Source organism: Salvelinus namaycush, chromosome 19 (assembly GCF_016432855.1).
Source record: "Salvelinus namaycush isolate Seneca chromosome 19, SaNama_1.0, whole genome shotgun sequence".
NCBI lineage: Eukaryota > Metazoa > Chordata > Actinopteri > Salmoniformes > Salmonidae > Salvelinus > Salvelinus namaycush.
Window position 1 is genome coordinate 5,876,184 of NC_052325.1, and position 72,089 is coordinate 5,948,272.

The window sequence follows — 72,089 nt, forward strand, 5'->3', positions numbered from 1 at the left end:
AGAAGAAAGAAGAAGGCTTTGGAATGTGTTTGATGGAGGAGAGGAGAGCAATGTGTTGATACAGGGGAGACAGATGGACATCTGGGTATTAGATGAACGTTGAGGTCAGGAGGTGAGGACAGATTCTCTTAAGAGAGTAATACATGTTTGGAATCCTGTTACCCTCTTTATTAGCTTCCTGTAGAGCCATAACATGTAAGGATTGGAGAGAAAGGGGAGTGTCTTAAGTAGGATGCATATAAACTGTTAAGTCTGAAATCTTTTGCTGTCTGTTTTCAGCTTTATAGAACCTTTGGGAAGAATAAACTTGATTAAAAGTTCTCTAGTGTCCGTGGGTTATTTACTCTGAAAAATAAGAGCCCAACACTCTGAAAGAGCTTGGTCAACCGTGTGTCACGGTAGTCCTCCTCCTCTTCATCCGAAGAGGAGGAGTAGTGATCGAACCAAGGCGCAGCGTAGTGAAATGACATGATTTATTGAACACGACGGAAAAACAAACTAAACTTGCATAAACAAACAAAACAAATAAACGATGCAGACAGACCTGAACGACGAACTTACATATAACGTGAAGAACGCAATGAACAGGAACAGACTACATAAAACGAACAAACTGCAAACAGTCCCGTATGGTGCAAACATATACACAGACACAGGAGACAACCACCCACAACGAACACTGTGAAACAACCTACCTAAATATGACTCTCAATTAGAGGAACGCCAAACACCTGCCTCTAATTGAGAGCCATACCAGGCAACCCTTAAACCAACATAGAAACAGACAACATAGAATGCCCACCCAAACTCACGTCCTGACCAACTAACACATACAACAAACTAACAGAAATAGGTCAGGAACGTGACATAACCCCCCCCTTAAGGTGAGAACTCCGGGCGCACCAGCACAAAGTCTAGGGGAGGGTCTGGGTGGGCATCTGACCACGGTGGTGGCTCAGGCTCCGGACGCTGTCCCCACACCACCATAGTCACTCCCCGCTTCTGTATCCCCCTCCCAATGACCACCCTCCAACTAAACCCACCTAAATGAAGGGGCAGCACCGGGATAAGGGCCAGCACCGGGATAAGGGGCGGCAGCTCCGGGCTGAGGGACTCTGGCAGGTCCTGGCTGAGGGACTCTGGCAGGTCCTGGCTGAGGGACTCTGGCAGGTCCTGGCTGGCGGAAGGCTCTGGCTGATCCGGTCTGGCGGAAGGCTCTGGCTGATCCGGTCTGGCGGAAGGCTCTGGCTGATCCGGTCTGGCGGAAGGCTCTGGCTGATCCGGTCTGGCGGAAGGCTCTGGCTGATCCGGTCTGGCGGAAGGCTCTGGCTGATCCGGTCTGGCGGAAGGCTCTGGCTGATCCGGTCTGGCGGAAGGCTCTGGCTGATCCGGTCTGGCGGAAGGCTCTGGCTGATCCGGTCTGGCGGAAGGCTCTGGCTGATCCTGTCTGGCGGACGGCTCTAGCGGCTCCTGTCTGGCGGACGGCTCTAGCGGCTCCTGTCTGGCGGACGGCTCTAGCGGCTCATGGCAGACGGGCGGCTTTGCAGGCTCATGGCAGACGGGCGGCTTTGCAGGCTCATGGCAGACGGGCGGCTTTGCAGGCTCATGGCAGACGGGCAGTTCAGGCGCCGCTGGGCAGACGGGCAGTTCAGGCGCCGCTGGGCAGACGGGCAGCTCAGGCGCCGCTGGGCAGACGGGCAGTTCAGGCGCCGCTGGGCAGACGGGCAGTTCAGGCGCCGCTGGGCAGACGGGCAGTTCAGGCGCCGCTGGGCAGACGGGCACACCTGTAGGGAGGAGACGGAGAGACAGCCTGGTGCGTGGGGCTGCCACAGGACCCACCAGGCTGGAGAGACCTACAGGAGGCTTGATGTTACGAGGCACCTGAAGGACCGGGCTGTGGGGGAGTACTGGAGCTCTGGTGCGCAGCCTTGGCACCACTCCCCCAGGCTGGAATACTACACCAGCCCGTACCCTCCAGAGTGCAGGCACAGGTTGAACCGGGCTGTGGATGAGCACTGGAGATCTAGTGCCTACTACGCGCACTTCTCTCTTAGGCTCCACTACCACATTTGCCCGGTACGAGCGGAGCGTAGGCATAGGACGCACTGCACCCTCCCAGCGCTCCGGAGACACAGCACGCAGAGCCGGCGCAGGATACCCTGGACCGAAACTGCGTACCGGAGACCAGACGCGCTGAGCAGGCACAATACGCCCCGGCTGGATGCCCACACTCACATGACACTTTCGGGGGGCTGCTCTATAGCGCACCGGGCTATGGGCACGCACTGGCGACACCGTGCGCTTAACCGCATAACACGGTGCCTGACCAGTGACGCGTTGCTTATAATAAGCACGAGGAGTGCGCTCAGGTCTGCTACCTGGCTTAGCCACACTCCTCTCTAGCCCCCCCCCCAAAAATTTCTGGGGTTGCCTCTCATACCTGTCCCGCTGCCGTGCTGCCTCCTCATATCGCCGCCGCTCAGCTTTCGCTTCCTCCAGCTCAGCTTTGGGACGGCGATACTCCCCAGCCTGTGCCCAGGGTCCTTCTCCGTTCAAGATCTCCTCCCATGTCCATGAATCCTGGGATCTCTGCGGTTGCTGTCGCTGCCCTTTTCCCCGCTGCTTGGTTCTGGTAATTTGGTGGGTGGTTCTGTCACGGTAGTCCTCCTCTTCGGATGAAGAGGAGGAGGAGTAGTGATCGAACCAAGGCGCAGCGTAGTGAAATGACATGATTTATTGAACACGACGGAAAAACAAACTAAACTTGCATAAACAAACAAAACAAATAAACGATGCAGACAGACCTGAACGACGAACTTACATATAACGTGAAGAACGCAATGAACAGGAACAGACTACATAAAACGAACAAACCGCAAACAGTCCCGTATGGTGAAAACATATACACAGACACAGGAGACAACCACCCACAACGAACACTGTGAAACAACCTACCTAAATATGACTCTCAATTAGAGGAACGCCAAACACCTGCCTCTAATTGAGAGCCATACCAGGCAACCCTTAAACCAACATAGAAACAGACAACATAGAATGCCCACCCAAACTCACGTCCTGACCAACTAACACATACAACAAACTAACAGAAATAGGTCAGGAACGTGACACCGTGGGAGAAATAGCATACCCAACAGTGTCATCAGCATACAAGTACAGGTACATTGTTTATCAGATAAACCAATATTGTTCATGTAAATAGTGAAAATAACTGGACCAAGAATCGATCCTTGTGGGTCACCCAGAAAACCTGATTGAACAGCATCAGTAAATACACATTGCGTTCTGTCCGTTAAATCATTTTCAAACCAGCTACAAAGCCTCTGAATGAGTAACAAGTGATCCACAGTGTCAAAAGCCTTAGACACGTCAATGAAAAGGGCTGCACAGTGTTTCTTCTTATCAATACAAGTAATAACATCATTTCAAACCAGAGAGCAGCAGAGATGGTGCTATGACCTGGTCAGCATCCTATGTTGACGTGTAAAAAAACATCTTAACAAAATAACATACTTTAGAAACAAAATGAATGTAATTAATACAATTCAATTCTAAAGAATAGAATCAAGACTTACATTGTTATATTATATTACACAGCCTTATATCATAATGTAGCCTTTTAATAGATGAATATAGAGAGAAACCATGCCAATCTATAGGCCCTGCCTACACCACTGTTAAATTATACAGTGCTCAAAAAAATAAAGGGAACACTAAAATAACACATCCTAGATCTGAATGAATGAACTATTCTTATTAAATACTTTTTTCTTTACATAGTTGAATGTGCTGACAACAAAATCACACAAAAATTATCAATGGAAATCAAATTTATCAACCCATGGAGGTCTGGATTTGGAGTCACACTCAAAATTAAAGTGGAAAACCACACGACAGGCTGATCTAACTTTGATGTAATGTCCTTAAAACAAGTCAAAATAAGGCTCAGTAGTGTGTGTGGCCTCCACGTGCCTGTATGACCTCCCTACAACGCCTGGGCATGCTCCTGATGAGGTGGCGGATGGTCTCCTGAGGGATCTCCTCCCAGACCTGGACTAAAGCATCCGCCAACTCCTGGACAGTCTGTGGTGCAACGTGGCGTTGGTGGATGGAGCGAGACATGATGTCCCAGATGTGCTCAATTGGATTCAGGTCTGGGGAACGGGCGGGCCAGTCCATAGCATCATAGCCTTCCTCTTGCAGGAACTGCTGACACACTCCAGCCACATGAGGTCTAGCATTGTCTTGCATTAGGAGGAACCCAGGGCCAACCGCACCAGCATATGGTCTCACAAGGGGTCTGAGGATCTCATCTCGGTACCTAATGGCAGTCAGGCTACCTCTGGCGAGCCCATGGAGGGCTGTGCGGCCCCCCAAAGAAATGCCACCCCGCACCATGACTGACCCACCGCCAAACCGGTCATGCTGGAGGATGTTGCAGGCAGCAGAACGTTCTCCACGGCGTCTCCAGACTGTCACGTCTGTCACATGTGCTCAGTGTGAACCTGCTTTCATCTGTGAAGAGCACAGGGCGCCAGTGGCGACTTTGCCAATCTTGGTGTTCTCTGGCAAATGCCAAACGTCCTGCACGGTGTTGGGCTGTAAGCACAACCCCCACCTGTGGACGTCGGGCCCTCATACCACCCTCATGGAGTCTGTTTCTGACCGTTTGAGCAGACACATGCACATTTGTGGCCTGCTGGAGGTCATTTTGCAGGGCTCTGGCAGTGCTCCTCCTGATCCTTCTTGCACAAAGGCGGAGGTAGCGGTCCTGCTGCTGGGTTGTTGCCCTCCTACGGCCTCCTACGCGTCTCCTGATGTACTGGCCTGTCTCCTGGTAGCGCCTCCATGCTCTGGACACTACGCTGACAGACACAGCAAACCTTCTTGCCACAGCTCGCATTGATGTGCCATCCTGGATGAGCTACACTACCTGAGCCACTTGTGTGGGTTGTAGACTCCGTCTCATGCTACCACTAGAGTGAAAGCACCGCCAGCATTCAAAAGTGACCAAAACATCAGCCAGGAAGCATAGGAACTGAGAAGTGGTCTGTGGTCACCACCTGCAGAACCACTCCTTTATTGGGGGTGTCTTGCTAATTGCTTATAATTTCCACCTTTTGTCTATTCCATTTGCACAACAGCATGTGAAATTTATTGTCAATCAGTGTTGCTTCCTAAGTGGACAGTTTGATTTCACAGAAGTGTGATTGACTTGGAGTTACATTGCGATGTTTAAGTGTTCCCTTTATTGTTTTGAGCAGTGTATGACACAGCCTTTTAAGACACAGCATAATAACCAAATATAACCTATTAATAGCTGAATATAGCATTTAAAAACAATACCATGTCACGCCAGTTGAAATTATGTTGGGGACAGTAGATTTTTGGCCAACAGGCCTGGTCGGGCCAGTGAGAAAAACAGTTTACGTTGGACCCTGTCAATGCCTACAAATAGGACACAGAGTTTTACCTGACCAGGACATGAGATCAGGAAAAACTCCAGGCCACAGAAAATACATTTTTCTCACACCACTTTTGAAACTGTGGTGGCTTCTCTGGGAAGGAGGTTTGTCAAGCGTAGTCTATCGGAGGCCAGCACTCATGCAGGATTTGATTCTGGGTTCAAGACTTTTTCAACATTACCTAGAGGCCATGTCATCTCACCAGCGTGCAAGGTTACTTTCAGTGTACAAGGTTACTTTCATACTTTCATTGTGTGACACATTTGTATGCGAGACAGCATAGCTTAAGTAGAACATTTGGAGCAAGAAGTCAGAAGAGTAAATTTACTTCAGAGTTAGTTTATTATTGCGTCCATCAATCCATTATAGTGCCTAGAAAATCCAGACACACATTTTTTTAAGGTAAACGTTATTGCAATGTGCATTGTCACATTCACATACAGCACATCCAAATTGATGTCACATTCATCCTTGCACAACAGAACGGAGGCACCTAACCCTAGTTTCTCAAGTAAAAACTAAACAAAGATTCCATCAAATCATCTGACAGACAAAAAATACTATCAAAAATGATCTCTGAATAGGTTTAAACAATTTACTGTACAACAAAATAATAACAATACTGATCATGTCTTCCCAGAGGAATGAGAATATTCGGATTCAAATTGTTTTAAGAAAATGTATAGTGCCTTCAGAAAGTAATCAGACCCCTTGACTTTTTCCACATTTTGTTACAGCCTTATTCTAAAATGTATAAAATATATAAAAAATCCTCCTGCAAAGTAGGAAATCAGTCAATTGAAATAAATTCATTAGGCCCTAATCTATGGATTTCACATGAATGGGAGTATCGATATGCATCTGTTGATGGTCACAGATCAGAAAACCAGTCAGTATCTGGTTTGACCATAATTTGCCTCATGCAGCGTGACACATCTTGTTCCCATAGAGTTGATCAGGGTGTTGATTGTGGACTGTGTAATGTTGTCCCTCTCCTCTTCAATTGCTGTGTGAAGTTGATGGATATATGGGGGAAATGGGACACGCTGTCGTACATGTCGATCCAGAGCATCCCAAACATGCTCAATGGGTGACATGTCTGGTGAGTATGCAGGCCATGGAGGAACTGGGACATTTTCAGCTTCCAGGAACTGTCTACAGATCCTTGCGACATTGGGGCCCGTGCATTATCATGCTGAAACATGAAGTGATGGCGGTGGATGAATGTCAAGACAATGGGCCTCAGGATCTCATCACGTTATATCTGTGCATTCAAATTGCCATCAATAAAATGCAACTGTGTTTGTTGTCTGTAGCTTATTCCTGCCAATTCCATAACCCACCACCACCATTGGTCACTCTGTTCACAACATTGACATCAGCACACTGCTCATCCACACAACGCCATACACGTGCTCTGCGGCTGTGTGGCCGGTTGGACGTACTGCCAAATTCTCTAAAACAATGTTGGAGGCGGCTTATGGAGAGAAAATAACCTTACATTCTCTGGCAACAGCTCTGGTGGACATTCCTGCAGTCAGCATGCCAATTGCACGCTCCCTCAAAACTTCATACATCTGTTGCATTGTGTTGTGTGACAAAACTGCACATTTTAGAGAGGCCTTTTATTGTCCCCAGCACAAGGTGCACCTGTGTAATGACCATGCTGTTTAATCTGCTTCTTGATATGCCACACCTGTCAGGTCGATGGATTATCTTGGCAAAGGAGAAAGGCTCACAAACAGGGATGTAGACTAATTAGTGCTCAAAATTTGGGAGAAATACGCTTTTTGTGCGTCTGGAACATTTCTGGGATCTTTTATTTCAGTTCATGAAACATGGGACCAACACTTTACATGTTGTGTTTATATTTTTGTTCAGTGTAGTTTCCTGTATCACTCTATATTCTGTCTTTCCTTTATATTGATCCCCTTTCATCATAATCCCTCACAAATCATTACCATTATTAGAATTGTACATTACTTCCCTTTAAAAACAGCAGAGCATGGTACCTATACCATCCACTCAGACACAAATCAATAATCCTAAAGTGCTGTAAGGACTTCCGATGCTTTTCATAGATTTTCCTTGAAAACCTACTCTCTTTTGACGAACATATCAAGACTGTTTCAAGGACATCTTTTTTCCATCTACGTAACATTGCAAAAATCAGAAAATTTCTGGCCAAGAATTATGCAGAAAAATGTATCCATGCTTGTGTTACTTCCAGGTTAGACTACTGCAATGCTCTACTTTCCGGCTACCCGGATAAAGCACTAAATAAACTTCAGTTAGTGCTAAACACGGCAGCTAGAATCCTGACTAGAACCAACAAATTTGATCATATTACTCCAGTGCTAGCCTCCCTACACTGGCTTCCTGTTAAGGCAAGGGCTGATTTCAAGGTTTTACTGCTAAACTACAAAGCATTACATGGGCTTGCTCCTACCTATCTTTCCGATTTGGTCCTGCCGTACATACCTACACGTACGCTACGGTCCCAAGACGCAGGCCACCTAATTGTCCCTAGAATTTCTAAGCAAACAGCTGGAGGCAGGGCTTTCTCCTATAGAGCTCCATTTTTATGAAATGGTCTGCCTACCCATGTGAGAGACGCAGACTCGGTCTCAACCTTTAATTCTTTACTGATGACTCATCTCTTCAGTGGGTCATATGATTGAGTGTAGTCTGGCCCAGGAGTGTGAAGGTGAACGGAAAGGCTCTGGAGCAACGAACCGCCCTTGCTGTCTCTGCCTGGCCGGTTCCCCTCTCTCCACTGGGATTCTCTGCCTCTAACCCTATTACAGGGGCTGAGTCATTGGCTTACTCGTGCTCTTTCATGCCATCCCTGGGAGGGGTGCGTCACTTGAGTGGGTTGAGTCACTGACGTGATCTTCCTGTCTGGGTTGGCGCCCCCCTTTGGGTTGTGCCGTGGCAGAGATCTTTGTGGGCTATATTCGGCCTTGTCTCAGGATGGTAAGTTGGTGGTTGAAGGTATCCCTCTAGTGGTGTGGGGGCTGTGCTTTGGCAAAGTTGGATGGGGCCACAGTGCCTCCTGACCCCTCCTGTCTCAGCCTCCAGTATTTATGCTGCAGTAGCTTATGTGTCGAGGGGCTAGGGTCAGTCTGTTATATCTGGAGTACTTCTCATGTCTTATCCGGTGTCCTGTGTGAATTTAAGTATGCTCTCTCTAATTCTCTCTTTCTTTCTTTCTTTCTCTCTCTCGGAGGACCTGAGCCCTAGGACCATGCCTCAGGACTACCTTGCATGATGACTCCTTGCTGTCCCCAGTCCACCTGCTCCAGTTTCAACTGTTCTGCCTGCGGCTATGGAACCCTGACCTTGTCACCGGACTGCTACCTATCCCAGACCTGCTGTTTTCAACTCTCTAGAGACAGCAGGAGCGGTAGAGCTACTCTTAATGAACGGCTATGAAAATCCAACTGACATTTAGTCCTGAGGTGCTGACTTGCTGCACCCTCGACAACTACTGTGATTATTATTATTTTACCATGCTGGTAATTTATGAACATTTGAACATCTTGGCCATGTTCTGTTATAATCTCCACCCGGCACAGCCAGAAGAGGACTGGCCACTCCTCATAGCCTGGTTCCTCTCTAGGTTTCTTTCTAGGTTTTGGCCTTTCTAGGGAGTTTTTCCTAGCCACCGTGCTTCTACACCTGCATTGCTTGCTGTTTGGGGTTTTAGGCTGGGTTTCTGTACAGCACTTTGAGATATCAGCTGATGTAAGAAGGGCTATATAAATACATTTGATTTGATTTGAATGCTTCCAACAGTAGTGTCAAGATGGCTGGATGTCCTTTGGGTGGATGACCATTCTTGACACACACAGGAAACTGATGTGTGTGAAAAACACAGCAGTGTTGCAGTTCTTGAAACACTTAAACCGGTGCGCCTAGCATCTACTACCATACCCCGTTCAAATGCCTTTCACCATCTGCATGGCAAACATACACATACATAATCCATCTCAATTATCTCAAGACTTAAAATTCCTTCTTTAACAATTTAAATTATTTTAACAAGGATTTAACAAGTGACATTTTTTCACGTTGTTTGTAACTTATTCTTTTTACATAATGTTACTGCTACCGTCTCTTATGACCGAAAAAATACGTCTGGACATCAGAACAGCGATTACCTCGAACTGGAAGGAATAATTTTCCTTTAACGAGTCCGACGGGAAGGACATACTGCTTTCCCGGGAACCATAAATCCCTGTTATTTTCTTGACGAAAAGACAGAGAAAAAGGGGTCGGAGGTCAGGCTGCCTTCTGAGAATTCGTACGTGAGCAAGGAAACTCCCACTGCTATCTGTTCTATTGGCCAAAGTGCAATCATTGGAAAATAAAATTGATGACCTACGATCAAGATTATCCTACCAAAGGGACATAAAAAATGTTAATATCTTATGTTTCACAGAGGCGTGGCTGAACGACGACACGAATAATATAGAGCTGGCGGGATTTTCCATGCACCGGCAGAACTGAGAAGCTACGTCTGGTAAGACGAGGGGTGGGGTGTGCGTCTATTTGTCAATAACAGCTGGTGCGCGATTTCTAATATTAAAGAAATCTCAAGGTATTGCTCACCTGAGGTAGAGTACCTTATGATAAGCTGTAGACCACACTATCTACTAATTGAGTTCTCATCTATATTATTCGTAGCCATCTATTTACAACCACAGACCGATGCTGGCACTAAGACCGCACTCAACCAACTCTATAAGGCCATAAGCAAACAATAAAATGGTCATCCAGAAGCGGTGCTTCTAGTGGCTGGGGACTTTAATGCAGGCAACCTTAAATACGTTTTACCTCATTTCTATCAGCATGTCACGTGCAATCAGAGGGGGAAAAACTCTAGACCACCTTTACTCCACACCCAGAGAGGCACACAAAGTCCTCCCTCGCCCTCCATTTGGCAAATCTGACATAATTCTATCCTCCCGATTCCTGCTTGCATCAAAAACTAAAGCAGGAAGTACCAGTGACTCGCTCAATATGTACGTTTTCAGATGACGCTTCAGGACTGTTTTGCCAGCACTGACTGGAATATGTTTCAGGATTCATTCAATGGCATTGAGGAGTACACCACCTCAGTCATCGGCTTCATCAATATGTGCTTTGACGACATTGTCCCCACAGTGACCATATGTACATATCCCAACCAGAAGCCATGGAATACAGACAACATCCGCATCGCACTAAAGGCTAGAGCTGCCGCTTTCAAGGAGAGGGACACTAATCCTGACGCTTATAAGAAATCTCGCTATGCCCTCAGATGAACCATCAAACAAAGCAAAGCGCCAGGATTAAGATTGAATCCTACTAATCCTACTCTGACGCTCGTCAGATGTGGCAGGGCTTGAAAACTATTACGGACTACAAAGGGAAACCCTACTCTTTCAAAATGCAGATGTTGATTTAGTTATGGATCCATAACGAATTACTATGGGAATAAATATCACTGGTTTACAGAAATATTGTAACAAAGTTGTCTCATGACGGGAAACAATTTAGAATCCTCCAATCCTCTTATGCTGTAGCCTACTCCCGACAGTTACGTTGTACAGCGCCATATTTTCCCTTCCATCCTAACGGAAACCCAGAGGGTTTCGTTTTTCGTTTTTCTCGGAATAGAAACACCATAATACGAATCAAATTAATTAATACACATTTCTTAAAATCAATCCCATATACTAGTTATTACAAAAAAGGTTTTAAATTCTCTGTTAATGCCAATATGGAAGACTATCAAATGCTTCTCAAAGATTCCCTCTGGTAGTCAAACTAACACTAACTTGCATTAACAGAAAAAATGGCTGACAATTAAGTAACGTGCCACAGAAGGCTGCTGCACCCCGCAAGGTGTGCTGCAGTATGATGCAACTTTTAAAGGAGCAACTACTGTATCTATATAGGGCAACAGCCTCTGAGGTGCAGGGTTGAGGAACCGGGTGGTAGCCGGATAGTGATGGCTATTTAACAGTCTTATGGCCTGAGATAGAAGCTGTTTTTCAGTGTCTCGGTCGCAGCTTTGATGCACCTGTACTGAACTTGCCTTCTGGATGATAGCGGGGTGAACAGGCAGTGGCTCTTGTGGTTGATGTCCTTGATGATCTTTTTGGCCTTCCTATGACATTGGGTGCTGTAGGTGTCCTGGAGGGCAGGCAGTGTGCTCCCGGTCGGTGATGCATTGGGCAGACCGCACCACCCTCTGGAGAGCCCTGTGTGTGCGGGCGGTGCAGTTGTAGTACAAGGCGGTGATACAGCTGGTACAATGGATGGATTCCCCATTGTGCCTCTTTAAAAACAACGACGGAGACATGTTATTTTTCTCATAAAGCAGTCCTGAGCGCGTGGCCAAAACAGTCGTCCTTTAAATATTAGAATATCGTGGCAATGCTGGGTTGGAATAAAATATACATTAATATAGTCTCTTGGCACAAGAAAGAGAGTGTTATGGTTTATTTGTGGCATTTAATAAGTAATACTCAAATATGTAATATTATTTAATTAATTAATGAGGATTAACTCGTATCAACCATTCACGAAAGCATTTGGGGATTGGCTTGTAGGCTATTAGGTGTGAGTAAAATCAGGTCCTAAAATGTAGGCTTAAACACTAATGCCAGATAGATAAAAATAATGAAAGAGAAAACCGATATAAATTATACAAAAAATATGATTTGTTTATGGATTATTTAATGGATTATTTTCTCTTTATTCAAACCAGACCGCCAACCGTCCGTCCTGCAGCCGGACAATATTAAATGAACTTTTGCGCCCCGTGGATATAACCGCAGGTGGTCCATTTCCCATACTGTCGATCTATACTCTAGTACCTTAGGACCATTACAACAAGGAAGTAAGGTTGCTGAGGGTGTTGCAGTACCCCCTGAAAAATCAGAATAAAAAATATATATTCATAAATAAGTCGTATATTTGTGGAAAAAAACTATTTTTTCCTCTGAAAAATAGTGCACTGTGCCTTTGCTGGCTTTGTATTAGTGGACCGATACAGCAGTCTGTAGCACGGGCAAAAAATGTTGTCTACATCCCCCTTCCACGAAACACTATCACCACAAAATTCCTCCCATGAACATAAAGCACTTAGAATCTGGATTAGTTTCCCACAGCAGTTCCTGTATTGATGGGTTCTTGTAGTACTTAGGTAATGAAAGAGTTCATCAGACAGGAGGCTACTTTCACTTTCAGTGTCTGCAGCCTTTAAATAGCCTGCTACTTACTGCTTTTGCCATCAGTGCAGAGGATCCTTGACTCTCAGCGAAACTATGAGTATAGGTGAGTAACAAGCCTGACTTTAACCTGACTTCTGATTTCCAAAACCATAGGTATTCATGGGAAAATGTTTTTTATTCAAACTCTTCAAACTCCACAGACGTTCCTTCATGATCAATATCTTTCCGAGTTGTTCTATATCAGCTGCATGCCCCACCCTGAGTTAGCTGGATAATTGTTTTCATGTCTTATTATCACTCTGGCAATAACAAACCTGTGTCAAATTATCTACGAACTATGATCTTCAGTCTGGACCTTGATAGTTTGGACCAGGCATGTTAGTGCTGGATTACAATACAAGCCTGTAGAACCAGTCACTACTGGACTGGAGCAGGAGATCCCTTCATTAGAATTGTGTCTTAAGATGCTGTCTAATTATTTACTATTTATTATTGTTACCGATCATTATTGGAAGTAAAATGGTTTAGGATGACAAAATGTGTTGTATTTGTCTTTTGACATGACAAAGAATAGCATCATAGAGGTTAAATAAATATTAATGATGTTGAACTTGTATCAACCATTTACTTTGAAGCGATCTTGTGAAACTACTTGACCATGGACTCCCCAATGTGCCTCGTTAAAAACGCTGACGGAGAGCTTTGCGTAGAACCAGAGGCCATCGACTACCTAATGGGACTGAAACAGAAAGTCGTAGTTGTGGCGGTGGTCGGGCTGTATCGCACCGGCAAGTCCTACCTCATGAACAAGCTAGCTCAGAAGAGAAGTGGTGAGAGACAAATATATATATTTTTACAAACAGGTTTGGACATCATCTGTGCCTCAGTCTTTTTTGGTAACACTGTACATTAAGTTTCCCCTACTACTCTGTAGCTACACAGTAATAACTGTAGAAACATAGTAGGACAGGGATTCTTGAAACTCGTACAATATTTGTATGGCAGAAGAAAAAAATATATAGTAAACATAAAAAAGAAAGGATTTTGTTGCAATATTTGTTCTTAAAAAATGGATCTTGATATTGATATATATTCTTTTTTTTACTTTATTAATTTCCATGCACAAAATGACAATGTCATGGGGAAAGGATCACAATTTCAAACTCTCCCAAAAAGTTGTTGAAAAAATGTAAAAAATGAATATTACCTGAAAAAGTATCTTATGTGGTTCCTTACAATAGCCCTCTGTGACGTCAAGGAATATTTCTCGCAAAAATGTGATTCCTTAAAAATGTGTGCAGAATTTTGGTCAACTCAGATTTTTCTAAAAATCCTAAATGAATCAGGAATGAGCAGGGTCAGCTTTACCATAAGGACCCCTTCTTCATGACCTCATTACATGTTGTGAAACAAGACCGCTCACGGTCTGGAAAGTTCTCTTCTTTTGATAGATTTCAACAAAAGTATTGTTAACATATTAATAAACCTATTGAAAATAACCAGTAGTTAATGACAGAGTATGCCTTGTTACAATTGTTGCTACCAGGTCCGAGCCTAGGACCGGCAAAAGTGACGTGGGCTAATTCAGTGAATGACGTACGTTAACAAGAGGGAAACTGATGATGCACTGACACATTTTGAAGTGTATTCTACTTTTCTGACTCTCAATAGTAAGTTGAGACCCCGACTGAGCTACAAAAATATATATACAGTATATATATATACAGTATATATACAGTGAGCAAACAACGTATTGGTACAGTGACACATGTTTTGTTGTTTTGGCTCAGTACTCCAGCACTTTGGATTTTAAATTATACAATGAATATGAGGTTACACTGCAGACTGTCAACTTTAATTTGAGGGTATTTTCATCCATACCGGGGGAACCGTTTAGAAATTACAGCACATTTTGGACAAAGTCCCCCCATTTTAAGTGACCAACATTTTTGTAGTCAAAGGTTTAGTATTTGGTCCCATATTCCTAGCACACAGTGATTACATCAAGCTTGTGACTACAAACTTGTTGGATCCATTTGCTGTTTGTTTTGGTTGTGTTTCAGATTATTTTGTCCCCAACGGAAATTAATGGTCAATAATGCATTTTGTCATTTTGGACTCACTTTTATTGAAAATAAGAAAATAATATGTTTCTAAACACGTCTACATTAATGTGGATGCTACCATGATTACAGATAGTCCTGAATGAATCGTGAATAATGATGAATGAGAAAGTTACAGACGCACAAAAATCCTAACCCCCTAAAGATGCTAACCTCCACTGTTATTGTAATGGTGAGAGGTTAGCATGTCTTGGAGGTAAGATAGGAAATGCTAACCTCCACTGTTATTGTAATGGTGAGAGGTTTGCATGTCTTGGAGGTAAGATAGGAAATGCTAACCTCCACTGTTATTGTAATGGTGAGAGGTTAGCATGTCTTGGAGGTAAGATAGGAAATGCTAACCTCCACTGTTATTGTAATGGTGAGAGGTTAGCATGTCTTGGAGGTATGATATGAAATGCTGACCTCCCCTGTTATTGTAATGGTGAGAGGTTTGCATGTCTTGGAGGTATGATATGAAATGCTAACCTCCCCTGTTATTGTAATGGTGAGAGGTTAGCATGTCTTGGAGGTATGACATGAAATGCTAACCTTCCCTGTTATTGTAATGGTGAGAGGCTAGCATGTCTTGGAGGTATGAACTTCCTCACTCATCACTTTTCAAGATTCATTCAGGACTATGCATAATCATGGTAGCATCCACATTAATATAGAATGGATTAGAAACACATTCTATTCTTATTTACAACAAAAGTAACTCAAAAATGACACAATACATTATTTACCATTAATTTCTAAGTGAATTTGTCCCAGTATTTTTGGTTCCCTAAAATTGTGGAGAAAATGTACAAAAGGTGCTGTAATTTCTAAACGGTTCACCTAATATGGAGGAAAATACGCTTAAATTAAAGCTGAGTGTCACCCGCCACCCTCCCCACGCTATACTGTGGTCCAGCACTGGTAGGAGCTCGTAGCTAGCTTGCGCTGGTCTGCACTAACTCTGTTCTAGGGCGTAGCTAGCTAGTTCTGGTCAACACTAGTTCTGGTCTGCACTAAATAACTCTGGTCCAGGGCGTAACTAGTAGCTAGCTGGCGCTGGTCCACACTAGTTATGGTCCGCACTAACTAACTCTGGTCCAGGGCGTAGCTAGTAGCTAGCTAGTTCTGGTCCGTACTAACTCGGGTCCGCACTAACTAACTCTGGTCCACGGCGTAGCTAGTAGTTAGCTAGTTCTGGCATGAACTAGTTCTCATCCGTACTAACTAACTCTGGTCTAAGGCGTAGCTAGTAGCTAGCTAGTTCTGGTCTGCACTAGCTCTGGTCCAGCTCTGTTACAGTGTAACAGTGTTACCAGTCTGGTTAATATTTATGCTGTAAATGTCCTCAATAATCTCTGTTCATTTAGGTTTTGCCCTTGGAGCCACCATCCAGTCTAAGACTAAGGGCATCTGGATGTGGTGTGTCCCTCATCCTGAAAAAAAAGACCACACCCTGGTGCTTCTGGATACAGAGGGACTGGGGGATGTGGAGAAGGTGGGAGGTCAAAGTTCAATCTCTTTACAATCCACATTAAAGATTCATATTCCTCTTAGATTACGAACCAAGCACAGTGAACACATACTGTATCTGCACACTCATCATTTAAATGAGATGATTACTTAGTCAGAGATCCAATACATGTTGTGATACTTGTTTCAGGGGGATTCTAAGAATGATGCCTGGATCTTCTCCCTGGCCATTCTGTTAAGCAGTACTCTGGTCTACAACAGTCAAGGGACCATCAACAATGATGCTGTGGAGAAGCTTCAGTATCCTTTTGGGTTCAAATGTTTCTCCATTCTGTTGCAGCTTGTGGACATAATCTGTTGTGGTATTTGATATGATAGTTTGCTTGTTTGTTAGGCTTTTGACAGTAATCTCAGCCATATTAGTGGTATCCTAGCTAATTGTGATGGACATTTTCATACATTTTTACGTATTTTTTTAACATTATTAAACTGTAAGCTGGACCTAATCATTGATATGGTAGAGAATTGAAATGGAATAATGCTCCACCTAAATATGTTCCAATTAATTAAATATACAATATGCATGTTGCATCAGTGCTACGTAGTAACTTTGTTTCTCTGGAAACTGTGAAGGGCTTGAGAAATCACAGAATGCTGATTCCCGGGATTGACTCTTAGCTTTTGTGAACTTTAAGAGATGGTGTTGTTTGTTTGTTTTTCACTTCCCTGAAATTCAAGCCCCTGTACACAAACTGTGCATGACAGACATGAGCTTTGGGAACTCTTGTATCAATCCTCAACCGGTCCTACAGATATGTGAACGAGCTGACAGAGATGATCAAGGTGAAGTCTTCCACTGACAATGAGGAGGAAGGAGAGGGCACCCAGTTTAAGCAGTTCTTTCCTAATTTTGTGTGGACCGTCAGAGATTTCACTCTACAGCTCAAGATCGACGGCAGAGAAATCACTCCAGACCAGTATCTGGAGAATTCCCTGCAACACAAGAAAGGTGATATTGATTAATATAAACCAGGTAGTTTGAGACCTAGATGCTGATTGGTTCAAACAGCATTCCAGCTGTGTGTATATCAGACAATATACCACGGTATGATGCAAAGCGTAGCGTTATGACTATAACTACTGTTCCCTGAAGGAGTACAACATACTATGGGGAGTCGCACTCTCGTGACTTCGGTTGAAGGATCTACAATCATGCCTGACAAGGCCAATGAAATCCGTTCCTTGCTGTAAGCACCTCCTCACACAGGTGATAAGCGTGAGGCTCTGATTAATTCCTGCAAATATTATTATTATTATTTTTATTTTATTTGAACCAATCCACCAAATATCTTTGTTGTTTTTTTACAGCTTTTCTGCTACATATACATTTTTACATAATGTTATAGGGGCGGTAGGTAGCCTAGTGGTTACAGCATTGGGCCAGTAACCAAAAGGTCGCTGGATGGAATCACTGAGCTGACAAGGTAAAAATCTGTTGTTCTGCCCCTGAACAAGGCAGTTAACCCAGTGTTCCCCGGTAGGCCGCCATTGTAAATAAGAATTTGTTCTTAACTGACTTGCCTAGTTGGAAAAATGAAACATGACCTTTTAGTAAGTCAACTTCGGTACGACATAATCACGCCCAAGCTGACCCCAAGGGATACTAAATGAAACGGCCCATGGCAGACCACCCAGACCTGACCCCGCCATATCCTACAGTCTGGGTGTTGTGCAAACTGCACGCTGCCTAGTGACTTCAAACTGTCCCAGCTGTAAGCAGTGTGTGGTGATGCTACAGCCCTTATATCTCCGTTAGTCAACCCTTTAATCAATGTCCAAGACGCTGCCAGACCCCTGGGGGGGTGGGTGAGTACACCACTAGGTAAGTCTTTCTCCTTGCTGCTATATGCCAAGGAGATAGCCAACACAATCCAGTGGGAGAGGCGCTGCTTGGAGAACATCCTGCCACAACATGGATTAGCAAAACAGACTAAAAGTTGGTCTCATCACCGGATATCCCAGGTCCATTCAATGGACGTGCTTAAATCTCACACTGGACACAGGGCATCTAACAGCCCTTAACCAACAATGATCTTCTTTGGGACTGGGGGGCAGTATTGAGCAGCTTGGATGAATAAGGTGCCCAGAGTAAACTGCCTTCTACTCAGGCCCAGTTCCTAATATATGCATGTTATTAGTAGATTTGGATAGAAAACACTCTGACGTTTCTAAAACTGTTTGAATGATGCCTGCGAGTATAACAGAACTCATATGGCAGGCAAAAACCTGAGAAAGAATCTGAGGAAATCTGAGATTTGTAGTTTTTCAACTCATTGCCTTTTGAATACACTATGGGGTCATGTTGCACTTCCTACGGCTTCCACTAGATGTCAACAGTCTTTAGAACCTTGTTTGAGGCTTCTACTGTGAGTGGGGGCAAATGAGAGGGGATTGAGTCAGAGGTCTGGCAGAGTGCCATGAGCTGACCACGCACGTTCACGTGACAGTTAGCTTGAGTTCCATTGCAATTCTACAGACAAAGGAATTCTCCGGTTGGAACATTATTGAAGATTTATGATAAAAACATCCTAAAGATTGATTCTATACTTCGTTTGACATGTTTCTACGAACTGTAATATAACTTTTCGTCTGAACTTTCGCATGGACTTGCCTGTGCGTTGTGAGTTTGGATTGTTTACTAAACGCGCAAACAAAAAGGAGGTATTTGGACATAAATTATGGACTTTATCGAACAAATCAAACATTTATTGTGGAACTGGGATTCCTGGGAGTGGATTCTGATGAAGATCATCAAAGGTAAGTGAATATTTATAATGCTATTTCTGACTTCTGTTGACTGCACAACATGGCTGATATGTGTTTGGCTGTTTTGTTGTCTGAGCGCTGTACTCAGATTATTGCATGGTGTGCTTTTTCGGTAAAGCTTTTTTGAAATCTGACAGCGGTTGCATTAACCTTTTATGGCTGCAGTCCCGTTAACGGGATCGATATGACAACAGCCAGTCGAAGTGCATGTGTCTTATATCATTTTAAAGGTAATCTTGTTGTTAATCCCACCAAAGTGTCCGATTTCAAATAGGCTTTTCAGCGAAAGCACTACAAACGATTATGTTAGGTCACCACAAAACCACAATAACCACAGCCATTTTTTTCAGCGAAAGATAGCTTTCACAAAAACCAGAAATAGAGATAAAATTAATCACTAACCTTTGATTATTTTAATCAAATGACACTCATAGGACTTCATGTTACACAATACGTTCATGTTTTGTTTGATTAAGTTCATATTTATATCAAAAAATCTGAGTTTACATTGACGCGTTAGATTCACTAAATGCAAAAACATCAAGTGACTTTGCATAGCCACATCGTTTCAACAGAAATACTCATCATAAATATAGATGATAATACAAGTTATACACATGGAATTATAGATATACCTCTCCTTAATGCAACCGCTGTGTCAGATTTAAAAAAAACTTTACGGAAAAATAAACCATGCAATAATCTGAGACGGAGCTCAGATGAATAGCCAAATTAGCCGCCATGTTGGACTCAACAGAAACCAGAAAATACATGATAAATGTTTCCTTACCTTTGATGAATTCATCAGAATGCAGTCCTAGGAATCCCAGGTCCACAATAAATGCTTGATTTGTTCGTTAATGTCCGTTATTTATGTCAAATTAGCTACTTTCGAATTGTTTACCCTAACCAAAGTCTCAAAGTGCGACCACTATAACGTGACGAAATGTCCAAACGTTCCGTTACAGTCAGTAGAAACATGTCAAACGATGTACTGAATCAATCTTTAGAATGTTGTTAACATACATTTTGAATAACGTTCCAACCGGAGAATTACATCGACTTCAATTGAGAGATGGAACGGAGCTGCCTCTTACGTGAACGCGCGTGTTGAATGCATGGTCACCTCATGGCAGTGATTACTAATTTCTGTCTCCTTCGACCCCCCTTCACATTAGAGTCATCAGACTTAGTTCTATTGACCGTTGACATCTAGTGGAAGCCGTAGGAAGTGAAAACCCATCCATATCTCTATGTATTTTCAATGACAGCTTGGTTGAAAATATGGCACCCCCAGAAAAAATCCAAACAGGAAGTGGAACTTCTCAGGTGTTTGCCTGCCATATGAGTTCTGTTAATCTCACAGACATAATTCAAACAGTTTTAGAAACTTTAGAGTGTGTTCTATCCACTACGAATAATAATATGCATATATTAGTAACTGGGACTGAGGAGCAGGCCGTTTACTCTGGGCACCTTTCATCCACGCTACTCAATACTTGCTCTGCAGCCATAAGAAGTTAACCTCTACGGACCACCCATCCCGGATCCGGGTTAATTGTCATCAGAAACGCTGACTAGCATAGCCTAGCCTAGCGCCACAGGTATATAATATAATATAATATCATGAAATCACAAGTCCAATACAGCAAATAAAAGATAAACATCTTGTGAATCCAGCCTACATGTCCGATTTTTTTAAATGTTTTACAGCAAAAACACAACATATATTTATGTTAGCTCACCACCATATCCCAAAAAACACAGCCATTTTTTTCACAGCAAAGATAGCTTTCACAAAACCCACAAATAGAGATAAAATGTATCACTAACCTTTGAACAACTTCATCAGATAAAAGTCTTATGACATCATGTTATACAATACATTTATGTTTTGTTCGAAAATTTGCATATTTATAGCCACAAATCGTGGTTTTACATTGGCGCCATGTTCAGAAATGGCTCCAAAATATCCAGAAATATTAGAGAGCCACGTCATCTAACAGAAAAACTCATCATAAACTTTGATGAAAAGTACATGTCGTACATATAATTAAAGATACACTGGTTCTTAATGCAATCGCTGTGTTAGATTTAAAAAAATAACTTTAGTAAAAAGCACAGCATGCAATAATCTGAGACAGAGCTCAGCCATTCTCCGCCATGTTGGAGTCAACAGAGTCAACAGAAATACGAAATAACATCATAAATATTCCCTTACCTTTGATGAACTTTCATCAGAATGCAGTGCCAGGAATCCTAGTTCCACAATAAACCGTTGTTTTGTTTTATAATGTCCATTACTTCTGTCGAGTTAGCAACTTTGGCTAGCATGTGTAGCTCACGTGTCCAAAGAACTTTGGACACTAATGAACGAAAACTTCAAAAAGTGATATTACAAATCGAATAAACTGGTCAAACTCAGTTGAGAATCAATCTTCAGGATGTTTTTCTCATATATATCCAATAACGTCCCAAACGGAGCATTTCTTCATGTCTATATAACCGATAGCAAGGAAGGACATCACATGCGTAGTGTGCGTGGCCAAGAACTGGCAATATGCCTGACCTGTCACTCCAATGGCTCTCATTCGGTCCCACATCAGGCTAGACGCTTCATTCCACGTTCTACTGCCTGTTGACATCTAGTGGAAGGCGTATGAAGTGCATACAGATCCATAAATATAAGGCAATTGAATAGGCGATGCCTTTCACAGCGACCCATTTCAGATTTTTCACTTCCTGTTTGGAAGTTTGCCTGCCAAATGAGTTCTCTTTTACTCACAGATATAATTCAAACAGTTATAGAAACTTCAGAGTGTTTTCTATCCAATAGAAATAATAATATGCATATCATATGATCTAGGACAGAGTACGAGGCCGTTTAATTGGGCATCAATTCATCCAAAAGTGAAAATGTCGCCCCCTATCCCTAAGAAGTTTTAAGGAGAAGTGTATCTAAAGTTCCATGTATGAAACTTGTATCTTTCATCAACATTTATGATGAGTATTTCTGTAAATTGATGTGGCTCTGCAAAATCACCGGATGTTTTGGAACTACTGAACATAACACCCCAATGTAAACTCAGATTTTTTTATATAAATATGAACTTTATCGAACAAAACATACATGTATTGTGTAACATGAAGTCCTATGAGTGTCATCTGATGAAGATCATCAAAGGTTAGTGATTCATTTTATCTCTATTTATGCTTTTTGTGACTCCTCTCTTTGGCTGGAAAAAAACCTAAGATAATCATTTGGTGTGCTTTCGCCGTAAAGCCTTTTTGAAATCAGACACTGTGGCTGGATTAACGAGAAGTGTATCTTTAAAATTGTGTAAAATACTTGTATGCTTGAGGAATTTTAATGATGAGATTTCTGTTGTTTTGAAATTGGCGCCCTGCACTTTCACTGGCTGTTGTTGAGGTGGGACGCTACCGTCCCGAATATCCCAGAGAGGTTAAGAAGTTTAAAGAAAAATAAGTGTAAAGTAAAAAGCAGATAAGTAAAACATTTAAAATAAAAGTAACAAATAACTAAAGAGCAGCAGTAAAATAACAATTGCGAGGCTATAAACAGGGGGTACCGGTACAGAGTCAATGTACGGGGGCACCGGTTAGTCGAGGTAATTGAGGTAATATGTACATGTAAGTAGAGTTAAAGTGACTATGCATAGATGATAAACAGAGTAGCAGCAGAATAAAAGAGGGGGGCAATGCAAATAGTCTAGGTAGCCCTTTGATTTGCTGTTCAGGAGTCTTATGGCTTGGGAGCAAAAAGATGTAAAGAAGCCTTTTGGACCTAGACTATGTACTCCTGTACCGTATGCCATCCGGTAGCAGAGAGAACAGTCTATGACTATGGTGGCTGTAGTCTTTGAAAATGTTTAGGGCCTTCCTCTGACACCACCTAGTATAGAGGTCCTGGATGCCAGGAAGCTTGGCCCCAGTGATGTACTTGGCCATACGCACTACCCTCTGTAGGGCCTTGCGCTCAGAGGCCGAGCAGTTTCCATACCTGGCAGTGATGCAACCCGTCAGGATGCTCTCGATGGTGCAGCTGTAGAACCTTTTGAGTATCTGGGGACCCATGCCAATTTATTTCAGCCTCCTAAGGGGGAATAGGCTTTGTTTTGCCCTCTTCACGTCTGTCTTAGTGTGTTTGGACCATGATAGTTTTATGGTGATGTGGACACCAAGGAACTTGAAGCTCTCAACCTGCTCCACTACAACCTCGTCGATGAGAATGGGGGAGTGCTCGGTCCTCCTTTTCCTATAGTCCACAATCATCTCCTTTGTCTTGATCAAGTTGAAGGAGAGGTTGTTGTCCTGGCACCACAAGGCCAGGTCTCTGACCTCCTCCCTATAGGCTATCTTATTGATGTCGGTGATCAGGCTGTTGTCAGCCCACGTGTTGAGGATCAGCGTGGCGCATATGTTGTTACCTACCGTTACCACCTGGGGGCGGCCCGTCAGGAAGTGCAGGATCCAGTTGCAGAGGGAGGTGTTTAGTCCCAGGCTCATTAGCTTAGGGATGAGCTTTGAGGGCTCTAGTGTGTTGAAGCCGGAGCTGTAGTTAATGAATATTATTCTCACATAGGTGTTCCTTTTTTCCAGGTGGGAAAAGGCTGTGTGGAGTGCCATTGAGATTGCATCATCTGTGGATTTGTTGGGGCTGTATGCAAATGGGTGTCTCGGGTTTCTGGTATAAAGGTGTTGATTTGAGCTATGACCAGCCTTTCAAAGCATTTCATGGCTACAGACGTGAGTACTACGGATCGGGAGTCATTGAGGCATGTTACCTTAGTATCCTTGGGCACAGGGACTATGGTGGTCTGCTTGAAACATGTTGGTATTACAGACTCAGTTAGGGACAGGTTGAACATGTCAGTGAAGACAATTGCCAGTTGGTCAGCGCATGCTCTGAGTACATGTCTTGGTAATCCGTCTGGCCCTGCGGCCTTGTGAATGTTGACCTGTTTAAAGGTCTTACACACATCGGCTATGGAGAGCGTGATCACACATTCGTCTGGAACAGCTGATGCTCTCATGCATGTTTCAGTGTTACTTGCCTCGAAGCGAGTATATACGTAATTTAGCTCGTCTGATAGGCTCGTTTCACTGGGCAGCTCGTGGCTGTGCTTCTCTTTGTAGTCTGTGACAGTTTGCAAGCCCTGCCATATCCAGTGCAGCCGGTGTAGCGACATTCATCGCCCAAAGCAAAATCATGTCTGCTCACCATCAATATGGAGCGAGCCAAGGTTAGGAGGGACAGAGTCTCTGTATGGACAATGGTACAGAGTCTCTCTCCGTCTGTTGATGCACAACACCACTGACACATTGTCGGTCAAAAACAGATACACCTTTAGGAGATCTGCACCATTTTCCATACCTCCCAAATCGAGTTGCCTTCATACAGTCCACCCCGCCCTTGGGGGTATGCGTCTGTCATGATTACCTTGCGAGATACAACTCGGTCCATGGGAGCCCCCTGACAATAGCAGAGGGTCCCACCACTGGACCACTGGTCCATGCATCCAGGTGATGGCTAGCACTCAGTGCTGGAAGGGCCGCATCAACAATTGTAGCCTGTAGCCTGACAATGGTGACACTGCACATGTGCGCCATTGGTCGGAGCAGGCAGCGAGCCTTCTGGAACGCCATCTTGTTGACTGGGAGAGATTGGTTATTTGCATGGGGGTGGAAACATCATGCTTTGGGGCTGTTTTTCTGCAAAGGGACCAGGACGACTGATCCGTGTAAAGGAAAGAATGAATGGGGCCATGTATCGTGAGATTTTGAGTGAAAACCTCCTTCCATCAGCAAGGGCATTGAAGATGAAACGTGGCTGGGTCTTTCAGCATGACAATGATCCCAAACACACCGCCAGGGCAACGAAGGAGTGGCTTCGTAAGAAGCATTTCAAGGTCCTGGAGTGGCCTAGCTAGTCTCCAGATCTCAACCCCATAGAAAATCTTTGGAGGGAGTTGAAAGTCCGTGTTGCCCAGCAACAGCCCCAAAACATCATTGCTCTAGAGGAGATCTGCATGGAGGAATGGGCCAAAATACCAGCAACAGTGTGTGAAAACCTTGTGAAGACTTACAGAAAACGTTTGACCTCTGTCATTGCCAACAAAGGGTATATAACAAAGTATTGAGATAAACTTTTGTTATTGACCAAATACTTATTTTCCACCATAATTTGCTAATAAATTCATAAAAAATCCTACAATGTGATTTTCTGGATTTTTTCCCTAATTGTGTCTGTCATAGTTGAAGTGTACCTATGATGAAAATTACAGGCCTCTCTCATCTTTTTAAGTGGGAGAACTTGCACAATTGGTGGCTGACTAAAAACTTTTTTGCCCCACTGTATGTGGGAGACTTTTGACAGCCATGAACACTGTGGAACTCAGTTCAAAAACCTGTGTTTTTGTGGGAAGGTTTGCCTAAAGCCCGGTCCACTCTGGGTACACAGGCTCTGGCGATTAGTGACGTACCCCGATTGGCACAACGAGCCTCACTCGATTTAGGCGATAAGATGCATTCCCGGCAACCGGCTGGTACCCAGCGCTGGACCGCATGCCGTAAAAATAGACCCAGGGAAAAAGCCTTATCATGGAGGTTATCCTACCGACCAGTCTTAAGTACTGGCGAAAAAATGCCTTGTAACATAGCTAGTACTGGTACAGACACCTCAGAAAAATGTACCCCTTCTGTTGTAACAGACCGGGGTGATTCGTAAATGAATCTATTTCATGTCCAACCCTGCTCAATTCCCTTAAAACCTCTTTGGGCTAGGCGTCCCGCTTGCCTCAGCTGAAGCTGAAGGACGCGCAATTCAAACAATCTTTAAAATTATGGAAATTAAACATTTAGGTACAATGTGTGTTTTCTCTCATTTGAAAGCTTAAATTCTTGTTAATCTAACTGCACTGTCCAATTTACCGTAGGCTTTACAGAAAAGCATGCCATGCGATTGTTTGAGGACGGCGCCCAACATAAACATATTTTTGCACCGGTACAGGTTTCATAAATCCACAAATAGCGATTAAATATTCACTTACTTATTTTGAAAATCTTCGTCTGATTTGTCATCCAAAGGGTCCCAGCTATAACATGCAGTGTCGTTTTGTTAGTTAAATTCCTTCTTTATATCCCAAAAGTCAATTTAGTTGGTTTGAGTAATCATTGATTTGAGTAATCCACTTGATCAACATCTAGAGAAAGGAAACACAAAATCGACACCTAAACTTTGTTTCAACTAGTCAAAATATGTTTCTAATTATTCCTCAGGTACCCTAAAATGTAATTAAACTATAATATTTCATACGGAAAGAAGTATGTTCAATAGGAAAGCAATATTAGCAGGTGCACGTCCTCTTCATCATGGGCAAACATAGATTTCCAAACTGGTGTCCTTGTACTAAAACTCATATTTCTTACTCGTTATTCAAGTTACAAGCCTGAAACCTTGAACAAAGACTGTTGTCACCTAGTGTAAGCTATAGGAATTGCAATCTGGAATTGGATATGCCCCAATGCCTTCCATTGGAAGAGCATGGGCTCTCAAATATTATTTTTTTCTAGTGGTTTTTCTTTGGATTTTCTCCTACCATATCTATTCTGTTATAGTCTCAGACTGTCACACCCTGGCCTTAGTATTCTTTGTTTTCTTTATTATTTTAGTTAGGTCAGGGTGTGACATGGGGAATGTATGTGTTTTTGTAGTGTCTAGGGTGGTTGTATGGTTTAGGGGGTTAAGTAGAGTAGATGGGTTTGTGTTTAGTATAGGTGTCTAGCTGTGTCTACGGTTTGCCTGAATGGTTCTCAATCAGAGACAGATGTCATTAATTGTCTCTGATTGGGAGCCATATTTAAGGCAGCCATAGGCACTAGGTTAATGTGGGTAATTGTCTATGTTGTACGTTTGTAGCTTGTGTGTGCACTTACGTCTTTAGCTTCACGATCGTTTGTTGTTTTTGGTTTCAGTTTGTTAAAGTGTTCGTTGCGTGTTTGTTTCCGTTTCTCTAATAATAAAAGAGAATGTATTTTGCACACGCTGCGCCTTGGTCCACTCTCTCTCAGCAAGACGATCGTGACACAGACATTATTTTAACATTTATACAAACGTCAAAGTGTTTTCTGTCCAATGGTACCAATTATATACATATCCTGGCTTCTGGGCCTGAGTAACAGGCAGTTTACTTTGGGCACATCAGTCAGGCGGAAATTCAGAAAAAGGACCTTAGCCCTATGAAGCTGCTACCAATAACTTATCCCTAATAGGGCCCATAACCTTTATCACTAGACACTTCATAGTCACTAGTGAGCTAGTGGGGGAGGGGCGCCCCCTTGTGGACAGAGACCCAACTTCTCACTCTCACCCTGGAGAGATTGATATACCCCTTGAACCCCGTGGACACTGTGTAACGTGGGGTAACAAAGCGGGGAACATTAAACATGGACAACCTTCCAACATTCCATGATACTGTATGGCCTCCTTGAAGCCCCTTTACGGGGACAGGGAGCTCTGGCAATGGCTGACATAGTACCCCGTTTGCCAAACATGGGGGCACTGTTGTCACAGTAATGTTTTTGAGGAGTGGCACACTGGTCACTTAGATTCATGCCAAAGCCCCTCACTCCGGGGGTTACCCAAGCCAAGTGTTTGGGGCTGCTTTCTCATCGGAGGAGCAAGCAAACCCCGCTTCTTCCACTCCCTCCAACTTCCATAATTAAAATCGGAATGGGGTTGCCATAACGCTGGGGGAAAGCTAGGAAGTTTATTCGCATAGGAGCCGGGTGGGATCGCGGCCGAGTAGCCAAAATACATTTGCCACCACCAACCAATCCATCTCCACTACCTGCTCTTCGGTCCTAGCCAAGGTACCGGCATCTGGGACAGGAAAATGGCCAATGGTAACTCCTAGCTTCCTCAAGAATACCAAGTCTTTCCAGGGAGTTTGTACACAGTATGTTGCAATGTGCACACGGACTGGTTGGAGCGACGGCCGCCTGAGCGTGCTCAAAGCCCTAAACAGTCCACACACAGATCGTGAGTATCTTTCAGATAAATGCTATCATTACATGACTGGGATCATGATCTCGACCCCGAATCCAGCTTAGTCATCGTCGTTTTTGTTGTTTTCTTGCACCAACAAATTGAAGAATAACTAATTGTTTGTGATTAGAAAATGAATAAGAACAAGTACAAACTTCAGCACACAAAATCCAGAGTTGTATCCAGGGACTCCGTGTTGCGTCGTAAATTAGAACAGCACTTAGCCATGGTATATTGGCCGTTTACCACACTCTCTCATGCCTTAATAATGCTTAAATTACCTCACTCTCTCATGCCTTAATGCTTAAATATACCTCACTCTCTCAGGCCTTATTACTTAAATATACCTCACTCTCTCAGGCCTTATTACTTAAATATACCTCACTCTCTCAGGCCTTATTACTTAAATATACCTCACTCTCTCATGCCTTAATGCTTAAATATACCTCACTCTCTCAGGCCTTAATTAATGCTTAAATATACCTCACTCTCTCAGGCCTTATTGCTTAAATATACCTCACTCTCTGAGGCCTTATTGGTTTAATATACCTCACTCTCTTCGGCCTTATTACTTAAATATACCTCACTCTCTCAGCCGTTATTAGTTAAATATACCTCACTCTCTCAGGCATTATTGCTTAAATATACTTCACTTTCTTCGGCCTAATTGCTTAAATATACCTCTACTATTTACAAATGACAGTATAATGATAAATCAGCAATAGGCGTATTATTTTTATCCATCTCGCTTTGAGTCCCACAATCACACCAGAGTGATTTAATACTTCCAACCCATTTATTTTGAGCTACATACTTTTTAATCGGATGTGTCTATTCCTTCTGCATCTGCAGAAGTGTGTGATTAATGGGGGCTGAGAGAGTGCTTGTGTGACAAAGGTGGATCCCGCAAACAGTTTTTCTCACAGAAATGTATGTAATGTCCGAACAGCTTTTGAGCTACAGACTATTATGTCCCCAATATGAAAAGCTGAGACACTCACAAACACACAGATGTAAGCTACACAAGAGTCGTTAGAAGGTAAGGAGTGCTTCCACATAGAAGATCATAGTAAATCCCAGGACATAGTGTCTATAATACTGTAAGGGCTTCTTCTACATAGAAGATCATAGGAAATCCCAGGACATAGTGTCTTTAATACTGTAAGGGGATCTTCTATATAGAAGATCATAGGAAATCCCAGGACATAGAGTCTATAATACTAAAGGGTTTCTTCTACATCCCAGGACATAGTGTCTATAATATTGTAATAATCTCACATATTTGCTGTCACAAATGCCAAACTTCACACAGTTGTTACTGACTAGTTGGATATTATATTCCCACTGAGCAAACAATTGCTGTACTTACAGAATTATTTTAAACACATATTTTATCGGGATTTTGCATTGACATATGCAATACAACTCAAGAATGCAACTGCAATTGGCCCAGCTTCGAAAGCAATTTGTATGTTCTGGTTGTCCTGAAAAGGAAAATGGTAAAAACTTCATTGTGAGGCAAATATAAGATCAAGCAGATGAATGAAACAGTGGCGGTCAGTGATGTTTATGAGCATGGCCTTATTTCTATTACAGCATATTGGATGACTGTCATTCATATTCCATTTTACCCAGTTCAATGTAACAGTGATAGGTTTAGCCTACTACATGATACTTTAATTTTCCCTACACCTATCATGAGGTTGCTACAACCTAGCCTATGACTGAAAGTTTACAACGTAGGTGCACAGGTCGAGAGACACATTTGAGTAATCAAGGTGACAGACAGTGACACTGTCACGATCTATCACAAGGATGACGCTGGAGAGACGAAGCAGGTACGGGGAGTAACATTTAATAAATCACGGACATGGAACGAGACATAAACAGCTTAGCAAACAGAAAAAACAATCAATGCAGAAGCAGGGAACAGAGCTGGGGAACTGACACATATAGGGGAGGAAATGAACAGGTGATGAGTCCAGGTGAGTCCAATAACGCTGATGCGCGTGACAAGGAAAGGCAGGTGTACGTGATGGATGGCAGGAGTGAGTGATGCAAGGCATTCTGGCGCCCTCAAGCGCCAGGGGGAGGGGAAGAGCGGGAGCAGACGTGACAGTACCCCCCCACTAGGGGCGCCACCCGGCGTCCCACCTGGGCAAACCGGCCGAGACATGGGCGCTGGGCAAGCCGGTTGAGGCGTGGAAGCCCAACGAACCGGCTGGAGCGTGAGAGCCTGGCGAACCGGCTGAGGCATGGGAGCCTGACGATCCGGCTGAGTCCAGACGCCTGTCGATCCCGCTAAGGAAACCCGATGATCCGGTGGATTGTGACGTGGGATGGGAAGCCACCGAGCCAACCGAGGCAATGAAACCTCTCGAGCCAGCCAGGGCATGAAAGCTCGACGGGCTGGCTTAGGCACCCCCGGTTCCATCGGCGGCAGAATCCACCCCCGACGTCACCGACAAAACAAACAAACAAAAAACTCCTGGACAGGCTGGGCAGACAAGAACTGACGATCCAGCTGAGGCCCGACGTGGGATGGGCGCCATCCGAGCCAACCGGGGCAAGGAAACCTCTCGAGCCTGCTAGGGCGTGGAAGCCCGACGAGCAGGCTAGGCACCCCCGGTTCCATCGGTGGTGACCCAGAGCCGATGCCACTATATCAACCAGAACGCCAGTACTCCCCGATGCTTCGTGTGATGGCTTCTGCATTCTATCACGATCTATCACAAGGATGACGCTGGAGAGACGAAGCAGGTACGGGGAGTAACATTTAATAAATCACGGACATGGAACGAGACATAAACAGCTTAGCAAACAGAAAAAACAATTAATGCAGAAGCAGGGAACAGAGCTGGGGAACTGACACATATAGGGGAGGAAATGAACAGGTGATGAGTCCAGGTGAGTCCAATAACGCTGATGCGCGTGACAAGGAAAGGCAGGTGTACGTGATGGATGGCAGGAGTGAGTGATGCAAGGCATTCTGGCGCCCTCAAGCGCCAGGGGGAGGGGAAGAGCGGGAGCAGACGTGACAGACACGTTCAATACCATCTTGCATACTCTGGCCTGCATCTAGCTGGTCTAGGGTGTAATCATTAGTCCAACAGTTGCAAACGAGAATTTCTATTGGACAAATTCAAGTATGTTTATCCCCATTTTGTTCCGTTTGCTTCCGTTTAAGAAATGTTTTTCACAGAATCGGGGGATTGAATACACCTCTGATCACACGCAAACGCATACAAACAGTATGATCATTTTGTTCATTGTAGATTCCTTCTCACATCTATGCGCTCTCCTCCTCTCACATTTTACCTTCGCTTGTGGACTTCAGTGCACAACACATCAGCTGTCTGTGACCAGAAGAAAAATACCATTCCAAACCTAACCTTCATATCATAACCACTAAACGCTACACACAGCCTACATCATTGTCACCATATTAGCTAACGTCATAGCTAGACAACATAGCTACTAGACCTAATGCATTAGTAAACCAGCATACAGTACAGTGTACAGTCAGCAAGCAGTTTATCAGTTACACCTGCAGGTATAAAACCAAAAGTTTACCATAAAACCAAAAGTTTACCTTGGACGAGTTCCAGTGTTGGATAGCCATGGCCACCTAGCTAACATAGCATCCCTCAATGTTTTAGCCTGATGTTTGAGTAGGCTAATCTAGCTAATTGCATTCGAAAGAAAAATAAATACAACTAAATATTGCTCTCTCTCTCTTTCGCTTCTCCTTAATTTTTAAAGAAATTAGTTAGTTAATAACTGTTAATCTATTGTCTTTCTTTCTCTTTGCGTCAATTTCTCACCACATTTTATACACTGCTAGCTAGCTGTAGCTTATGCTTTCAGTACTAGATTCATTCTCTGATCCTTTGAGTGGGTGGACAACTGTCACGATCGTCGTAACTTTTAAGAGAGGACCAAGGCGCAGCGTGATAACAATACATCTTCCTTTTATTAAGAAGACGAAACAAAAGAACAAAAACAACAAACAGACGACCGTGAAGCTATACAAACAAATAGTGCTGACACTAAACACTACACATAGACAATTACCCACAACAGACCAATGCCTATGGCTGCCTTAAATATGGCTCCCAATCAGAGACAAATGAATGACAGCTGTCTCTGATTGAGAACCATTCAGGCAACCATAGACATACCTAGATACCTACACTCAACACAAACCCATACACTCTACCAAAACCCCTTATACCATACAACCACCCAAGACGAGACAAATACACACAAACATCCCCCCTGTCACACCCTGACCTAACCAAAATATTACAGAAAACAAAGATAACTAAGGCCAGGGCGTGACAACAACATGTCAGTTCATTGCGCAAGAGCTATAATAGATTGGAGGAGGAAGGAGATGTTATTGGGACGTACCCAAGATCTACTTGTACTATAAAATCCAGTAATGCCAATGTTATCCTTCAGGTTTTGGTAAAAAGATCAATGACTACAACGTCCCGCGAGAGTGCATCCGGAACTTCTTCCCCTCACGAAAGTGTTTTGCCTTCCCCTTCCCAACAATTCCTGAAAACATTCACCAACTGGACTCCATGGACGAGGCTGAGCTTTCTGAAAGCTTCAGAGAGGTCGCAGATACTTTCTGCCGCTTCATTTTCCAGGAGAGCCGTACGAAGACTGTTGTAGGGGGACACACATTGACCGGAGAAAGTGAGTCAGATATCTACCTACAGTACAATATGTGAGAATGGATAAATATATTTAATTTTATTGTACCACTAAATATTTAGTGACACATATTTTTCCTCCCACCTCTATCTGATTGCAGTGCTGGGGCACTTGGTCAACACCTATGTGGAGACCATAGCCAAAGGCGATGTGCCTTGTCTGGAGAATGCTGTGTTGGCCATTGCTAAAATTGAGAACCAGGCTGCTGTGGATGAGGGCCTGGCGGTGTACCAGAAGGGAATGGAGGATGTGAAGGCCTTATTCCCGGTGGACATCAATCAGCTGTCAGAGAACCACCTTCGCTCAGAGACCCAGGCCACAGAGGCGTTTATGAAGCGATCCTTCAAAGACGAAAATGGGGAGTTCTTGAAAGCTCTTGTGGTATGGATCATCATTCTAGATCCGTGCCTGGTACATGATTGATTATCTTATGCAACACAATGATAATCATTAACAGTAACACCAGTGACACCATGTGGAATATGGCCAATCAGTGCAACTCCTCAATCAATTAACTTCTTGAGACAAAATAACACTACTGTGAAAACCAATGCTCAGATTAGATGTTTAATCTTGGATTAAAATTTACAATATATTGAATAAAATGCTAATATAGATATGGAGCCAATATGTAACAATTTATCACTATAGGAACATGGCATACCGGGATTCACATGCCTGAATCTGAAAATTCCCAATAAATCTTTCAGGAGGCCATTGGCAACCTCAACGTCAACCTTTTCAAACAGAACAAGGATGCCTCAGAGAAGAAGTGCAATACCCTTCTAGAGAATCTGTCTGCTCCGATGGATCAGGGGATGAAGGAGGGGAAGTACACCATACCAGGAGGTTATGAGGTATACCGCAATCACCATGACAGCATGGTGGCACAGTACCGGGCCGAGCCCAACAAAGGAGTCGGGGTAAGAGCTAGAACCCAAACAACATCAACAATGTAGTGTATTAGAGAATCAAAACATCCATCATTAGTCAGTAATGAACAATTACACATTTCAACATATGTCAGTCACCTGGTTATGGTTTGAATCAAAATTCCATGTAACAACCTATGAGGCATGTTTTCTGCAGGCTGAGGAGGTTCTGGAGCAGTTCCTGAAGGGAAAGAGTGCAGAGTCCAACTCCATCCTGCGAGCTGACAAAAGACTGACTGAAAATGAGAAAAAATTAAAAGGTAAGCCACACCTCCATCTTTTTTATTTCCAATTATAATATAATAATCTACTGTTGTAGGTTAATACAGAAGATATAAACAAGACAAGTGGCCCCGCCCTAATGCCAGGCCCCACCCAAAAAGACCAATTTAATTATTATGGAGTAAAAAGTATTACTGGTGGCCGACTAGAACATATAAATTATGACAGCTTTTTACAATTAAGCATTTTGCTAGTATCTGCTATTTTGAATGATATGATTTATTTCCCCAGTGCCTTCAGAAAGTATTCACAAAGACCAGGGAGGTTTTCCAATGCCTTGCAAAGAAGGTCACCTATTGGTAGATGGGTAAAAATAATAAAAGCAGACTCTGAATATCCCTTTGAGCATGGTAAAGTTATTAATTATACTTAGGATGGAATTCACCCAGTCTTTACAAAGATACAGGCGTCCTTATTAACTCAGTTGCCGTAGAGAAAGGAAACCGCTCAGGGATTTCACCATTAGGCCAATGGTGACATTAAAACAGTTACAGAGTGTAATGGCTGTGATAGAAGAAAACTGAGGATGGATCAACAACATTGTAGTTACTTCACAATACTAACCTAATTGACAGAGTGAAAAGATGGAAGCCTGTACAGAACAAAAATATTCCATAACATGCATCCTGTTTGCAATATGTCATACTATCCAGGTCTGTGCCCAAACAATTTGAGTTTCTACTTCTAAAAATCTACCTTTCCAGAAACAAGTCTCTCACTGTTGCCTTTTGTTATAGACCACCTTCTGCCCCCAGCTGTGCCCTGGACACCATATGTGAATTGATTGCCCCCGATCTATCTTCAGAGCTCGTACTGTTAGGTGACCTAAACTGGGACATGCTTAACACCCCGGCCATCCTACAATCTAAGCTAGATGCCATCAATCTGACACAAATGATCAATGAACCTACGAGGTACTACCTCAAATCCGTAAACCCTCATAGATATCATCCTGACCAACCTGCCTTCTCAAAACACCTCTGCTGTTTTCAACAGGGATCTCAGCGATCACTGCCTCATTGCCTGCGTTCGTAATAGGTCTGCGGTCAAACGACCACCCCTCATCACTGTCAAACTCTCCCTAAAACACTTCAGCGAGCAGGCCTTTCTAATCGACCTTGCCCGGGTATCCTGGCAGGATATTGACCTCATTCCTTCAGTAGAGGATGCCTGGTTATTCTTTAAAAGTGCTTTCCTCACCGACTTAAATAAGCATGCCCCTTTCAAAAAAACGTAGAACTAGGAACAGATATAGCCCTTGGTTCACTCCAGACCTGACTGCCCTTGACCAGCACAAAAACATCCTGTGGAGTACTGCATTAGCATCGAATAGACACCGTGATATGCAACTTTTCAGGGAAGTTAGTAAACCAAAAACTAGCTTTTTCAAGCAGAAATTTGCTTCCTGTAGCACAAACTCCAAAAAGTTCTGGGACACTGTAAAGTCCATGGAAAATAAGAGCACCTCCTCCCAGCTGCCCACTGCACTGAGGCTAGGAAAAACTGTCACCACCGATAAATCCACGATAATTGAGAATTTCAATAAGCATTTTTCTACGGCCTTGCTTTCCACCTGGCTACCCCTACCCCGGTCAACAGCCCTGCACCCCCCACAGCAACTTGCCCAAACCTCCCCCATTTCTCTTTCACCCAATTCCAGATAGCTGATGTTCTGAAAGAGTTGCAAAATCTAGACCCCTGCAAATCAGCTGGGCTAGACAATCTGGACCCTCTCTTTCTAAAATTATCCGCCGCAATTGTTGCAACCCCTATTACTATCCTGTTCAACCTCTCTTTCGTATCGTCTGAGATCCCCAAAGATTGGAAAGCTGCCACGGTCATCCCCCTCTTCAAAGGGGGAGACACTCTAGACCCAAACTGTCACAGACCTATATCTATCCTACCCTGCCTTTCTAAGGTTTTCGAAAGCCAAGTTAACAAACAGATCACCGACCATTTAGAATCCCACCGTACCTTCTCTGCCATGCAATCTGGTTTCAGAGCTGGTCATGGGTGCACCACAGCCACGCTCAAGGTCCTAAACAATATCATAACCGCCATCGATAAGAGACAATACTGTGCAGCTGTATTTATCGACCTGGCCAAGGCTTTCGACTCTGTCATTCACCACATTCTTATCGGCAGACTCAATAGCCTTGGTTCATCAAATGACTGCCTCGCCTGGTTTACCAACTACTTCTCAGACAGAGTTCAGTGTGTCAAATCAGATGGCCTGTTGTCCGGACCTCTGGCAGTCTCTATGGGGGTGCCAAAAAGTTCAATTCTCGGGCCGACTCTTTTCTCTGTATACATCAATGATGTCGCTCTTGCTGCTAGTGATTCTCTGATCCACCTCTACGCAGACGACACCATTCTGTATACTTCTGGCCCTTCTTTGGACACTGTGCTAACTAACCTCCAGCCGAGCTTCAATGCCATACAACTCTCATTCCGTGACCTCCAACTGCTCTTAAATGCAAGTAAAACTAAATGCATGCTCTTCAACCGATCTCAGCCCGCACCTGCCCTCCCGTCCAGCATCACTATGCTGGACGGTTCTGACTTAGAATATGTGGACAATTACAAATATCTAGGTGTCTGGTTAGACTGTAAACTCTCCTTCCAGACTCACATTAAGCATCTCCAATTCAAAATTAAATCTAGAATCTGCTTCCTATTTCGCAACAAAGCATCCTTCACTCATGCTGCCAAACATACCCTCGTAAAACTGACTATCCTGCCGATCCTTGACTTCGGCGATGTCATTTATAAAATAGCTTCCAACACTCTACTCAGCAAATTGGATGCAGTCTATCACAGTGCCATCCGTTTTGTCAGCAAAGCCCCATATATTACACACCACTGCGACTTGTATGCTTTCGTTGGCTGGCCCTCGCTTCATATTCGTCGCCAAACCCACTGGCTCCAGGTCATCTATGTATTTGCTAGGTAAAGCCCCGCCTTATCTCAGCTCACTGGTCTCCATAGCAGCACCCACCTGTAGCACGTGCTCCAGCATGTATCTCCAGCAGGTATATTTCACTGGCCCTCCCCAAAGCCTATTCCTCATTTGGCCGCCTTTCCTTCCAGTTCTCTGCTGCCATCGACTGGAACGAACTGCAAAAATCACTGAAGCTGGAGACTCATATCTCCCTCACTAATTTTAAGCATCAGCTGTCAGAGCTGCTCACCGATCACTGCACCTGTACATGGCCCATCTGTAAATAGCCCATCCAACTACCTCATCCCCATATTGTTATTTTTTTAATTTATTTTGCTCCATTGCACCCCAGTATCTCTACTTGGACATTCATCTTCTGCACATCTATCACTCCATTGTTTAATTGCTAAATTGTAATTACTTCGCCACTACGGCCTATTTATTGTCTTACCTCCCTAATCTTACTTCATTTGCACACACTGTATATATATTTTTCTATTGTGTTATTGACTGTACGCTTGTATATTCCATGTGTAACTCTGTGTTGTTGTTTGTGTCGCACTGCTTTGCTTTATCTTGGCCAGGTCACAGTTGTAAATGAGAACTTGTTCTCAACTGGCCTACCTGGTTAAATAAAGGTGAAATGTAAAATTAATAAAAAACAAGGCACTAAAGTAATACTGCAAAGAATATGTCAAAGAAATGTAGTTTTTGTCTTGAATACAAAGTGTTATGTTTGAGGCAAATCTAATACAACACATTGCTGAGTACCACTCTCCATATTTTCAAGCATAGTTGTGATAGTGTCATGTTATGGGTATGCTTGTAATCGTTAAGAACTTTGGAGTTTTTCAGGATAAACAATAAATGGAATGAAGCAAGGCACAGGCAAAATACTAGGGGTAAACCTTGTTCAGCTTTCCACCTTTCAGCAGGACAATAACCTGAAACACAAGGCCAAATCTACGCAGGAAAATCTTACGAAGAAGGCAGTTACAGTTACAGTTTTGGCCGATTTGGAGTTTGGACATAAATCTGCTTGAAAATCTATGGCAAGACCGGAAATGGTTGTCTAACAATGTTCAACAACACAACCACTTTGAAGAATTTTGAAAATAATAATGAGCAAATATTGTACAAACCAGGTGTGGAAAGCTCTTAGAGACTTACCCAAAAATACTCACAGCTGTATTCACTGCCAAAAGTGATTCTGTATTGACTCAGGGGTGTGAATACTTATGTAAATTAGACATTTTTGTATTTCCTTTTTATTTTTTGTATTTTTTTTTACATGTTGTCATTGTAGGGTATTGTGTGTAGATGGGTGAGAGAAAACATATATTTAATCCACAACAAAATGTAGAATAAGTCAAGGGGTATGAATACTTTCTGAATGCACTGTATACCAATCTGATGCCTGACTAACTAGCGCCATAGGGATATCCAAATTGAACCCAAATTTACCACAGGCATTACGATCGGGTTGCGTGCAGCTGCACTCTGAATTGATGATTACTTGAGTGCTGCCAGCAGTGGGCATGTGGGCAGGATTGAAACAAACCCAACCTTCATTTACGTTGTGATGCAGTCACGACCACAAAAATCTGTTTTTGGCGAGATTGACTTCATGACCAAAATGATCCTATTTACGCTTTTTACTACATTTTAATATTATAATAAATGTTGGACTCATCGATGCCACATAGGCTGTTAACTAAATGAGAAGTCAGTTTTTTACAGGCAGTTGCTCTTTAAAAGTACAAGGGGAATAGACCAGGCCCGAGCTATGAACCAGCCCACCACTGCAAAGCACTGAATAATCTCCCCTCTTCAAACATGCAATATGTGCTGTTGAGGGTAATTTAGAGTGGTGATAAAGTTGAATTACAAAATAACACTCAAAATGTGTTTGCCTGGTCCAGCAACGATCATCTCGCCCATTTGTTCTTTGATTAATTCTTAAAAGTATAAAAAAGTCTATATAAAACAATTATTTTAGAAAATATTGAATGTGTCCTTTACTACTATAGAACCTTAGAAACACATTAAATAACACACTCTTAAATAGCAAAAAAGATAGTCAAAAATGAAATCATAAGGAATAAGTTTTTGAAATGTCTGTCCTAAATCTAGGAGATAAAAGAAAGCTCACAGGAAAAAATATATAAATATATAAATATATTTTTGGACAAATATTGAACCCCTTTTTTAAACTGGTACCTGGTTACATTCAGATGAGTCACGTTACACTTGTGGTCTTAGAGCAAAATGGGGAACACCATCATGTTGGTGAGAGTCTCCCCTTTCTATGGTCAAATTAGTTTGTAGACTAAACCGTTCAGATACTACAGATGTTTTCATGAGAAGACTGATTTTCAGGATGTCTCCTGGTCTGACAAACAGCAGTAGATCTGCCTCTTTTCACCACAGATGTGGAAGTGCGACATAGGTGGATGTGGTGGATTGAGGCGCAGCCCAATGCAAAATAAATAAATACATCTCTAGCTTAAAACTGGCAGATTTTAATGGGTATTTTTTTATTATGTTACTTAGATTGAAGCACCGTTGCGCCAATAGACTCTTGAGGGTTTTAATGTGTGTGAATCTGTATGAGAAAATGAGTTGTCCAGTATTCCTAAATATTTATCTCTCTCCTTGGCTCTTCCAGCTGAGAAGATGAAAACAGCTGAGCTGGAGCAGGAGAAAGCAGCATTCAAGGAGCAACAGGCAGAGATGGAGCGCAAAATTGAGAACATGGGCAGGGGCCAGAAGAAGACCTTGAAGGAGATGAAAAAGAAGATGGAGAAGGAGAGGAAGCAACAGCAGCAGGAGTTCGACAGGACCCTGGACCGCAGGATGCAGGAGCAGAAAGATCTCCTGGAGAAGGGCCATAAGGAGAAGGCTGACCTAATGAGAGAGCAGATTGAGGAAATTAAGAAAAGCAATGAATTGGAAAGGGACACCAATATCCAGAATCAGAAGGCTCTGCTGGAAATTGTGAAGCAGCAGGCTGAGCAACAGAATAAACAGAATGAAATGTTAATTGAGGCGCTCATCAATAAATCACAGGTACAAGTTGATGAACAATTATGTATGATAATGTGATCCACTCCACTCCACTTTGAATTCCTGACGATGAAAAGCCAACTGAAATTGAATCTTGAAGCGTTGAAGTGTTTGTCCTCTATAGCCATCGCAGTTTTTATCTGGTTATTATATTATCTATTACCATCATTGTGTTTATCTGGTTATTATATTATCTATAGCCATTATTGTGTTTATCTCTCCCTGCTGGTTATCTATGAAAGTTTGAACGTCTTGAAAAACGATCTGGCGTTAAAGGCCACATGAGCCTGGATCCTCTCTAGGTTTCTTCCTATGTTCCTGCCTTTCTAGGGAGTTTTTCCTAGCCACTGTCTTTCTGATCTGCATTGCTTGTTGTTTGGGGCTTTAGGCTGGGTATCTGTAAAGCACTTTGTGACAACTGCAAAAAGGGCTTTATAAAATACATTTGATTGATTAACCTCTTGTGAATCCTCCAAGCCCTAAACATTCCACACACAGATCGTGAGAATATTGGCCATATACCACACTCTCTCAGGCCTTATTACTTAAATTTACCTCACTCTCTCAGGCATTATTACTTAAATATACCTCAGTCTCTCAAGCCTTATTACTTAAATTTACCTCACTCTCTCAGGCCTTATTACTTAAATATACCTCACTCTCTCAGGCCTTATTACTTAAATATACCTCACTCTCTCAGGCCTTATTACTTAAATATACCTCACTCTCTCAGGCTGTACTGCTTAAATATATCTCACTCTCTCAGACTGTACTGTTTAAATATACCTCACTCTCTCAGGCCTCTACTATTTACAAATTACAGTATAATCATGATAAATCAGCAATAGGCCTATTATTTTTTATCCATCTCGTTTTGAGTCCCACAATCACAACAGCGTGATTTAATACTTCCAACCCCTTTATTTTTGAGCTACATACTGTTTAATAGGATGTGTCTATACCTTCATCTGCAGATACCATCCATTAACCGGTGTGATTAATGGGGGCTGAGATAGAGAGGTGTTTGTGTGACAAGGAAGGATCCGAAAACAGTTCTCCTCACAAAAAAACGTCTGTAATGTCCTAACAGTTTGAGCTACAGACTATTATGACCCTAAAATGAAAAGATGAGACACTCACAAACACACACATGTAAGCTACACAAGAATCGTTAGAAGGTAAGGAGTGCTTCCACATAGAAGATCATAGTAAATCCCAGGACATAGTGCCTATAATACTGTAAGGGGTTCTCCTACATCCCAGGACATAGTGTCTATAATATTGTAATAAGCTCACATATTTGCTGTCACAATCTCCAAACTCCACACAGTTATCACTGACTAGTTCAATATTCATTTCCAACTGAGCAAACGATTGCTGTACTTACGTAATGATTGTAAATACAGTTTTTGCTTGGCGGACCTTATTTTTGAATTGACATTTGCAATTCAACTCACAAATGCAACTGCAATTGGCCCAGCTTCGAAAGCAATTTGTATGTTCTACTTGTAGTCCTGATTGTCCTGAAAAGGAAAATGGTAAAAACTTCATTGTGAGGCAAATATAAGATCAAGCAGATGAATGAAACAGTGGCGGTCAGTGATGTTTATGAGCATGGCCTTATTTCTATTACAGCATATTGGATGACTGTCATTCATATTCCATTCACTACCTGACAACTTTACGGTTTTTACTTTTTAATTACTGTTTATATTTTTAGTTTTTCCCGCACAACTTTTTGTCATTCAACTTTTTCAATCCGGACTCTTTATCTGGACATGGTTCGTCAGGACTTCCAACAGCCGAAGCTAAGTAGTAACATTAACATGATGCTTTCTAATTGCAGTCGCTGTACTCATAATATACAGGAGAAAGATCGCCTTCCGGCGAGGATAGCTGTGCTGCGAGCCCAGCTTCAGACGCAATCGTTAGGCAAGGGTAATTTCAGTGCAGGAAAGGATGAAACAGCGTCTGTGCCACCAGTAAGTACAGATAGTAACGTTAGCACAAATCCTTTCGCACGGTCCCCGCAGCCGGACAACTTTCTCATGGCTTCTGGAGGGGAATGCTGTAGGAATGCTCAACCGGTGTCGCTCATTCAGCCGACAGAAACTTTCAACCGGTTTTCCCCATTAAGCAGCAAGTCGGAGTCTGAGGCCGAGCCTTCTCTGGTCTCTTCTTCTGTTGTTACGGGGTCTGAGGCGCCGAAGCCTCCCACCATTAGCTCTGACAAATTGAAAACCCTAGTCATTGGCGACTCCATTACCTGCAGTATTAGACGTAAAACGAATCATCCAGCGATCATACACTGTTTACCAGGGGGCAGGGCTACCGAAGTTAAGGCTAATCTGAAGATGGTGCTGGCTAAATCTAAAACTGGCGAGTGTAGAGAGTATAGAGATATTGTTATCCACGTTGGCACCAACGATGTTAGGATGAAACAGTCAGAGGTCACCTAGCGCAACATAGCATCAGCCTGTAAATCAGCTAGAAAGATGTGTCGGCATCGAGTAATTGTCTCTGGCCCCCTCCCAGTTAGGGGGAGTGATGAGCTCTACAGCAGTCTCACAACTCAATCGCTGGTTGAAAACTGTTTTCTGCCCCTCCCAAAAGATAGAATTTGTAGATAATTGGCCCTGTTAGCCAGCCTGCCAGCTTAGTGGAGTCTGCCACTAGCACAGTCAGTGTAGTCAGCTCAGCTATCCCCATTGAGACCGTGTCTGTGCCTCGACCTAGGTTGGGCAAAACTTAACATGGCGGTGTTCGCCTTAGCAATCTCACTAGAATAAAGACCCCCTCGATTCCTGCCATTATTGAAAGAGATCGTGATACCTCACATCTCAAAATTGGGCTACTTAATGTCAGATCCCTCACTTCAAAGGCAGTTATAGTCAATCAACTAATCATTGATCATAATCTTGATGTGATTGGCCTGACTGAAACATGGCTTAAGCCCGATGAATTTACTGTTGTAAATGAGGCCTCACCTCCTGGTTACACTAGTGACCATATCCCCCGTGCATCCCGCAAAGGCGGAGGTGTTGCTAACATTTATGATAGCAAATTTCAATTTACAAAAAAAACAAAAAACTATTTGTCTTTTGAACTTCTAGTCATGAAATCTATGCAGCCTACTCAATCACTTTTTATAGCTACTGTTTACAGGCCTCCTGGGCCATATACATCGTTCCTCACTAAGTTCCCTGAATTCCTATCGGACCTTGTAGTCATAGCAGATAATATGCTAATTTTGGTGATTTTAAAATTCACAAGGAAAAGTCTACAGACCCACTCCAAAAGGCTTTCGGAGCCATCATCGACTCAGTGGGTTTTGTCCAACATGTCTCTGGACCTACTCACTGTCACAGTCATACTCTGGACCTAGTTTTGTACCATGGAATAAATGTTGTGGATCTTAATGTTTTCCCTCATAATCCTGGATTATCGGACCACCATTTTATTACGTTTGTAATCACAACAAATAATCTGCTCAGACCCCAACCAAGGAGCATCAAAAGTCGTGCTAAAAATTCTCAGACAATCCAAAGATTCCTTGATGCCCTTCCAGACTCCCTCTGCCTACCCAAGGATGTCAGAGGACAAAAATCAGTTAACCACCTAACTGAGGAACTCAATTTAACCTTGCGCAATACCCTAGATGCAGTTGCACCCCTAAAAACTAAAAACATTTGTCATAAGAAACTAGCTCCCTGGTATACAGAAAATATGCGAGCTCTGAAGCAAGCTTCCATAAAATTGCAACGGAAATGTCGCCACACCAAACTGGAAGTCTTCCGGCTAGCTTGGAAAGACAGTAGCGTGCAGTATCGAAGAGCCCTCACTGCTGCTCGATCATCCTATTTTTCCAACTTAATTGAGGAAAATAAGAACAATCCAAAATGTTTTTTTTGATACTGTCGCAAAGCTAACCAAAAAACAGCATTCCCCAAGAGAGGACGGCTTTCACTTCAGCAGTAATAAATTCATGAATTTCTTTGAGGAAAAGATCATTAGAAAGTAATTTACGGACTCCTCTTTAAATCTGCGTATTCCTTCAAAGCTCAATTGTCCTGAGTCTGCACAACTCTACAAGGACCTAGGATCAAGAGAGACACTCAAGTGCTTTATTACTGCCACTCACTAAAAGTGGCAGTAATAAAGCCTCTCTTGAAAAAGCCAAACCTTGACCCAGAAAATATAAAAAACTATCGGCGTGTATCGAATCTTCCATTCCTCTCAAACATTTTTGAAAAAGCTGTTGCACAGCAACTCACTGCCTTCCTGAAGAAAAAACTATGTATACGAAATGCTTCAGACTGCTTTTAGACCCCATCATAGCATCGAGACTGCACTTGTGAAGGTGGTATATTACCTTTTAATGGCGTCAGACCGAGGCTCTGCATCTGTCCTCGTGCTCCTAGACCTTAGTGCTGCTTTTGATACCATCGATCACCACATTATTTTGGAGAGATTGGAAACCAAAATTGGTCTACACGGACAAGTTCTGGTCTGGTTTAGATCTTATCTGTCGGAAAGATATCAGTTTGTCTCTGTGAATGGTTTGTCCTCTGACAAATCAACTATAAATTTCGGTGTTCCTCAAGGTTCCGTTTTAGGACCACTATTGTTTTCACTATATATTTTACCTCTTGGGGATGTCATTCGAAAACATAATGTTAACTTTCACTGCTATGCGGATGACACACAGCTATACATTTCAATGAAACATGGTGAAGCCCCAAAATTGCCCTCGCTAGAAGCCTGTGTTTCAGACATAAGGAAGTGGATGGCTGCAAACTTTCTACTTTTAAACTCGGACAAAACAGAAATGCTTGTTCTAGGTCCCAAGAAACAAAGAGATCTTCTGTTGAATCAAGACTGTTTCAAGGAAAGCTTTTTTCCATCCACGTAACATTGCAAAAATCAGAAACTTACTGTCCAAAAATGATGCAGAAAAATTAATCCATGCTTTTGTTACTTCTAGGTTAGACTACTGCAATGCTCTACTTTTTGGCTACCCAGATAAAGCACTAAATAAACTTCAGTTAGTGCTAAATAAGGCTGCTAGAATCCTGACTAGAACCAAATAATTTGATCATATTACTCCAGTGCTAGCCTCCCTACACTGGCTTCATGTTAAGGCAAGGGCTGATTTCAAGGTTTTACTGCTAACCTACAAAGCATTACATGGGCTTGCTCCTACCTATCTTTTCGATTTGGTCCTGCCGTACATACCTACACGTACGCTACGGTCCCAAGACGCAGGCCTCCTAATTGCCCTAGAATTATTTGAAAGCAAACAGCTGGAGGCAGGGCTTTCACCAATAGAGCTCAATTTTTAGAGCTCAAACCCATGTGAGAGACGCAGACTCGGTCTCAACCTTTAACTCTTCACTGAAGAATCAGCTCCTCAGTAGGTCCTATGATTGAGTGTAGTCTGGCCCAGGAGTGTGAAGGTGAACGGAAAGGCTCTGGAGCAACGAACCGCCCTTGCTGTCTCTGCCTGGCCGGTTCCCCTCTCTCCACTGGGATTCTCTGCCTCTAACCCTATTACAGGGGCTGAGTCACTGGCTTACTGGTGCTCTTCCATGCCGTCCCTAGGAGGGGTGCGTCAATTGAGTGGGTTGAGTCACTGACGTGATCTTCCAATCTGGTTTGGCGGCCCCCCTTTGGGTTGTGCCGTGACAGGGATCTTTGTGGGATATACTCGGCCTTGTCTCAGGATGGTAAGTTGGTGGTTGAAGAATCCCTCTAGTGGTGTGGGGGCTGTGCTTTGGCAAAGTGGGTGGGGTTATATCCTGCATGTTTGGCCCTGTCCGGGGTACCATCGGATGGCGCCACAGTGTCTCCTGAACCCTCCTGTCTCCAGCCTCCAGTATTTATGCTGCAGTAGCTTATGTGTCAGGGGGCTAGGGTCAGTCTGTTGTATCTGGAGAACTTCTCCTGTCTTTTCTGGTGTCCTGTGTGAATTTAAGTATGCTCTCTCTAATTCTCTCTTTCTCTCTTTCTTTATTTCTCTCTCTCGGAGGACCTGAGCCCTTGGACCATGCCTCAGGACTACCTGGCATGATGACTCCTTGCTGTCCCCAGTCCACCTGGCCGTGCTGCTGCTCTAGTTTCAACTGTTCTGCCTGCGGCTATGGAACCCTGACCTGTTCACCGGGCGTGCTACCTGTCCCAGACCTGCTGTTTTCAACTCTCTAGAGACAGCAGGAGCGGTACAGATACTCTTAATGATCGGCTATGAAATGCCAACTGACATTTACTCCTGAGGTGCTGACTTGTTGCACCCTCGACAACTACTGTGATTATTATTATTTGACCATGCTGGTAATTTATGAACATTTGAACATCTTGGCCATGTTCTGTTATAATCTCCACCCGGCACAGCCAGAAGAGGACTTGCCACCACTCATATCCTGGTTCCTCTCTAGGTAAAATTTAAAACATTTAAAAATTAAAGAGGTCTGATAGGAGAAAGGAGATATTATTGGGACCCAAGTCCTGCATGTACTATGAAATAAAGTAATGCCAATGTTATCTTTCAGGTTTTGGTAAAAGATCAATGAATACAACGTCCTGCGAGAGTGCATCCGGAACATCTTCCCCTCACGCAAGTGTTTTGTGTTCCCCTCCCCTACAACTCCTGACAACATGCACCGACTGGAGTCCATGGACGAGGCTGAGCTTTCTGAAAGTTTCAGGAAGGTCGCAGATACTTTCTGCAGCTTCATTTTCCAGGAGAGCCGTATGAAGACTGTTATAGGGGGACACACATTGACCGGAGAGAGTGAGTCAGATATCTACCTACAGGACAGTATGTGAAAATGGATACATTTTGATAAAAAAAAAATTGGACCAATGAATACACACATTCATATTTTTCCTCCCGCCTGTCAGATTGCAGTGCTGGGGCACTTGGTCAACACCTATGTGGAGACCATAGCCAAAGGCAATATGCCCTGTCTGGAGAATGCTGTGTTGGCCATGGCTAAAATTGAGAACCAGGCTGCTGTAGATGAGGGCCTGGCGGTGTACCAGAAGGGAATGGAGGATGAGAAGGCCGGTGGACATCAATCAGCTATCAGAGAACCACCTTCGCTCAGAGACCCAGGCCACACAGGTGTTCATGAAGCGATCCTTCAAAGACGAAAATGGGGAGTTTTTGAAATCTCTGGTGGTAAGGGTCATAATTTGAGATCTGTGCCTGGTACACACAATGCATTTTTAACATCGTCAAGGCCATTCAATCGAAAATGTATTGATTTAGTTTATGCAACAAAATGATATTCACCAGTAACAATAACACCAGTAGGACCCAAGGACACCAGGTGTAATATGACCAAGCAGTGCAATTCCACAATCAATTAACTTCTAGAGATAAAAAGAACACTACTGTGAAAATCATTGCATAGATTTGTTATTTAATCTCAGAAAAAATTCACACTATATTGAATAAAAACGTAATATATATATGGAGCCAATATGTAACCCTTTATCACTTGTGGTAGACCGTGGGGTGTTGGGTTGAGCGTGCAGAGATTGATACAGAGACAGGGAGGCCTTAGTCAGCAAAAACAACTTTACTAAGACAGAAAATAAATATATCAAAGAAAAAACGTCAGTTTTGCTCGGTCTTTCTTCTCTCTCTTAAATGGTGTCCGTCTCTCTCCCTCTTTCTCCCGGTGTGCCATCGTGCTCCTTTTATTTAGCCTCCACGGCTGGTTGGCACTTTCCTCTAATTACCTCCACTTAGCTGTCCGTGTCGGGGTGCTCAGCTCCCGTATTCCCAGCAGAGGGAGCCAACGTCGCCTCACGTACTTCCCCTCTATTACCATCCCCCGGGGTAGACCTCCTGGGATACCACACACTATAGGAACATGGCATACCAGGGTTAACATGTCTGAAGCTAGTATCAGCTCATACCAGGTTTCACATGTCTGAAGCTAGTATCAGCTCATACCAGGGTTCACATGTCTGAAGCTAGTATCAGCTCATACCAGGTTTCACATGTCTGAAGCTAGTATCAGCTCATACCAGGGTCCACATGTCTGAAGCTAGTGTCAGTTCATACCAGGGTTCACATGTCTGAAGCTAGTGTCAGTTCATACCAGGGTTCACATGTCTGAAGCTAGTGTCAGTTCATACCAGGGTTCACATGTCTGAAGCTAGTATCAGTTCATACCAGGGTTCACATGTCTGAATCTAGTATCAGCTCATACCAGGGTTCACATGTCTGAAGCTAGTATCAGCTCATACCAGGTTTCACATGTCTGAAGCTAGTATCAGTTCATACCAGGGTTCACATGTCTGAAGCTAGTGTCAGTTCATACCAGGGTTCACATGTCTGAAGCTAGTGTCAGTTCATACCAGGGTTCACATGTCTGAAGCTAGTGTCAGTTCATACCAGGGTTCACATGTCTGAAGCTAGTGTCAGTTCATACCAGGTTTCACATGTCTGAAGCTAGTATCAGCTCATACCAGGTTTCACGTCTGAAGCTAGTATCAGCTCATACCAGGGTTCACATGTCTGAAGCTAGTATCAGATCATACCAGGGTTCACATGTCTGAAGCTAGTATCAGCTCATACCAGGGTTCACATGTCTGAAGCTAGTGTCAGTTCATACCAGGGTTCACATATCTGAAGCTAGTATCAGCTCATACCAGGATTCACCTGTCTGAAGCTAGTATCAGCTGAAGGTCAACCTGACCTTGTATGCTATAAAATGTTGCGTCTTAGAGAACATTCTGTTCTACAACGTGTTATTGTATTGAGGTTGACTTCCAGCTGTTGTGTTTCTCATGTGGTGTATTTGCTATTCTCCAATGTTAGCATCCGCTAATAAACATTTTCTAGAATTGTCTTTAAATAATTGTCTGATCTTTTATCTCATTCTAGACACCTGATTATGAAAATTCCCAATAAATCTTTCAGGAGGCCATTAGCAACCACTCCGCCAACCTTTTCATACAGAACAAGGATACCTCAGAGAAGAAGTGCAAGGCCCTTCTAGAGAATCTGTCTGCGCCAATGGATCAGGGAATAAAGGAGGGGACGTACGCCACACCAGGAGGCTATGAGCTTTACTGCAATCACCATGACAACATTGTAACGAACGTCTACTTCGTCCTCCTCCTCAGACGAGGAGAGGCGAGAAGGATCAGAGGACCAATATGCAGCGTGGTAGTTAGACATAATGAAATTTATTTACAAAACAGACGAAGACGAAAAACTCTTAAACAAACTACAAAACAACAAACGACGTAGACAGACCTGGACTTGAGAACTTACATACAACGAAGAACGCACGAACAGGTACAGACTACAAACAAACGAACGAACGATACAGTCCCGTGTGGTACGAACATACAAACACAGGAGACAACCACCCACAACAAACAATGTGAAACAACCTACCTTAATATGGTTCTCAATCAGAGGAAACGTAAACCACCTGCCTCTAATTGAGAACCATATCAGGCAACCCATTAACCAACATAGATACACATAACATAGAATGCCCATCCCAACTCACGCCCTGACCGACTAAACACATACAAAACAACAGAAAACAGGTCAGGAACATGACAAACATAGTGGCACAGTACCGGGCCGAGCCCAACAAAGGAGTCAGGGTAAGAGCTAGAAACCAATCAGCAACATCATAGTGTATTAGAGAATCAAAAACATCCATCATTAGTCATTAATGACCAATTAAACATTTCAACTAATTTCAGTCACCTGGATACGGTTTGAATGAAAATCAATGCAACAACCTATAAGGCATGTTTTCTGCAGGCTGAGGAGGTTCTGGAGCAGTTCCTGAAGGGAAAGAGTGCAGAGTCCAACTCCATCCTGCAAGCTGACAAACAACTGACTGAAAATGAGAAAAAAATCCAAGGTAAGCCACACCTCAATCTTTTTAATTTCCAATTATAAAATAATATTCTACTGTGGTAGGCTAATACAGAAGATGCAAACAAGACCAGTGGCCCCGTCCTAATGCCAGGCCCCGCCCAAAAAGACAACTTCTAAGTATTATGGAGTAAAAATAACCAAATATATCCAAATTGGATTGTATTATTGGTGGCCGACTAGAACATATAAATGGCAGATTTGACAAATAAGCATTTAGTTAGTATCTACTATTATGAAAGAAGAATTAAAATCAAAGCAAATCAGATTTTATTTACAGAGCCTTCAGAAAGTATTCACACTCCTTGACTTTTTCCACATTTTGTTGTGTTTCAGCCTGAATTTAAAATTGATTAAATTCAGATGTTTTGTCACTGGCTACACACAATGCCCCACAATGTCAAAGTTGAATTATGGTTTTAACATGAGTTACGAATGAATTAAACATTACCAGCTGAAATGTCTTGAGTCAGTGAGTATTCAACCCTTTTGTTATGCCAAGCCTGAATTATAGTGTTTAACTTGATTTTTGAATGAATACCTCAGTCGAGCAGTGAATTTCAAACACAGATTCAACCACAAAGACCATTGAGGTTTTCCAATGCTTCGCAAAGAACGGCACCTATTGGTAGATAATAAAAATAATAAAAGAAGATTTTTTTTTACCCCCCTTTTTCGTGGTATCCAATTGTTAGTAACTACTATCTTGTCTCATCGCTACAACTCCTGTACGGGCTCAGGAGAGACGAAGGTCGAAAGCCATGCGTCCCCCGAAAACAATGCAGAGGCATTGTGTTGCTCTTTGGAGGTTTAGGCTGGGTATCTGTAAAGCACTTTGTGACAACTGTTGATGTAAAAAGGGCTTTATAAAATACATTTCCTTTGATTGACCTTTCGTGAACCCTATATCTTAGTTTAAGATGTCGTAGGCCCTGCAATCAAATGTGTGCTTTATGTCACCTGGGGCCACATGGCAGATGGCCCAAAACACTAAGAATCTTGTTGGGGCCAGTCCTCCCTTCTCCTGTCAAGAGGACAAATTGTCTCTCTATAACAGTACCCAGATGAATGACTATTGAGATGTACATTACAGTAATATCCATGTTTGTTATTGACAGTATCTGAAACGTGTCCTCGGAGGAGAACTTGGATGCCATTCACATGGATGTGTGATCTCTGTATGCTTTTTGTTTATTCAGATATTAATAAGCTGGGACACGATCAATGTGGGCACCATCCAAGGTCCAAATTATTAAATCATCATACATTTTTAAGTGTTTTGGAAAACAACATACTGTACACTTGGTTTTATCTGCATTAAGTACCAATTTCAGATCAACAAAGATTTTCTGGAAAGCAACAAATGCAGACTGTAGCTCTTGTTGGAATCGGCTAAACTTTGAACATTGAGATATTAAATGAATGATAGGAAATGAAAGAGACTGGGTTATGTTAGAAGTTAATGGTTCTCAGAAGAAAGAAGAAGGCTTTGGAATGTGTTTGATGGAGGAGAGGAGACCGATGTGTTGATACAGGGGAGACAGATGGACATCTGTGTATTAGATGAACGTTGAGGTCAGGAGGTGAGGACAGATTCTCTTAAGAGAGTAATAAATGTTTGGAATCCTGTTACCCTCTTTATTAGCTTCCTGTAGAACCATAAAATGTAAGCATTGGAGAGAAAGGGGAGTGTCTTAAGTAGGATGCATATAAACTGTTAAGTCTGAAATCTTTTGCTGTCTGTTTTCAGCTGTATAGAACCTTTGGGAAGAATAAAGTTGGTTAAAGCTTCTCTAGTGTCCGTTGGTTATTTACTCTGAAAAATAAGAACCCAACACTCTGAAAGAGCTTGGTCAACCGTGGGGGAAATAGCATACCCAACAGTGTCATCAGCATACAAGTACAGGTACATTGTTTATCAGATAAACCAATATTGTTCATGTAAATAGTGAAAATAACTGGACCAAGAATCGATCCTTGTGGGACACCCAGAAAACCTGATTGAACAGCATCAGTAAATACACATTGCGTTCTGTCCGTTAAATCATTTTCAAACCAGCTACAAAGCCTCTGAATGAGTAACGTGATCCACAGTGCCAAAGGCCTTAGACACTTCAATGAAAAGGGCTGCACAGTGTTTCTTCTTATCAATACAAGTAATAACATAATCTCAAACCAGAGAAGCAGCAGAGATGGTGCTATGACCTGGTCTGCATCCCATGTTGACATGTAAATAACATCTTAACAAAATAACATACTTTAGAAACAAAATGAATGTAATTAATACAATTCAATTCTAAAGAATAGAATCAAGACTTACATTGTTATATTATATTACACAGCCTTATATCATAATGTAGCCTTTTAATAGCTGAATATAGAGAGAAACCATGCCAATCTTTAGGCCCTGCTTACACCACTGTTACATTATATTACACAGCCTTTTAATACACATCATAATAACCAAATATAACCTATTAATAGCTGAATATAGCATTTAAAAATGACACCATGTCAAGCCAGTTGAAATTATGTTGGGGACAGTAGATTTTTGGCCAACAGGCCTGGTCGGGCCAGTGAGAAAAACAGTTTACGTTGGACCCTGTCAATGCCTACGAATAGGACACAGAGTTTTACCTGACCAGGACATGAGATCAGGAAAAACTCCAGGCCACAGAAAATACATTTTTCTCACACCACTTTTGAAACTGTGGTGGCTTCTCTGGGAAGGAGGTTTGTCAAGCGTAGTCTATCGGAGGCCAGCACTCAAAAAAGGAATTGATTCTGGGTTCCCCAGACTAATCAAGACTTTTCCAACATTGCCTATAGAGGCCATGTCATCTCACCAGCGTACAAGGTTACTTTCATTGTGTGACACATTTGTATGCGAGACAGCAAAGCTTAAGTAGCACATTTGGAGCAAGAAGTCAGAAGAGTTAATCTACTTAAGAGTTAGTTTATTATAGCGTCCATCAATCCATTATAGTGCCTAGTAGTGTAGGAAAATCCAGACACACAATTTTTTAAGTCAAACTTTATTGCAATGTGCATTGTCACATTCACATACAGCACATCCAAATTGATGTCACATGCATCCTTGCACAACAGAATGGAGGCATCCAAACCCATTTCTCAAGTAAAGACTAAACAAAGATTCCATCAAATCATCTGAAAAAAAATACTATCAAAAATGATCTCTGTATAGGTTTAAACAATTTACTGTACAACAAAATAATAACAATACTGGTCATGTCTTCCCAGAGGAATGGGAATATTCGGATTCAAATTGTTTTAAGAAAATGTATAGTGCCTTCAGAAAGTATTCAGACCCCTTGACTTTTTCCACATTTTGTTACAGCCTTATTCTAAAATGGATTAAATAAATAATAAATCCTCTCTCTGCAAAGTACAGAGAGATCGTTAATGAAAACCTGCTCAGGACCTCAGACTGGGGCGAAGATTCACCTTCCAACAGGACAATGACCCTAAGCACACAGGCAAGACAAGAGTGGCTTCGGGACAAGTCTCTGAATGTCCTTGAGCGGCCCAGCCAGAGCCCGGACTTGAACCCAATCTAACATCTCTGGAGAGACCTGAAAATAGTTGTGTAGCAACGCTCACCATCCAACCTGCTTGAGCTTGAGAAGATCTGCAGAGAAAAATGGGAGAAACTCCCCAAATACAGGTGTGTCAAGCTTGTAGCCTCATACCCAAGAAGACTCAATGCTGTAATCACTGCCAAAAGGTTCTTCAACAAAGTACTGAGTAATGGGTCTAAATACTTATGTAAATGTGATATGAGTTTTTTATTATTATTATAAAATGAGCAAAAGTCTAAAAACAGTTTTTGCTTTGTCATTTTGCTTTGTTAATTTAATACATTTTAGAAGAAGGCTGTAACTGTCACGTTCCTGACCTGTTTTCTGTTAGTTTTGTATGTGTTAGTTGGTCAGGACGTGAGTTTGGGTGGGCAGTCTATGTTTTCTGTTTCTATGTTGGTTTAAAGGGTGACCTAATATGGCTCTCAATTAGAGGCAGGTGTTTTTCATTTCCTCTGATTGAGAGTCATATTAAGGTAGGTGTTTTCACACTGTTTGTTTGTGGGTGGTTGTCTCCTGTGTCAGTGTTTGTCGCACCATACGGGACTGTCTCGGTTTGTGTTGTACATCGTCATTTTATGTGTAGGCTATTTTCCCTGTTCGTGCGTTCTCGTGTTTATGTAAGTTCGTCGTTCAGGTCTGTCTACTCCGTTTGTTGTTTTGTTAGTTTATAGTGAAGTTCGTGTTTTCGTCTTGTCTTTAATAAATATTATGTGTTCACAACCCGCTGCGCCTTGGTTCCCTCAATACTCCTCCTTTTCGGTTGAAGAGGAGGAGGACCACCGTTACAGAACCACCCACCAATCCAGAACCAAGCAGCGGAATTTTGAGCAACGGGCAAGTATACAGGACTTGTGGAGTTGGGAGCAAATATTTAACGGAGAAGGACCATGGGCTAAAGTGAATCACCGTCCATGGGAACAGCTGGAGGCATTGAGGAGAGCAGAGGCTACCGGAGTGAAGAACCGCAGTTATGAAGGTACGCGGCTGGCCAGGAAGCCCGAGAGGAAATCCCAAAAATTTCTTGGGGGGGGGCTAAGAGGTAGTGGGCCAAGGGCAGGTAGGAGACCTGCGCCCACTTCTCAGGCTAACCGTGGAGAGCGGGAGTACGGGCAGACACCGTGTTACGCAGTAGAGCGCACGGTGTCTCCTGTACGTGTGCATAGCCCGGTGCGGGTTATTCCACCTCCCCGCACTGGGCGGGCGACGGGGAGCATTCAACCAGGTAAGGTTGGGCAGGCTCAATGCTCAAGGGAGCCAGTACGCCTGCACGGTCCGGTATTTCCGGCGCTACCTCCCCGCCCCAGCCCAGTACCACCAGTGCCTACACCACGCACCAGGCTTCCAGTGCGTTTTCAGAGCCCTGTTCCTCCTCCACGCACTCTTCCTATGGTGCGTGTCTCCAGCCCAGTGCCTCCAGTTCCGGCACCACGCACTAAGCCACCTGTGCGTCTCCAGAGCCCTGTACACACTGTTCCTTCTCCCCGTACTAGTCCTGATGTGCGTGCCCTCAGCCCGGTACCTCCAGTTCCGGTACCACGCACCAGGCAAAGAGTACGTTTTGAGAGTCCAGTGTGCCCTGTCCCTGCTCCCCGCACTAGCATGAAGGTGCGTGTCCTTAGCCCGGTGCCTCCAGTTCCGGCACCACGTACCAGGCCTACAGTGCGTCTCAGCCGGCCAGAGTCTGCCGTCTGCCCAACGGCGCCTGAACTGTCCGTCTGCCAAGCGCCGCATGAACTGCCCGTCTGCCATGAGCCTTCAAAGCCGCCCGTCTGCCATGAGCCTGCAAAGCCGCCCGTCTGCCATGAGCCTACAGAGCCTTCCGCCAGACAGGAGCCGCTAGAGCCTTCCGCCAGACAGGAGCCGCTAGAGCATTCCGCCAGACAGGAGCAGCCAAAGCCTTCCGCTAGACAGGATCAGTCTGAGCCATCCGTCTCCGCAGCGCCATCTGAGCCATCCGTCTCCCCAGCGCCATCTGAGCCATCCGTCTCCCCAGCGCCATCTGAGCCATCCGTCTCCCCAGCGCCATCTGAGCCATCCGTCTCCCCAGCGCCGTCTGAGCCATCCGTCTCCCCAGCGCCGTCTGAGCCATCCGTCTCCCCAGCGCCGTCTGAGCCATCCGTCTCCCCAGCGCCGTCTGAGCCATCCGTCTGTCCCGAGCCATTAGAGCCGCCCGTCTGTCCCGAGCCGTCAGAGCCGATAGTCAGTCAGGAGCCGCTAGAGCCATTTGTCAGACAGGATCTGCCAGAGCCGCCAACCAGACAGGATCTGCCAGAGCCGCCAACCAGACAGGATCTGCCAGAGCCGCCAACCAGACAGGATCTGCCAGAGCCGCCAACCAGACAGGATCTGCCAGAGCCGCCAACCAGACAGGATCTGCCAGAGCCGTCAGCGAGCCAGGATCTGCCAGAGCCGTCAGCGAGCCATGAGCAGCCAGAGCCGTCAGCGAGCCATGAGCGTCCAGAGCCGTCAGCGAGCCATGAGCGTCCAGAGCCGTCAGCCTGCCATGAGCGTCCAGAGCCGTCAGCCTGCCATGAGCGTCCAGAGCCGTCAGCCTGCCATGAGCGTCCAGAGCCGTCAGCCAGCCATGAGCGTCCAGAGCCGTCAGCCTGCCATGAGCGTCCAGAGCCGTCAGCCGGCCATGAGCGTCCAGAGCCGTCAGTCAGCCATGAGCTGCCCCTCAGCCAGAAGTGGCTAATAATCCAGAACTGCCCCTCAGTCCAGAGCTGTCTCTCTGTCCGGAGCTGCCTTTCAGTCCGGAGTTGCCCCTCTATCCTGAGCTACCTCTCTATCCTGACCTACCTCTCTGTCTTGAGCTATTTCTATATCCCGGTGCTGCCCCTTGTCACGGTGCTGCCTCTTATCGTAAGGTTACCATTAAAAGTAAGTGGGTGGAATAGGAGGGTGGTCAGTCGTAGGGGGAAACGTAAGCTGGGATTGACTATGGTGGGGTGGGGACCTCGCCCAGAGCCTGAGCCACCACCGTGGTCAGATGCCCACCCAGACCCTCCCCTAAACTTTGTGCTGGTGCGCCCGGAGTTCGCACCTTGAGGGGGGGGTTATGTCACGTTCCTGACCTGTTTTCTGTTAGTTTTGTATGTGTTAGTTGGTCAGGACGTGAGTTTGGGTGGGCAGTCTATGTTTTCTGTTTCTATGTTGGTTTAAAGGGTGACCTAATATGGCTCTCAATTAGAGGCAGGTGTTTTTCATTTCCTCTGATTGAGAGTCATATTAAGGTAGGTGTTTTCACACTGTTTGTTTGTGGGTGGTTGTCTCCTGTGTCAGTGTTTGTCGCACCATACGGGACTGTTCGGTTTGTGTTGTACATCGTCATTTTATGTGTAGGCTATTTTCCCTGTTCGTGCGTTCTCGTGTTTATGTAAGTTCGTCGTTCAGGTCTGTCTACTCCGTTTGTTGTTTTGTTAGTTTATAGTGAAGTTCGTGTTTTCGTCTTGTCTTTAATAAATATTATGTGTTCACAACCCGCTGCGCCTTGGTTCCCTCAATACTCCTCCTTTTCGGTTGAAGAGGAGGAGGACCACCGTTACAGTAACGTAACAAAATGTGGAAAAGGTCAAGGGGTCTGAATACTTTCCAAAAGCACTATTATGATAATCATAAACACCAAAGTCCTTATCATGCTTCTCTGTATCAGCGTCTGAAAAGTAACCATTTGGGATATGAAACACATTGAACAGATTCATTTCCTCTCACAACTGTTTAGAATTACGGTTGACATCTGCATTTTTGACATTTCTCAGTAATTAATAAGCAACTGACCAGATTGTACTGAACAGTCAATTTAACAAAAATATAAACACAACATGTAACACTTTCAAAGATTTTACTGAGTTGCAGTTCATATAAGGAAATCAGTCAATTGAAATTAATACATTAGGCCCTAATCTATGGATTTCACATGAATGGGAGTATCGATATGCATCTGTTGATGGTCACAGATCAGAAAACCAGTCAGTATCTGGTTTGACCATCATTTTCCTCATGCAGCGTGACACATCTTGTTCCCATAGAGTTGATCAGGGTGTTGATTGTGGACTGTGTAATGTTGTCCCTCTCCTCTTCAATTGCTGTGTGAAGTTGATGGATATATGGGGGAAATGGGACACGCTGTCGTACATGTCGATCCAGAGCATCCCAAACATGCTCAATGGGTGACATGTCTGGTGAGTATGCAGGCCATGGAGGAACTGGGACATTTTCAGCTTCCAGGAACTGTCTACAGATCCTTGCGACATGGGGGCCGTGCATTATCATGCTGAAACATGAAGTGATGGCGGTGGATGAATGTCAAGACAATGGGCCTCAGGATCTCATCACGTTATATCTGTGCATTCAAATTGCCATCAATAAAATGCAACTGTGTTTGTTGTCTGTAGCTTATTCCTGCCAATTCCATAACCCACCACCACCATTGGTCACTCTGTTCACAACATTGACATCAGCACACTGCTCATCCACACAACGCCATACACGTGCTCTGCGGCTGTGTGGCCGGTTGGACGTACTGCCAAATTCTCTAAAACAATGTTGGAGGCGGCTTATGGAGAGAAAATAACCTTACATTCTCTGGCAACAGCTCTGGTGGACATTCCTGCAGTCAGCATGCCAATTGCACGCTCCCTCAAAACTTCATACATCTGTTGCATTGTGTTGTGTGACAAAACTGCACATTTTAGAGAGGCCTTTTATTGTCCCCAGCACAAGGTGCACCTGTGTAATGACCATGCTGTTTAATCTGCTTCTTGATATGCCACACCTGTCAGGTCGATGGATTATCTTGGCAAAGGAGAAAGGCTCACAAACAGGGATGTAGACTAATTAGTGCTCAACATTTGGGAGAAAAACGCTTTTTGTGCGTATGGAACATTTCTGGGATCTTTTATTTCAGTTCATGAAACATGAGACCAACACTTTACATGTTGCTGTCACGTTCTGACCTTAGTTCCTTTTTTATGTCTTTGTGTTAGGTTGGTCAGGGCGTGAGTTGGGGTGGGTAGTCTATGTTCCTTTTTCTATGTTGTGTTATTTCTATGTGTTTGGCCTAGTATGGTTCTCAATCAGAGGCAGGTGTCGTTAGTTGTCTCTGATTGAGAATCATACTTAGGTAGCCTGTTTTCCCACTATGGGTTGTGGGTGTTTATTTTCTGTCTAATGTCTGTTCACCTTACAGAACTGTTTCGTTTTCTTATCGTTGTTATTTTGTGTAGTGTTCAGTTTGAAATTAAAATATGACGAACACTTACTACGCTGCATTTTGGTCCTCCTCTCCTCCACCAACGAGAATCGTTACAGTTGTGTTTATATTTTTGTCGTGTCTTTGCTATCGTTAAATTGAAGACTTATAGTTTTTATCATAGATTCCTATAATTAGGGATTACGCGATCACTTGAGTAATAACGTAATTAATTAACTATGAATTCGAGGGCACCAGGGAAAGTTATTAGATTACAAAGTTATAATTTCCCAATATAACCTTTCAGATATTTTCATATCTGATCAATGGTCTTCTAATTAATGATTTATTTACTCTACCTTACGTCAGTCTCATTCCAAACGTCGTAAATCGTTGATCTGCACGAACCCAGTCTTCACTATGAGTCATCCATACATCAATTGTCTTAAATCATTTATTTATTACTAACTAATTAATTCACAGAAATGCATAAACAAACAAACAAACTTAAAATAGTTACATGAAATGATAGGAGAAAATATGCCCTAGTGGGCTGAACCGGCATGGCGGCTGTTAGACAAAGGGAAAGTTGCGTTCGACTAAGAATTCACTACAGAGTCCATAATTATAACAATTGACATGCTAATCCTTACGCATGAACGCTCACTCATTCGGGAACAATTGCAATCAATATATATATAGTTACGTTCAGTGTGTGTGTCGTCTTGGCCGTTGGAGAGAAGTTCGTTTTGGTTGGAGTGAAGTTCTGTCTCGGTTGTGGATTTTTCAGAGTGTCATTCGATATAGAATGGATGTTTCGGCGGTTGTCTTTCTTCGCGTTCAATGATACCGAATTCCTAGCTGCAGACTAGTAATTAATATCAAAGACTTGTTCTTATTCTGTCGGTATTGATAGTCTAAGAGTTTAACCACGTGGGATGGTTAAAAGATTCAGCAGTCTGGTCTGCAACCTTTGTCCTCTCGTGATTGAGAGAAACATGGTCTGGGGTAATTTCTTAAGAGTTGGCTTTTATTCAGATAGCAGAGAGGGGTGGTCCCATGGTCTCTGACCCAACTGGCTCAGGGGCGGTCCTTGGGTTTAGTTCAAATCAAAAAGGTATTTGTATTTTTCTTAATTAAACAGTCCAAAATCATATTACACAATTATACAAACAGTATCATACTCACTCATTCATTTTATACAACAAACAGGTGTAAACCTCATATCTGAGGTTATTATATAAACAGCGTTATGGTAGGTTGGCCAAACAGTCTCTCCTGAGTTTCTCACATGGGGACAAATGGACATGTTAATAGCTGGACTCTTCCACCGATCTTTATACTTTTGCAGGAATATGAAATATGTTCGTACCTCAAGTTCTGTGAGGTGGAAGAGAATTCCTTTGTCCTGAAAGTTTACCCTCTGTCTTAATACTGTTTGTGGTGGGGAGATTCTCAGGAATTTACGACATCTCTCTGTGATCACCGCATGGGTTGTGGTAGGAAAGGGAGAGGCAGGGAGAGGGGGATGGGGTTTGCAGTACCCAAGCAGGCAACGTCATGACATTTTTGTTCAGTGTAGTTTCCTGTATCACTCTATATTCTGTCTTTCCTTTATATTGATCCCCTTTCATCATAATCCCTCACAAATCATTACCATTATTGGATTATTACATGACTTCCCTTTAAAACCAGCAGAGCATGGTACCTATATCATCCACTCAGACACAAATCAATAATCCTAAAGTGCTGTAAGGATGCTTTTCATAGATTTTCCTTGAAGTGGACCTACTGACTGTATAAAACAATAGGAACACCTTCCTTATATTGAGTTGCACCCTCTTTTGCCCTCAAAACAACCTCAACTCGTCAGTGTATGGACTCCACAAGGTGTTGAAAGTGTTACACAGGGATGCTGGCCCATGATGAGTCCAATGCTTCCAACAGCTGTGTCAAGATGGCTGGATGTCCTTTGGGTGGTGGACCATTCTTGATACACACAGGAAACTGTTGTGTGTGAAAAACACAGCAGTGTTGCAGTTCTTGAAACACTTATACCGGTGCGCCTGGCATCTACTACCATACCCCGTTCAAATGCCTTTCCCATTCACCCTCTGCATGGCACACATACACAATCCATGTCTCAATTATCTCAATGCTTAAAAATCCTTCTTCAACCTGTCTCTTCCCCTTCATCTACACTGTGGATTTAACAAGTGACATTTTTTCACGTTGTTTGTAACTTATTCTTTTTACATAATGTTACTGCTACCGTCTCTTATGACCGAAAAAAAACTTCTGGACATCAGAACAACGATTACTCATCTCGAACTGGAAGGATTAATTTTCCTTTAACGAGTCCGACGGGAAGGACATACTGCTTTCCCGGGAACAGGCCATAAATCCCTGTTATTTTCTTGAAGAAAAGATAGAGAAAAATATATATATATATCAAGCTATCCTACCATAGGGACATTAATTGGAAATAGGGGGCGCTGTTTTCACTTTGGGGAAAAATTGTGCCCAAATTAAATGGCCTCGTACTCTGTTCTAGATCATACGATATGCATATTATTATTACGATTGGATAGAAAACACTCTGAAGTTTCTAAAACTGTTTGAATTATATCTGTGAGTAAAACAGAACTCATTTGGCAGCAAACTTCCAAACAGGAAAATTCTGAAAATGGGGCTCTGTGTAAGGGCTTGCCTATTCAATTGCCTTATATTTATGGATCTGTATGCACTTCATACGCCTTCCACTAGATGTCATCAGGCAGTAGAATGTTGAATGGGGTGTCTAGCTTGATGTGAGACCGAATGAGAGCTTTTGGAGTGACAGGTCTGCCCTATTGGCAGTATTCAGCTGCGCACCAGGGAACACCACATTGTTTTCTGAAATGCGTTAGGTATACACAACGAAATGCTCCGTCTTCGACGTTATTGGATACATATGAGAAAAACATCATAAAGATGGATTTTCAACTGAGTTTGACCAGTTTATTCGACGTTTATTGACTTTTGGAATTTTTTGTTCCATGCGCCAAGAGTTGATGGACATGTGCTCTCCACAATGCTAGCCAAAGTTGCTAATTCAACAGAAGAAATGGACATTCTAAAACAAAACAACGATTTATTGTGGAACTAGGACTCCTTGCACTACATTCTGATGGAAGATCATCAAAGGTAAGAGAATATTTATGATGTTATTTCGTATTTTTGTGGAATATGTTGGCTCCAACATGGCGGAGAATGGCTGGGAGCTGTCTCAGAATATTGAATGTGTACTTTGTACTAAAGTTATTTTTTTAAACCTAACAAAGCGGTTGCATTAAGAACCAGTGTATCTTTCATTTGCTGTACAACATGTATTTTTTAGCAAAGTTTATGATGAGTTTTTTGGTTAGATTACGTGACTGTCCAAAATAACTCCGGACAATTTGGTGCATTATGGCGCCGTATTCACAATGTAAAACCACAATTTGTAGCTATAAATATGCACATTTTCGAACAAAACATAAATGTATTGTATAACATGATGTTATAAGACTGTCATCTGATGAAGTTGTTCAAAGGTTAGTGATTAATTGTATCTCTATTTGTGGGTTTTGTGAAAGCTATGTTTGCAGTGAAAACATGGCGTTGTGTGTTTGGCTATTTTGGTGAGCTAACATAAATATATATTGTGTTTTCGCTGTAAAACATTTAAAAAATTGGACATGTTGGCTGGATTCACAAGATGTTTATCTTTCATTTGCTGTATTGGACTTGTGATTTCATGAAATTATATTATATGATATCCCTGTGGCGCAAGGCTAGGCTATGCTAGTCAGCGTTTCTGATGAGGAGGATCCCGGATCCGGGAGGTTGAATCGGTAGAAGTTAAAAATTGTAATATCTTATGTTTCACAGAGGCGTGGCTGAACGACGACACGGATAATATAGAGCTGGCGGGATTTTCCATGCACCGGCAGAACAGAGAAGCTACGTCTGGTAAGACGAGGAGTGGGGGTGTGCGTCTATTTGTCAATAACAGCTGGTGCGCGATTTCTAATATTAAAGAAATCTCAAGGTATTGCTCACCTGAGGTAGAGTACCTTATGATAAGCTGTAGACCACACTATCTACTAAGAGAGTTCTCATCTATATTATTCGTAGCCGTCTATTTATAACCACAAACCGATGTTGGCACTAAGACCTCACTCAACCAACTCTATAAGGCCAAAAGCAAACAATAAAAGGCTCATCCAGAAGTGGTCCTCCTAGTGGCCAGGGACTTTAATGCAGGCAACCTTAAATACGTTTTACCTCATTTCTATGAGCATGTCACATGTGCAACCAGAGGGAAATAAAACTCTAGACCACCTTTACTCCACACACAGAGAGGCATACAAAGCTCTCCCTCGCCCTCCATTTGGCAAATCTGACCATAATTCTATCCTCCCGATTCCTGCTTACAGCAAAAACTAAAGCAGGAAGTACCAGTGACGCTCAATACGTACGTTTTCAGATGACGCGGATGCTACGCTTCATGACTGATTTGCCAGCACTGACTGGAATATGTTCCAGGATTCATCCAATGGCATTGAGGAGTACACCACCTCAGTCATCGGCTTCATCAATAAGTGCATCCACGACGTCGTCCCCACAGTGACCATATGTACACATCCCTACCAGAAGCCATGGAATACAGACAACATCCGCATTGCACTAAAGGCTAGAGCTGCCGCTTTCAAGGAGAGGGACACTAATCCAGACGCTTATAAGAAATCCCGCTATGCCCTCAGATGAACCATCAAACAAGCAAAGCGCCAATACAGGATTAAGATTGAATCCTACTAATCCTACTCTGATGCTCATCGGATGTGGCAGGGCTTGAAAACTATTACGGACTACAAAGGGAAACCCTACTCTTTCAAAATGCAGATGTTGATTTAGTTATGGATCCATAACGAATTACTATGGGAATAAATATCACTGATTTACAGAAGTATTGTAACAAAGTTGTCTAATGAAGGGCAACAATTTAGAATCCTCCAATCCTCTTATGCTGTAGCCTACTCCCGACAGTTACGCTGTACAGCGCCATATTTTCCCTTCCATCCTAACGGAAACCCAGAGGGTTTCGTTTTTCGTTTTTCTCAGAATAGAAACACCATAATATTAATCAAATTAATTAATACAAATTTCTTAAAATCAATCCCATATACTAGTTATTACAAAAAAGGTTTTAAATTCTCTGTTAATGCCAATATGGAAGACTATCAAATGCTTCTCAAAGATTTCCTCTGGTAGTCAAACTAACACTAACTTGCATTAACAGAAAAAATGGCTGACAATTAAGTAACGTGCCACAGAATGCTGCAGCAGCCCGCAAAGTGTGCTGCAGTATGATGCAACTTTTAAAGGAGCAACTACTGTATCTATATAGGGCAACAGCCTCTGAGGTGCAGGGTTGAGGAACAGGGTGGTAGCCGGCTAGAGATGGCTATTTAACAGTCTTATGGCCTTGAGATAGAAGCTGTTTTTCAGTGTCTCGGTCGCAGCTTTGATGTACCTGTACTGACCTTGCCTTCTGGATGATAGCGGGGTGAACAGGCAGTGGCTCTTGTGGTTGATGTCCTTGATGATCTTTTTGGCCTTCCTATGACAATGGGTGCTGTAGGTGTCCTGGAGGGCAGGCAGTGTGCCCCCGGTCGGTGATGCATTGGGCAGACCGCACCACCCTCTGGAGAGCCCTGCGTTTGCGGGTGGTGCAGTTGCAGTACCAGGCGGTGATACAGCTGGTACAATGGATGGATTCCCCATTGTGCCTCTTTAAAAACAACGACGGAGACTTGTTATTTTTCTCATAAAGCAGTCCTGAGCGCGTGGCCAAAACAGTCGTCCTTTAAATATTAGAATATCGTGGTAATGCTGGGTTGGAATAAAATATACATTAATATAGTCTCTTGGCACAAGAAAGAGAGTGTTATGGTTTATTTGTGGCATTTAATAAGTAATACTCAAATATGTAATAATATTTAATTAATTAATGAGGATTAACTCGTATCAACCATTCACAAGCATTTGGCGATTGACTTGTAGGCTATTTGGTGTGAGTAAAATTAGGCCCTAAAATATAGGCTTGAACAATAATACCAGATAAAAATAATGAAAGAGAAAACCGATATAAATTACACAAAAAATATGATTTGTTTATGGATTTTTTTATGTTTCATTTTCTCTTTATTCCACCAGACCGCCAACCATCCGTCCTTCAGCCGGACAATATTTAATGAACTTTTGCGCCCCGTGGATAGAACCGCAGATGGTCCATTTCCCCTACTGTCGATCTATACTCTAGTACCTTAGGACCAATGCAACAAGGAAGTAAGGTTTCTGAGGGTGTTGCAGTACCCCCTGAAAAATCAGAATTCAAAAAATGTATTCATAAATAAGTCGTGTATTTGTGGGAAAAAAAAAATGTTCCTCTGAAAAATAGTGCACTGTGCCTTTGCTAGCTCTGTATTAGTGGACCGATTTAGCAGTCTGTAGCACGGGCAAACAAAATTGTCTACATCCCCCTTCCACGAAACACTATCACCACAAAATCCCCCCCCCCCATGAACATAAAGCACTTAGAATCTGGATTAGTTTCCCACAGCAGTTCCTGTATTGATGGGTTCTTGTAGTACTTAGGTAATGAAAGAGTTCATCAGACAGGAGGCTACTTTCACTTTCAGTGTCTGCATTCTTTCAATAGCCTGCTGCTTACTACTTTTGCCATCATTGCAGAGGATCCTTGACTCTCAGCGAAACTACGAGTGTTGGTGAGTATGAAGCATGACTTTAACCTGACTTCTGATTTCCAAAACTTTAGGTATTCATGGGAAAAAAAATAATCTTCAAACTCTTCGCTGGTAGACCTAATCCTGACAAATTGGCTCCATAAGAACTTGGCCAGTGTTGTCTTTTAAAATGATTTCAGTGACCACTTTCCTATTGCTTGTACGAAAGATACCATGGATACCATGGATGAATATGTATGAACTTTCCAATTTGTAAGTCGCTCTGGATAAGAGCGTCTGCTAAATGACTTAAATGTAAATGTAAATGTAAATACCAAACTGAAAAACTCTGATCGTTGTATAATTATGAAGAGACATTTATAAAATCTCTCACCACAGACGTTCCTTCATGATCAATATCTTTCAGAGTTGTTCTATATCAGCTGCATGCCCCACCCTGATTTGGCTGTAGAATTGTTCTCATGTCTTATCACTCTGGCAGACAAACACCTTTAGCATTAACAAACCTGTGTCAAATGATCTATTAAAGATGATCTTCAGTCTGGACCTTGATATTTTGGACAAGGCATGTTAGTGCAGGACTACAATACAAGCCTGTAGAACCAGTCACTACTGGACTGGAGCAGGAGATCCCTGCATTATAATTTTGTCCTAAGATGCTGTCTAATTATTTACTATTTATTATTGTTACAGATCATTATTGGATGTAAAATGGTTTATGATGACAAAATGTGTTGTATTTTGCTATTGACATGACAAGGAATAGCATCATAGAGGTTAAATAAGTATTAATGATGATTAAATTGTATCAACCATTTACTTTTAAGCGATCTTGTGAAACCACTTGACCATGGACTCCCCAATGTGCCTCGTTAAAAACGCAGACGGAGAGCTTTGCGTAGAAACAAAAACTCTGTAGCTACACAGTAATAACTGTAGAAAGATAGTAGGACAGGGATTCTTGAAAATCATACAATCTTTGTATGGCAGAAGAAAAAAATATATAGTAAACAAAAAAAAGAAAGGATTTTGTTGCAATATTTGTTTTTAAAAAATGGATCTTGATATATATATATATATATATTCTTTTTTTTTTTACTTTATTAATTTCCACGCACAAAAATGCCAATGTCATGTGGAAAGGATCACAATTTCAAACTCTCCCAAAAAGTTGTTGCAAAAATGTAAAAAATGAATATTACCTGAAAAAAATTATCTTATGTAGTTCCTTACAATAGCCCTCTGTGACGTCAAGGAATATTTCTCACAAAAATGTGATTCCTTAAAAACAAAACACAACAATTTTGGTCAACTCAGATTATTCTAAAATCCTAAATGAATCAGGAATGAGCAGGGTCAGCTTTACCATAAGGACCCCTTCTTCATGACCTCATTACATGTTGTGAAACAAGACCGCTCACGGTCTGGAAAGTTCTCTACTTTTGATAGATTTCAACAAAAGTATTGAAATCACCATGGTCACAACCATAACCTGTCATCTCCATCTCCCTTATGAAACTAAATAAATACTGCACTCTGAACCACAAAACGTATTAGATTCATGATAGTGTTGTTAGACAAGACAAGGAACGAGAACTTAAAAACATGATGCGGTTTTGTTGGAATTTGCAGCTGTTGTTGGTAAATAATGAAATCTGCTGGCTTCAGAAATTACTTTCTCAACCTTGAAATCCTTTAAAGAGAAGGCAAATTGAAAAATGTTCTCCTGTCTCCTAATTTATCCTGGTTAGTCTGTTGTCTGCAAAGGTTGTTACATTGTAACTATATAGTAATTAAAAATGTCACCTCACTTTACATTAAATTGCTTGCTGCTGGGTAAGTACATTTTAAATACATGTGTGTCCCATGTAACAACATTGTAATTACAGAGTTGGTTGTTAAAGATTGTTATATAGTAATACGAATAATAATATATCTATTATAAATCATATTTATGGTACTGTTATATTTAATGTTCTATTGTCTCCTAATTTCACCTCATTAGCCTATTATCTGCAAATGTTACATTGTTACTAGTATAGGAGTTAAAATACCCTACTACTGGGTTTCACTTTACAATAAGTTGCTGCATGATAATTACAAGTATATCCTGTGTAACTACATTGTTCTTAAAATATACTTAAATTGGGGTCCATTTGGTGTCGATTGCACTATGATTCAGAGGGGTTGGGTTAAATAAGGAAGACACATTTCAGTTGAAGGCATTCAGTTGTACAACTGACTAGGTTTCCCTCTTTCCCTTTCCTTTGAGCCTGGTCATAACATATTAATAAACCTATTGAAAATAACCAGTAGTTAATGACAGTGTATGCCTTGTTACAATTGTTGCTACCATGTCCTAGCCTAGGAAAAAAATACACCATGACAGCGCAATACACAAGGGGTGGAACAGTGGCAGAGGTACCCACAGGACAAACAGAATAATATTAGTCTGAGGAGAGATTAAATAGCATTAATACAACAAAAATAATTCTAAACACACCTTTAGTTTACAAAGTTAAACAGATGTATTTTTTCTTCATAATAAGCAGGAGTAATATTGGCTGGGAGCCCATCAAAGAGGGTCTTTAACACACACACACAGGACCTTTCAACCAGACTGCGTCTGTACAGATTCATTTTGTATCGCTCAGAAAGATGGCAGGAATATGAGCATTCGTGATTTCAGACTTTTTTGTTATGATACTTATTTTTTTTAGCATATGAAGTCATTGCGCTGTCATATTAAATAAATAACTCTGGTCCATAGTAGCCATAGGCCTGAGCCATAGCGTAGCCAGTAGCTAGCTAGCGATGGTCCGCACAAACTCGGGTCCGTACTGGCATGCACTAGTTCTCATCCGTACTAACTAACTCTGGTCCACGGCGTAGCTAGTAGTTAGCTAGTTCTGGCATGCACTAGTTCTCATCCGTACTAACTAACTCTGGTCTAAGGCGTGGCAAGTAGCTAGCTAGTTCTGGTCTGCTCTAGCTCTGGTCCAGCTCTGTTACAGTGTAACAGTGTTACCAATCTAGTTAATATTTATGCTGTAAATGTGCTCAGTAATCTCTGTTCAATTAGGTTTTGCCCTTGGAGCCACCATCCAGTCTAAGACTAAGGGTATCTGGATGTGGTGTGTCCCTCATCCTGAAAAAACAGACCGCACCCTGGTGCTGCTGGATACAGAGGGGCTGGGGGATGTGGAGAAGGTGGGAGGTCAAAGTTCAATCTCTTTACAATCCACATTAAATATTCATATTCCTCTTAGATTACTAACCAAGCACAGTGTACACATACTGTATCTGCACACTCATCATTTAAACGAGATGATTACTTAGTCAGAGATCCAATACATGTTGTGATACTTGTTTCAGGGGGATTCTAAGAATGATGCCTGGATCTTCTCCCTGGCCATTCTGTTAAGCAGTACTCTGGTCTACAACAGTCAAGGGACCATCAACAATGATGCTGTGGAGAAGCTTCAGTATCCCTTTGGGTTCAAATGTTTCTCCATTCTGTGGCATCTTGTGGACATAATCAGTTGTGGTATTTGATATGATAGTTTGTTTGTAAGACTTTATACAGTCATTTCAGACATATTAGTGGTAGCCTAGCTAATTGTGATGGACATTTTCATACCTTTTTACGTATTTTTTTAACATTATTAAACTGTAAGCTGGACCTAATCATTGATATGGTAGAGAATTGAAATGTAATAATGCTCCACCTAAATATGTTCCAATTAATTAAATATACTATATGCATGTTGCATCAGTAATAGGTAGTAATTTTGTTTCTCTGGAAACTGTGAAGGGCTTGAGAAATCACAGAATGACGATTCCCGGGATTGACTCTTAGCTTTTGTGAACTTTAAGAGCTGGTGTTGACTAAAAGCAATGTCTGTGACTGTAAAACAAATGACGTTACTGTGTCAGTTGAAGTCTAAACTGAAAATTCATTATTTTGTTTGTTTGTTTGTAACTTCCCTGAAATGCAAGCCCCTGTACACAAACTGTGCATGACATTGACATGAGCTTTGGGAACTCCTGTATCAATCCTCAACCGGTCCTATAGATATGTGTTCGAACTGACAGAGAGGATCAAGGTGAAGTCTTCCACTGACGATGAGGAGGAAGGAGAGGGCACCCAGTTTATGCAGTTCTTTCCTAATTTTGTGTGGACCGTCAGAGATTTCACTCTACAGCTCGAGATCGACGGCAGAGAAATCACTCCAGACCAGTATCTGGAGAATTCCCTGCAACTCAAAAAAGGTGATATTGATTATTATAAACCAGGTAGTTTGAGACCTAGATGCTGATTGGTTCAAACAGCATTCCAGCTGTGTGTATATCAGACAATATACCACGGTATGATGCAAAGTGTAATGTTATGACTACAACTACTGTTCCCTGAAGGAGTACAACATACTATGGGGAGTCGCACTCTCGCAAATTCAGTTGAAGGATCTACAATCACGCCTGACAAGGCCAATGAAATCCGTTCCTTGCTGTAAGCCCCACCTCCCACAGGTGATAAGCGTGAGGCTCTGATTAATTCCTGAAAATATTATTATTTTTATTTTATTTGAACCAATCCACCTCTTCAGAGGAAAAATATCTTTGTTGTTTTTTTACAGCTTTTCTGCTATATATATACATACATTTTACATAAACTTACAGGGGCGGTAGGTAGTCTAGTGGTTAGAGCATTGGCCAGTAACCGAAAGGTTCCTGGATCGAATCCTCGTGCTGACAAGTTAAAAAACTGTCGTTTCCCCCTTGAACAAGGCAGTTAACCCAAGGTTCCCCACTAGGCTGTCATTGTAAATAAAAAATTGCTCTTAACTGACTTGCCTAGTTAAAAAAAGGGAAAAAAAATGATCTGTTTACCAATCTTGAGGAATCCATTTGAGATATCCAAACTGGAGGTGAGGGTGCTGGGACAAGTGAAGGCTGTGAGGATCACGAGAGGTGGGCTTGTTTAGATTTGTTGTGCTTCTGCAGATCAGAAGAAACGTGTGGCGTCTCACCCGATTTGGTGTTTAAGTTTAAAGTTGTGTTTGTCTCTTTGGAACAGGGCCCTCCTCAAGGGGGTTATATCTGGCGTCTCATGGGAAGTGGATGTTGAAGAGATGAAAAATATTCCTGGAGTGACTGATGCACGTCGGATGAATCATGTGGTGAATAAAGAAAAATTATAAAACATTACCTTTTAGTAAGTCGACTTCGGCACAACATACTGTGTGGAACTATAATCACGACCAAGACGACCCCAATGGACGCTAAATGGAACGGCCCAGAGCAGACCACCCAGACCTGACCCCGCCAGATGCGTCAGTCTGGGTATTGTGCTCGCTGCACGCTGCCTAGTGACTTTCCACTGTCCCAGCTTTAAGCATGCTGTGGGAGGAGTTACATCCAAGTGATAAAACCTCAAAATTGTGTGTGATGCTACAACCCACATATCTCCTACAGTCAACCCATTAAAGACGCTGCCACACCCTGGTGGAGTGTACACCGCTAGGTAACTCTTTCTCCTTGCTGCTACGTGCCAAGGTGATAGCCAACACAATCCAGTGGGACAGGCGCTGTTTGGAGAGCATCCTGCCACAACATGGATTAGCAAAACAGACAAAAAGTTGGTCTCATCACAGGATTTCCTGGGTCCATTCAATATATGTGCATAAAGCTCACACTGGACACGGGGCATGTAACCTCTGTTGCTCTTCAGAAGCAAAGGCAGGAAGTGAAAAGGGAAATAGCTCAAAACGAAGGACCTGTAGAACAGAGCCATGACTTTTGGGGCGAATGTCTATGGGGGAGTGGCGCCCTCTTGTGGATACAGACCCAACTTCTCACTCTCACCCTGGATAGATTGATATAGCCTCTGAACCCCGTGGACACCTTGGAATGTGGGGTAACAAAGGGGGGAACATTAAACATGGACAAGCTTCCAACATACGTAGTGCTTCTATGTAACTGTAAAGCCAGTGTGAAGCCCCTTTATGGACAAAAAGGGCTCTGGCAAGCAAGGATAGCAAGCATCTTTAACTGCAACACAGTCCATTTATAAAAAAACCAATATGATTATCACAACTCGGTCGCCATTGGCAATTCCAAACATCCTCAAGAACACTACATGTCTTTAAGGGAGTTTGTACGCAGTATGTTGCAATGCGCACACAGTCTGGTTTCAGCGAGGGATGCCTGAGCATGCTCCAAGCCCGAGACACTCTACACATATACCTCACTCTCTCAGGCCTTATTCCTTACTGCTTAAATATACCTCACTCTCTCAGACCTTATTGCTTAAATATTCCTCACTCTCTGAGGCTGTATTGCTTAAATATACCTCACTCTCTCAGGCCTTATTCCTTAAATATTCCTCACTCTCTGAGGCTGTATTGCTTAAATATACCTCACTCTCTCAGGCCTTATTCCTTAAATATACCTCACTCTCTCAGGCTGT

At 42.8% G+C, this 72,089-nt stretch overlaps 2 protein-coding genes and 1 pseudogene across 2 annotated transcripts in view; all 3 read left to right on the forward strand.

The window, feature by feature from the left end:
* Positions 1-13,367: 13,367 nt before the first annotated feature.
* On the forward strand, positions 13,368-40,159 carry LOC120064532 (guanylate-binding protein 1-like). The gene is made up of 9 exons (XM_039015141.1): positions 13,368-13,539; positions 16,179-16,306; positions 16,472-16,581; positions 17,094-17,290; positions 32,639-32,881; positions 33,000-33,280; positions 33,610-33,822; positions 33,989-34,091; positions 39,723-40,159. Exons 1-9 carry the CDS (start codon positions 13,368-13,370, stop codon positions 40,157-40,159), a joined length of 1,884 nt encoding a protein of 627 aa, XP_038871069.1.
* Positions 40,160-41,697: 1,538 nt separating this feature from the next.
* Positions 41,698-51,794, forward strand: LOC120063645 (annotated as a pseudogene).
* A 14,676-nt stretch (positions 51,795-66,470) lies between these two features.
* LOC120063646 (guanylate-binding protein 1-like) overlaps positions 66,471-72,089 on the forward strand; it is a 10,610-nt gene continuing 4,991 nt past the window's right edge. Inside the window, exons 1-5 of the mRNA XM_039013941.1 lie at positions 66,471-66,518; positions 67,033-67,042; positions 68,703-68,830; positions 68,996-69,105; positions 69,696-69,892. Of these exons, the coding sequence (XP_038869869.1) occupies positions 66,471-66,518; positions 67,033-67,042; positions 68,703-68,830; positions 68,996-69,105; positions 69,696-69,892 (493 nt within the window). The remainder of the gene's footprint in view (positions 66,519-67,032; positions 67,043-68,702; positions 68,831-68,995; positions 69,106-69,695; positions 69,893-72,089) is intronic.

Bases quoted from the DNA above. Each gene is read 5' to 3' on its own strand.
- LOC120064532 (XM_039015141.1), top strand. From the start codon at position 13,368: ATGGACTCCCCAATGTGCCTCGTTAAAAACGCTGACGGAGAGCTTTGC. The intron at 16,582-17,093 runs GTATCCTTTTGG...CCGGTCCTACAG, and splicing joins GATGCTGTGGAGAAGCTTCA to ATATGTGAACGAGCTGACAG. The intron at 33,281-33,609 runs GTATGGATCATC...TAAATCTTTCAG, and splicing joins AGTTCTTGAAAGCTCTTGTG to GAGGCCATTGGCAACCTCAA.